Source organism: Ascidiella aspersa, chromosome 9 (genome assembly GCF_963924565.1).
Source record: "Ascidiella aspersa chromosome 9, kaAscAspe10.2, whole genome shotgun sequence".
Lineage (NCBI taxonomy): Eukaryota > Metazoa > Chordata > Ascidiacea > Phlebobranchia > Ascidiidae > Ascidiella > Ascidiella aspersa.
Window position 1 is genome coordinate 5234665 of NC_139455.1, and position 72089 is coordinate 5306753.

Genomic DNA, 72089 nt, shown 5'->3' on the forward strand with positions numbered 1-72089 from the left:
TTTTAGAATCGCTTATTACGGAAAATCGCTAAAGCCTTTTTTAATCCGAGTTAGTGATGATTAAAAAAAGTAGTTATAATTAAAAATTATGATTAATCTTCGTGATTAAAAATATTTTTACTGCAATCGTCTGCCTGATGGCGCTATAACGCCACTATGCCCACTCTAGCATTGCTGTCAGTGCAAAAATTCTAACGTAAAAAAATGTTCACGTAAAAGATGTTTAAAGATTTTGATTTTCAAATTTAAAATGTGATACATGCTTTATCCTACAAAAGTAGAACTTCGTTTTTCTTAACTGCACCGTTTTGTATTTTAAATCAACATGTTAGATCTTTTTTAACCTTTGTGATTCTTTTTGGATACAATGTCGTTTGTTTCCAAGTTAACACAGCCGATGGTAACCCGATTAATGTAGCCCAACGTATCTATTGTTACAAACTTTTATGAGCTGCAAACAACCGAATCCGAACTGCAGTTTTATAAACAGGTTTGGTGCTCATTTTACTCGAAACGTAACCGAAACCTGAGCCGTTTTTAGACAAATTCGAACCTAAGCTGAACCGACCTATTTTAGCAGGTTTAAAAGAGGTTCACTCCAGGCAGACATAACAGCCAATAGCTGTGGCGTAACAAACTATTTAGTGCAAGATTTTTGGTCTCATTTTTTGCCTCTAGATTTTATCTATCAATGACCAACGAAGTTAACTGACTAAGGTAAAGTTTGTTAACTTATTTTTATAAGGATCTTTATTTGGAGGGATAAACGTGAGGCTAGAAAGATGTCCGTAAGAGTGCGTAACTCTAGTTCGTAGGTAAATGGTTTTAATCCCCACAAGAACACAATCCATTTGTCTCGTCACAAGGATTTCGATAAGATTTAACTGTTTCCTTTTTTGTAAACAAAGTAATAAATCCTTCACAAGCATCGTAAAAATTCTGTCCGAGGTGTAAGAGTGCAGCGAAATAACAACATTTCGTGGTGTTGTGTCGGAAAACTAGGCCGTTTTAAACCCGTAAAACCGTCAGAAACACTATAAATAATCAATTTGACAGGTTCCACTTTGGAAAAATTGTGACTGTGTGCCACTACGCTTCACTCAACATGTTAAGTTTGCTTGAAGCACCCAAAATGCATATTGTTGGAGAATCCAACAACTACCGAAAAGTACTTTTGCTGAAAAGGTGCGAATTGTCTATTAACGATCATTTCAAGTTTCTAGAAGAGCAAAAAATATCTGTAGAGAGTGAGAAAAAGGTTCAGTTTTAACCCTGTTTAAAAAACTGCAAATGTATAGCCTAAGTTCGTTGAGCTAGTTTATCGGCGATTTTTTTTAGGGTTGCTAACAATGATTGAGGTTGTTAGATGTGTAGTGATAACAGCAGAACATGTGTCTGCTGTTTTAACCTGTTTGAAATGTGATACTATTTATTTGAACGGAAAACTAGCTCTTTTATGCTTTAATCATTAAGTTCCTATGAATTTAAAGCATTGTGTTAATTTTTCCAGCCTTTTCAGGCAAGACAAACTAAAGAAAACCCACAACTTTCAAATATAAACCAATGCAACTTTAACATCGAAAGGAGCAGACAAAAGTTGCGTTTGATATAGTCCAATAAGTCAATTTAGTTCTGACTGCCCCGGGATGCGAATTCCAGATTAATTTAATTCCGGGCAATGAAAAATTTGTACGCGCTGGCTGGCGTTCACAGCAAGCTGGAGACAGGGAGTGACGCCTTTTTCGTGGCCCATTTGACTTGGGATTGTATAACAATATTTTTTAACAGTCGATGTTTTATATTTATAGGACATCAACAGTTTTAATAAAAGTGGAAATAGGCCTACAACCCCAAATTTTGAATACTTTTTTATAGCCAAAACATTGTCCACGATATCACTTATTTGATAACCCCAGAAAAAAAAACAAGGTGCACCTTATTTCCCCAAATATTAGTCTAATGTCCGTACACATCTGTCATCTAGCTTAAAGAGTGAAAAACCGCAAAAGCTCAGTCCATGTTTCTAAAAGTGAAGAATTGGCCTAGTGAATTTACTCTGAAAGTTAGGAAACACGATTTTGATCATTTTAAATATCTTAATCACAGACATTACTGACTACACATTAATGGTTATCGCAATTTATTAGTTTTTTTTGTCTAAAAAGAGTGTTTCCTGAGCCATTAAATCTGCAATGAGTTGTTTTTAAATGCTGTCAATTTTTTCAGCAGGTTGTTTCATACCAGGCGTGAAGCGCGACATTTCAAATCGAAGTTGGGCCAGCGGCGACAAAGAAAACAGGGGTATTCGGGCAATCATTACACCCACCCCCGCACGCCACTCTTTCCCGTCCGTTTCAAGCGAAATGAATCACGCGCGCGCGTGTGCGTAATCAAGTCGGTTCGGAAAAATAAACAAGTCCCCCGTTGGTTTCTTTTATCTGCGCGTGTGTGCGGTCGAGTTGCGCGATCCGCCGAGTATTTGCCCACTCGAAACGCGCACTAAGGCGGTTAGAACGCCGCGGGGCGCACGTACACACACGCGCGGGCGCGCGCTCCGGCACTGAAAGGAGCATTGAAAGAAACAGGAACTCTTTTGTCGCACGGCGTTACGGTCGACGGAACGCTGAAGATTGTGTCACGACGCCAGCGCGAGACTGCTGGAAAAAAGGAAATGGCGACGGGGAAGTGAGTTGCTTTCCGCTGTCTTGCCCGAAGATCGCTGACAAGGTTGCGTTTAAAACCTGAGATGGAAAGGTTTCTACGTTTAATTAGTTTAAATCGCGCTGTGCAGGTGTTATGTATGTCAGGTTGAGAAATTATTTCGTTTTTATTTGGCGTTACGGCTTGAAAAAGGTGTACAGACTTTTTGTGTTAATCGTCGGCCATTACTGCGAGAACGTTTTAGAAAAGTTGGCGAGGACCTTTTCTCCTTACTTGGCGCGATGTCGTCATAAAAGACCTGAAGAGATACAGACCTAATTTGGCCTGCCAGACAAGCCAATGTCGCATTAATAAGATGTTCCTATAAAATTTATATTAAAAATACTCGATGAACGAATACAATTGCGCCTGTTTTCTTGACTAAACGTTGTCTTTATTGTGCCGATGTTTTATCGAGAGTTAATTTTAATCTAATTTTTTTAATTAACATACTAACCGTTAAGTTATCCTTTCTCAGTGTCCTATTTTCTTTTCACAGTTTATTTTATCCCTTATTTTACCAAACTGATTCTCTTGAATTTCTGTTGCTTTGTGTTGAAACGCCCGACATGGCCGAAATGATGATGAACCGTGGGGAGCTTCCTGGGGGAGACCCAAAGGTCCAGGTCCAGATGTGGAACCAGTGGGGTGACTCTGGCATCCAGTCCGGGGCCAACACCGCTACCCCGTCAATGCTCAGTGGGCACAGCAATCACGATGGAAACTACCCCGATACCCAGCAAGTTCTTGGCGATTGGCAAAGGGAATTCACTATGGACGAGGCCAATCGTAAGTACTTTTCTGTTACTACAGTTTTAGCTTAAAAAATAAAATCAATAGTTGTACTGCTCTATTTAATTTTTTTAATCTTTTTACTTAAAACTAATTTGTATTTTAACATAAAAATAAATTGAATCTGAATTTTTTTGAGGTTGTAAATTATGAAATTAATGTTATAAAGCACCAGTCTAGACTTAAGTTAAATATATCATTATTCTTGTTTATAGGTTAAACATCTTTAAGTGGAAAACTTTTTTAAACCAATTTAAATATTGGATGAAAATTGCTGTGTTTTTTGAAAAATAAATTTATTTTCATTGAACCACTTTTAGTTCTCAACACCCTCGTTCCTTTGCATTACAGAAATCCACGACCAGTTTGTTCGCACCCGAGCTGACCGCGTCAGGGATGTTCTCTTCCCAGAGACGATGATGACCGAGGATGGGACAATGCAGCCGATCCCTAGCACGCAGTTTGACCCCAACTCACCCACCTCGGTGCAGAGGCTGGCGCAACCATCCCAGATGTTAAAACAGGCAGTCGTTAACCTCATCAACTACCAGGTAATCTTCAATTCTAAAAAGAAACTGATCACTACTGGTATACGCTATAATAGTGTTCCAAAACCTTTTTCCAAAATTTTGTTTTTCCAAAATATTAAGCATAACAACAGAATAAACCTGTCAGAACAAGAAATTAATGTGTCAAACTACACTATCAGCACAACTCCTGAATGACCTTAAAAGTGGATTTTCTTTCTATTCACCTTTTGTTGCTTTTTATTCCTATAGCTTTTAAGTGTTATTCTGTCTTTTACTGGCTTGTCTAATTTTACCAAATTCACTTATCTGATTTTGTTGCATATTTACAAATGAAAATGAAAACAAATCACAAATTTGCAAAGCTATAGATTTTCACAGTGGGAAACTATCGGCCCCAAATTACTGATACTAAGAGATCGGTAAGAGAGTAATATCAGCTTTTATTATCCCTTTTGAGTGAAATCTTACAGTAACAGAATGAAAAATTAAGTATTTCGCTTGACTTTTGTAGGATGATGCTGATGTTGCCACAAAAGCGATCCCGGAATTGACCGCCCTTCTGAACGACGAGGATCGTGTTGTGGTCCAACAAGCTGCCCAAATGGTCCACATGCTGTCCAAGAAAGTGGCCAGTCGTCAGGCACTCATGAACAGCCCCGCCATGATTTCGGCACTTGTTCGGGCAATGCAGGTACGAACTTTAACAAGTGTTTCAATTGCTGCTATTTATATTGTTTTTTTTTTAAAGCAGAAATACAGACAGGATATGTAAATTAAATATTTAACATGGCACATTTGGTCAGCAATCAGCATTGTTTTTTGCCTTTGATAGGAATCTAGAATATAATATAACAACTCTCTTTTGCAGTATTCCCTTGTAAATTTGTATTACTTTGCATTTGGTGAATTTAGTCTTTATATAGTTTCAGAAATCATCATTTTTACCTTTTTTACCAAAACATTATTTAAAGCCATTTACACAAGGCAGTTTGGGTGGAAATGTGAATGCAAAATATTGAAAAATGTTACGTCATGCTTGGTTGTGAGAAACAGTATTAGAACACCTGTAGTTAAATCTAATTACAACTGTACTATACTGCTATTACCACAGCCCTAATTGGTTTGACGCACTGAAATTTTGCTTCGGGGCATTTAGGCAAATATATCTTTTGGTAGATGTGCTTGTGTTTATAAAGACTGCTTATGAAGGCTAGAGTTGTAAAACAAGCCAATAATGTTTTCTACAGAATGCCACTGACCCTGAAACCCAACGTGCTTGCACTGGTGCACTCCACAACCTTTCGCACCATCGCCAAGGCCTTTTGTCCATTTTCAAGTCTGGTGGAATTCCAGCACTTGTTAAAATGCTTGAGTAAGTTTTAATGATGTGTTTTACTATAAACAGTGTTGCCAGAAGTATTTTAATTGATTTACTAAATTAAAAGTTTTTGGATGGTTTAAAAGTATTTTAAAAGACAGTTTTTGAATTGTATTGACAATGGCATTTATACTGGTTCGTTTTCAAATTACATTCAAAAATCATTGAACGATCCAATTTTAGGTCTTTAAATACCTAGAAATTTTATTTGCAAAGCTTTTGAATGTTTTAAATTTTTTTTAAAAAATTGTGTGTCAACCCTGTATATATGAACTATTCAGTATTGCTATTTGGTTGAGTTAAGAATTTCTGTGTTGACCACATTTTGTCTCTTCAGTTTCCAGTTTTATTTCTGTTAAAAAAAAACTCCCAATAAACCTTTTAAAGAGTTAAATGGTGGAAACCAGCTAACATAGGCGTTTTTCTGCTTAACAGCCTTTCAAGCTAGTTAGAAAATCTTTTTTAGTCTTGGCCCTTATATAAGCACTTTCAAAATTGTGGTAAATTACCCAAATTATTGCAGCCGATTTTTACAAGTTATGCAATGCATTTTCATTTTCAATTATTATTATTGTTTCCTTCCTGCATGTTTGCCCATATTTATCTCGTTTATCTGTTTATTTTAGTTCACCCGTTGAGTCTGTGGTCTTTTACTCCATTACCACACTGCACAATCTCCTTTTGCATCAAGAGGGCGCCAAGGAGGCCGTGCGTTTGGCCGGCGGACTGCAGAAGATGGTTTACCTTTTGGCAAGAGACAACGTCAAGTTTTTGGCCATTGACACCGATTGCCTGCAGATTCTAGCCTATGGCAACCAAGAAAGCAAGGTAAGTAAACCATATGTCCGCAAAATCTTGATTTGATCTTTTCCAAATTGTAACAACAATTACATTATTGTCTTACAAAATCTATTTTTCGTTGCTCGACTCGATTGGATGAAAACTCTAAATTACACTTTCACCCACATGATTTTGATTTATTTGGTCATTGTACAAGTTTGTGTTATTTACAAACTAAGAGCACTTGTGTAGCAGGTCAACATCTTGCTTATTAATCGTATATTGTCTTAAAACAACCCCCATTATGCCCTCTAAAACAGTGTTTCTTAACCTTTTTGGCGTTTTTTCACCTTTTCATGAATAGCAATTCGTTCGTTAAGAGCAGTTTTTGGTTTAATACTACTCGTAGTCAAATTCAGAACTTTAACCCTTAAATGCAAATAAAAAATAGTTATATTTGCCAAATAAGGATTTCTACAGTTTTACTTTTTTCCTATCATCGATTTGCTTGCAATTTCAGCTTATTATTCTGGCGAGCAATGGTCCCCAGGAGCTGGTGCGTATCATGCGCACTTACGATTACGAGAAGTTGCTTTGGACCACAAGCAGGGTGCTCAAGGTTCTGTCGGTCTGTTCCAGCAACAAACCAGCAATTGTGGAAGCTGGTGGGTATTTTTTTAAACTATTTAAGCCTCTACAGTTTCCACCTTAAAATATGGCATATTTTTGTATCATGGTTCATACAAATGCACAAAAGGTCGTTTTTGTAATGTGCTTTTTTTTAAATTAAAAGCAGTGTTGCTTTGACCAAAAATTGGCCAAGAAAATCTCTGGATTTCTGTATAAGTTTTTTACTATTTGTTTTTCATCCTAATTATCAAGTGTCAAACATCAACTTGATTCATTTTAATAAAACGCAAGCAGAAGCTGGTGATTGCTAATTTGACTATAAATGCTAATTTGCCTATAAATGCTTATTTAGGCAAAAATAGAATAAATTAAAACAAATAAAATGATAGAAAATATATTTTATAAAAAAACATTTGTACAACTAAATACTATTTCACTAAACATTTATTGCTATAAATCTAAATCCTGCTATTTGGGATATGTTAATATCTTGCTTTGTTTACTACGCGGGAAGCTATTTGTCCATATGTGCTTCCTGTATTGGTGCTTTAATGGGAGGCTTTGGTTTTAATGACCACTTGTTAGCCTTATTTGGTAGGATGTGCCTTTCTAGTAAACGCCTTTTTGCATATAAAAAGCTGAATACTATAACACATGATCAATTTGCATTAGCAACATGCCACCTACTGTACAAAAATCAATAAATTTAACAATTGGTTTGCCTGCAGAACAGGATTTTAATCCCTTTATACACCCAAGAATTTTAGGATAGGATTATCCTGTTAGTCCTATTATGTCCATACAGCCTGTCATGGTATTTGAGTGTTGTTTTTGCAGATAAGTGGATTTTTCTAGCTATCTGCAATCTGAACCCACATAATTAGGAAAAATAAGGCAATTTTGTGTTTATATTACTATAACATAAGTAATGTTGTATAATAAAATTTTCAAATTTATTATCACAGTTATTTTGCCTTAAAGATATTATCGGCCGATATTCCGCTCCCACCATTATATCGATAATTTGGGGTTAATATTTTTGTCAATATTTTAATATAACAATTAAACATAGTTTGCCGTAAACAAAAATTTTTATATTTTTTGAACTTTACAAATTTATCTTTTGCTTTCATTTTCATGTCTGATTTAACAGAGTTTGGTTCATAGTGTTCAGCATAATGCGAAATTAACATGTGTAAAAATAAGGGTTATTATCATATGGCCCGGTGTATAAAAGAATTGGTTATTGTTATTTGTAAAAAAAGGTTATATAGGTTTAGTCTTTATATATTCATAATTTATAACATGATTTTTTCACAGGTGGCATGCAAGCTGTGGGTATGCACCTTAACTCGCCATCGCAACGTTTGGTGCAGAACTGCCTGTGGAGCTTGAGGAACCTTTCTGATGCCGGAACCAAGCAGGATCACATCGAGAACCTTCTGCAGAACCTTGTTCAGGTTACAAACATTTATTTTCGTGCATTCATATTACATTCATGGACGTGAGTTGGGGGTGCTTAGGGAGTTAGGGTGCTCCAAATACAAAAAACTTGGGGTTCTCACTGCTCAACCCCTTAATAATGATAAATCTTAATGTATTTCATTTAATGCACGCGAATTGAGACTCTGACAGTTAGTCAAACAACTATTTAGTCTTATATCCCATGATTCAATACAGCAAAATGCCTTTAGAAATGAGAAAATGGTTGCATTCCATAAAATGCTAGACTCAATTTTTCCGCATTTATCAAGCAATGAAAGTGTTAAATACCAAAAGTTGAATTATCTTACTTTACATATTAACTTAGGTTTTCATGGGGTACTAACTGACGTTATTTGTAGTGGAAAATGATTTGGCGTCTGTAATTAACATTTTGCTAATAAACTGCTTCTAGATAGGATTGGTCAGGTTTTGCTTTTTAACTCACTAGTCCTTGTAACCTGTTTTGCCTTCTCACTAAAAGCTTTATATAGCTGACGTTCACTACAGGTCGAGCTAGGATTCTTTAGGTTTGAGAAAATTTAATAATTTTGGATTTTATGCAGCTTCTTTCATCGAACGATATTAACGTGGTCACTTGCTCCGCTGGAATTCTGAGCAACTTGACCTGCAACAACATGAGCAACAAAACCAGAGTTTGCCAGGTAAGAAATGGTCTGCTACCATTTTGTTAGTAATTAAACTCTGAAAAAAGAAATGTGCTTTGTTCAATGTTGATGACATTTTAAAAATATGCAACATATTTGTGTTTTACCAATAACAAACAAAAATGCTGATTATTATTTGCTGCACACACCACAGATGTTTAAAAGCAAGGTAGCAATATTTCCAATTTTGTAATAGAAATATCTTTTCGCGACAAAGGCCACACAATCCATGAGGTTAAGGAACACTGGTTTAATAGAAAAAAAATATGCCAGTATTTTATAATACAGAGAAATGATAAATTTCCGTCACAACTCACAATCCATGGGTTGAAACACCGGTTTATTGAAAAGAAATCTGCCATTGTTTAAATTTTATAATACAGACAAATAAAAATTTTCTGTCACAATCAATGTGTTAAGAAACCTAGGTTTAATAAATAGAAATGACGCTACAAATAATTTTTCGTAACCATCCATGGGTTGTACACTTGTTTAATAAAACGTAATATTTGTAATTTTATAATTCAGAGAAATTGCCACAAAAATGAAAGTACTCTTAGAAGACCATGATTGCAGACTCCAATAAAATAATACATGAGCCGTAATAAGGGCAAGATCACAGTGGTTAACACCCATCTGTGTGCGCACGTTTCATTGAATATTCCTAAAAGACTACCCTAACTTTTTCAGGTTGGAGGAATTGAGGCTCTAGTTCGAACCGTTTTGCAAGCTGGCGATCGCGAGGACATCACAGAGCCGGCCGTGTGTGCTCTTCGTCACTTGACATCCCGTCATCCGGATGCTGAGATGGCCCAGAACGCTGTGCGCCTCCACTATGGATTGCCGGTGCTTGTAAAACTGCTCCACCCCCCGTCACGCTGGCCACTCATTAAGGTCGGTTTTACTAACCTGGAATCCTTTCTCTTATTGTGTTTTAAACGTATTAACAAATTTCAAGATATAAAGTTATTGTGTTCAACAAATATTAACTATGCTAAATATTGTGGCCTAATTTTTCGCCATTTATTAAGGTGTTTTTTGCCTAACCTAAAATTATTTTTCTTTCAAACCGGGAAAAAAAGTACTTTGTTAACTATTTCTCCATTTTTAATATTTTTTAACTTTGAAGTTTTCTTTATGAATTGCACTTGGTTAAAAAAGACTTGGTTTTCTGAACTAAAACTGAACATATCCAATTATCCATGTCAATCTTAAAAATCTTGTAAGGTTTTTTTTAGTTCAACCCACATACAATAAGACAGATTTTACAACATCTTTTACCCAAGTTTCTTTTGTAGGTAATGTCACCACATATATTTTTATTCTGAAATAAAACTGAATATATTGATGTCGACCTGAAATCTTCTCACAATTGTGTAACAGTGTTTTGGAAGTCCAACCCAAATACAGGAGACTGATTTTTACAGTAGACGTTTTTCGATTTCTTCATACCTCGGGGTCAACTGACTCGACAGCCAATTCAAATTTCTGAGTTGATCCTTAGCCACTGTGTTTGCTTATTCATAGCGACAACTTATACAATTTTTAACCAGGCTGTTGTTGGGTTGATCCGCAACCTTGCGCTATGCACCGCCAACCATGGTCCGCTTCGTGAGCACGGCGCCATCCCCCGCTTGGTCCAGCTACTGATGAGAGCCCACCAGGACACCCAGCGCCGCACCAGCTTGGCGTCAAGCCAGAGCCACATGTCGAGCCCATATGTGGCAAGTCCAGTTTTTAAATAATATATTTTTTGGGAAAGAGAAAATGTTTGGTCGCTACCTCGTAGTATTATGTGTTACCTATGGTTGTTTTACTGGCCTATTTCAGGCACTATAACTGTTTCTGCTATAACTGCTACAAAAAACTAGCATTTTTTTACAGTTTTACCATTTCATAAACACCCTGTTAAAGCGAAAACTTCCCTTTTTCAGAAATCCAGAGAAAAACGTTTTTAATTCAGTTAGAAGTTAAAAAATCACTTTCACGTTAACGTAAATTCAACTATGTATTTTTTATTTTTATGGCACTTTATCTCTCCCTTTTCCCGTTTAAATTAAATACATTACTCGATAAATCATTCTGATAAAGATGGTAAGTACTTGCATCATATCGAAACGTCTTTACCAAGATGATGTCGATTTACTCGAATTTAATAATTATCAAGCTAGATTACAGATCTGTCTATCCGTCTATAGTGTCACCTAAATAAATTATTACTATTTAAAACTTGCCGATATTATATTCAGGATGGTGTTCGTATGGAGGAGATTGTTGAAGGAACAACCGGGTCACTTCACATTCTGGCCAGAGAGGGACACAGCCGAGCAGTCATCCGCAGTCTTAACACGATTCCACTTTTTGTTCAGCTGCTCTATTCACAGGTTTGCGAGAATAAAACTTTCTGTAGATAAATTATTGTACGAATGCCGATTCCGAGAGTTTTTTTCACTGTGCTTAATTTCTATTTATTTTTTTGGTCACAAAACAACTTTTTGCCTTTACATTGCAATTTTTTAATCATTTATCTTTTTTTTAAATGATTTTATGATACCTGTACAATAATAATTTTCACCCTAATTTTCTGTCAGACGGTTCTTTTCGATTATGATTTTATGTAATTTTTTCGTTCAGGTCCAGAACATCCAGCGAGTGGCTGCCGGAGTTCTGTGTGAACTCGCTCAAGACAAGGAAAGTGCTGACATCATCGAGGCTGAGGGGGCAAGTGCTCCCCTCACCGACCTTTTGCATTCCAAAAATGAAGGCGTCGGTAAGTAGCCGATTATATTATCACTACCATTTTCTGTTCTTTAAAGTAGTTTCAATGCAAAACATAATCTCAAATTTACTGTTTACAAAGATTTTTTTAACCATAAAAGTAAAATTATTGAGGACAAGTCCCTACCCACGAAAGAGAACTCTATTGCACAGTCCAATTTTGACATGTGTGACATGTAATTCTAGCATAGTCGTACATTGTATGAGACAAATTGCCCAAAAAACAAATTTTATACTTTTTGGCCTAAAAAAATTTTGTTTTGCGTTGGCAACAGTATTGGGCGTAAAATTGGCATCGGTCTGTTTGGATTAGTTAAAAGATAATTTCGGTCTTTGTTTACTTTCACGAAAGCCATTATAAATTTAAAGCAATACCGCTGGCTTTAAATTTGTTTAGGCACCAAACCGTAAACCACCCATATGTATGTTTTTCAACAGCCACGTGCGCATTCCATTCATGAAATATACTATGTTGAACAACATATAGTGTGCGAGTTCTACAATATCATAGAATACCGTTGTCCACGCATTGGTAATAAATTGAAGCAATAGCCCTGGCTTTAAATTTCTTTTTGCTGTGTTAATATTTATGTAATTAGTCCAGAGCACCAAACCGTAAACCACCCATATGTATGTGTTTCAACAGCCACGTGCGCATTCCATTAATCAAATATACTATGTTCAACAAGTGCAAGTTCTACAATATCATAGAATAACCGTTGTCCACGCATTGAATTAATTACACCAATACCACTGGCTTTAAACTTCTTTGGAGCTCTGCTTCGTTAACTGTTCCGTATATAGTCCAGCGCACCGAACCGTAAACCACCCTTATGTATGTGTTTCAACACCCACGTGCGGATTCCATTAATCAAATATACTATGTTCAACAAGTGCAAGTTGTACAATATCATAGAATAATCGTTGTCCACGCATTGAATTAATTACAGCAATACCACTGGCTTTAAACTTCTTTGGAGCTCTGCTTCGTTAACTGTTCCGTATATAGTCCAGCGCACCGAACCGTAAACCACCCTTATGTATGTGTTTCAACAGCCACGTACGCCGCAGCCGCCCTGTTCAGAATGTCGGACGACAAGTCTCAAGATTACAAGAAGCGCCTCTCGGTCGAACTCACCAGCTCTCTGTTCAAGGACGACGGCGCCCTCTACAATGTAAGCCGGTTGACGTTTATTTGTTGAGCGCCAACAAGCCTTCAGCGGGCCGCGCGTTTACTAGTAATCAGTTGAAAATGTGGACGTTTTGTGATTTTTGTTAAAAAGATCGTATCGCTTTTGTTAACTGCGTTGATATTAGTACCGGCCTGTTGATATTTTTTGTCGGGATAGGGAATTTCTAGTTAAACACAAAAGTGTTAAATATTTTACCTCCGTACAAAAAAACCAGTAGCGGCATTTTTTCGGAATTTATAGGGAAAATCACCCCTATTAAAATAAATAATACCACTTCCAAAGTTCCGATGATAACAAACCCAAATGGTGCAATTCTCCTTTAAGTCTGTAAAATAAATCCAAAACTATTTTTAAAAATACTGTTAAAAGAGTTTACGTAATTACTCAATTTTTACCTACTCCAGTTCAACAAGTTCTAAGCATAAGCTGTCTGAATGCATCTAAACCTGTTCTTTCTTTTTTTCGTGTAGGGCGGAGACCTGATGAACATGAACCCAACCATGCAGTATGACCACACGATGGCGCCACCGCTGTCCCACCACAGCTCGGCCAGCTCGGTCCACAACTCGCAACATTCAGGTAGGCGAAAAATGTTTACTTGCTGGTAAGGCTTTGGAAAAGGTTAATTGGTCGCTAAGAATGGTCTCCATTGGAGGGATCGCGAGTGCTAGTTTTAGGCTACACTGTGTGTTTTAAGATTTTTTTACCAATTTAAAACAAGGGTGAAAAGGAGTTTCTTAAAAGAAGATTTTTCTTTCTTAGATTAAAAAAATAGCATCTTTTCGGTGTTTTTAATTTCAAAATGATGTCAATTATTGAATAATCAAAGTTCTTGAATATTTTATGCTAAAAATAAGAGAAAAACCCTAACATCGCCTGAAAAAACCTTTTTAAAAGGCACTAAAATAAAATACCTTTCGGAAGTTAAAAAAAAATTCACTAATGCAAATTCAAAAAATATCATCCCCTCCTTTTTTTCATTTTAAGCTTATCCACCACCTGAGGGCCAACAGCCAATGGAGTTCGGGCACCCCCACATGAGCCAGTCAGAATATCACCCCCTTCCAGAGCTATCCGGGGACATGGACTTGGACCCAATGATCGTCGGGGGTCAGGGACAGCCCCAGGACCAGATGTCCTGGTTCGACACCAACTTATAAATCAAGGTGGGATTTTTTGCTGTTTTTTAGGGACTTTGGTTGGGCGTGTCGCAATTTTTATCGCAGGACGCGATTTTTTTGCGACAAAAGTACTGTATGTGTGAAATCAGGACTGCAATTTGTCCAAAATCTAAAGTGTTTTCTTGATGATCTAAATAAATTTTATACTTCTCTCCAGTTAATTTAGAAAAAAATCCTAAGCCATTATATTTGATAATATATTTTTATTACTATTTAATTATTTGGCTTAAAAAAAAAAAGTAAAGTTGTTTCAGATCTTTTTTTAATACCTTTTGTGGTTCTGTTTGGGATTTTATTAAGGTCATTAATATATAATATTTTTGCCAATTACTGTGACCTAAATATGTTTGACTGGTTATTAAATTTTAAATTGCCGTTTTTCAGATGATGAACCGTTTTAACCTTCCATCAATCATGCTCGAAATACCAACCAAAATCTTGATGCTTTATCGGACACATTTTTTTTACCAGTTGCCAATTTCAAAAAACAAGTTTTTAATCGATTTTATTGATTTCGGCTCCGCTTTCTAACAACATCATGTAACTTGTACATAAATACATGCGTATACCTGCTTATTTTAGCGCGCAGCAATTGAGAAATCGTGTTTTTACCAGCGCCCAATATGGTACGCATTGCGTTCGTATTTCGACATGTTCGCTCAAAAAGGTGCCGTTATTTCGTTGGAAAGATTTTCTTTAGCCGATGGACTGTGAAAAGATTTTACAAAACAATGGTTTCAATGGTGCTACAACCAAAATGAGAATGGTTCGACTGACCAGCGACGGATTTTGTTTCGCTTTTTTAAGGAAAACTAAATGTCAATGGCCAATTAGTCTGTATATACCTCTAGGTACCTTTTCTACCAGTTTTCAGTCAGTAAACAGTGAACTTTGTATTTTTTTGAAGCTACGTGCCGGCATTGTGTGTGCTTGTTTCGTGTTCTAGCCTTAGCGACTTTCGTGCCGTGTCGTCGACTTTTTAACAACCCCAATAATAAACTGCTTTGTACAGCAAGAGATGTGCCGGATAGACTGTGTATTGTAATTATTGTAAAAAAAAAGGCTGTTCCTTACCAAATCTATTTGGTTAGATAAAGCTTAAAATATCGTTGACTTCTAGGCAGTGCTGTAAACAAGTACTTAAAAACACCCAGTCAAGTCATTTGAAACAACTTATCAATTCCCACTACGAGTCATCAAGTTGCCAAGTCCAGTCATCATTCAAAAAAGTCTTCAAAATCACCCATGGAAAACTAATCGATTTTCATTAAAATTGAGACAACTTTATTTTTTAGTAATAAATTTTAACCCAAGTCATTTGACCGAAGTCCTAAAGTTTGTCCAAAAGATTCTTAAAGTCATTTTACCGAAACGACTTCAGTCCTGTCAAGTCCTTTGAAAACCGTTACTAAGGTATTTACTCAAATCGTAACAACACTGCTTCTATCCTATTGTTTTTCTACCTCGAATACGTTTAGCTTTAGAGTTGACTGAAAACCGTTAATAACAAAGCGACCAATATTAAAAAGTACTCTTGGTCATCGGGGAAAATCTTCGTAAAACAAAAGATGTTCGTCCAGATGAATACTTATGTAGTCCTTTGTATTGCAGCAATGTGGTTACGAGAATACTAACGCTGCGTAGAATCTTACAACCCAGCTCCTTAACTTACAGAAATACAATCTTGTTGTTGTCTGGTCGTGTTATTTGCACCAGAATTGTACGCTAAAATCGGTACAAAACGACTAAATAGGTCGCGAAAACTAACCGCGAGTGAAACACACTAGGAAACCTTAAACGCAAGTCAAGTTAGGTAAAACTAAATATAAAATGTTAAAGACTTCTATCAAACCACAACTAACAGTATTTCACCGATATTGCTCAAAAACCTGTAGGTCGTACGTGTTCAAAAAAACAAACAGAGAATAACTCTGGTCTTAAGTAAACACCGTCTACCCTACAGTAACTGCAGACACATAGCGAAGTAGAAGTAAGAAAAGAGAGATCAAATGTAGATCCTTAAGAAAACAGGAACAGCAGTTTTATTGTCCACCAAAATCGATTTTCAACTGTAGTTGGATGCTGAATCTTATGATGACGTCATATTTCGGACCGCACAGCTGGACAGCGTGACGTCACAAAGCGACTCACGTCATAATGCACCACGCTACAGCTGAATGGTGGGGCTGTTGCTGATATAGCCGCTCTCGTTGCCCCGGCCCGCGTTCAGGGGAACCCCCAGGCGCCGTTTGCGCCAGTCATCGTCCAGGTCGTGGCACGACCCCCAGTGGTCGGCGTCGCGCCTCAGAACCGACACGAAGCCGTCGTGCCCCCCCTGCGTCCCCAGGAACCCCAGGCCCCCGACTCCGTTGCTGTTATGCGCGTGGTAGAGCCCGCCGTCTAGTGGCGACAAGTCTGCGCTGGGGAGAAACCGATTGGGGGAAAGTCCCCCGCCCCTGGGCGGACAGGAGTGGGAGTTGGCGCGCAGGTGGCCCGGGGGCTGGGTCCGATGGGGCCGCGTTGCCATGGGCGACCGGGGCGGTTTTTGGTGAAAGTTGGAAGGTCGCGTCAGACCTTCGTGATTTCCAGCGATTTCAGCGTCCATATCGATATCCACGAAGTTGTCGACCCCCGACGGTGACGTCAGCACGCAGACCGGCGCGTCGTTCGTCATCAGTTCTCGTGACGTCATCGCCGACGCGGCCGGTTTGCCGCCCGGCTCGGGGGAAGTCCCGCTTCGGCGCGCCGGCGAGAATCGGTTCTGGCAGGAGTTGGACTCGCCCGGCAGCCGGTAAGCGCGAAAGGATGACGTGAACTGTACGTCACCACCGCCACTCGTGACGTCACCGCTATGCGGCGCTGATGACGTGGTCGACCTGTTGCGAGGGGACGCGTCGGGGAAGTTGAGCGAGTTGACGGAGGAGCTGTTTCGAACGCTTTCGTTGTAGAGATGCGACGAGAGGCGTTGGACTTCCGCGTTAAGAGTTGCAACCTGAAGTAAGCAGGAGGTTAAAAAAAACAAAAAAAAAACATGTTTCATGTTTCTGCTGTACGTGCCCTGACGATCACCTCATGTTCGGATAGTTTGGTTAATGGTATTATTTTAAAGGATTCCAGTGGTAGAAACAGTAGCTTATTCCAATTTCTCCAACGATGTATCCTAACACACGAATCAGCCTCGACAGCGATACATTTATAGATGGTACTCTATATATGTTCTGACGAACTACACATTTAAAAATCTTTCCGATCAAAGTTTAGAAACCCGAGGGAAATACAGGGTCATATTTTTTTAAAGGAATATATATTTCTCCTATACCGACATCTTCAATTCCTGTAAGTGCAGCAAAATAGATATACATAGCACACTTATGGATACCAATAACAAAATAATCAATACAAACGCGTCAGGTAAGCAGTGGTCGACAAGCAGAAACCCGATGCCAAAGGTTTCGAATTTCATGAAGATGCATCATTTTTAAGTTAACTGTCTGTATGGGCTTTGTATTCTCACGACGCCTTACTACAACCATTATGCTCCAAGTTAACTATATCAAAAAGCGCCTACCTTCGATATAAGATCTTGGACGCTTTCGACGAACAGATCACCGGTCGACTCGGCCCGCCAGCTGTTGCCCCGACGACAGACACCCCCGGGCCAGGAGCGGCTGGGCGAGGGCCGGAACACGTTGTCCGAGAGGCGGTCGTCGGAACCGGACGAGTCGAGGCGCTTCCGCGCGGCGCCGGGACTTCCCCGGGCCCGCTGTTGCGTCACTGTGTCAGAGAGGAACTCTCGTTCGGCGTCGTGGGCGCTGGAAACGCGGCGAATCTGCGACGAAGCGCTGGGGGAGAGAGACTTACGCCGTTGGCGCCGACGACGCCGCGCCAGGGGCTTTCCCGGCACCGAGGGGGTTCTCTTCAGGGTCGAGAGCTGCCGCTGCGGGGAGCTTTGGGATTTATTCTCTTGTCGAAGTGGGGAAGCACAACTTTGCGACCCCTGGGGTTGTTCGGCGGCGGCTTGGGGCACTAGGGTGGCGTTTGGGTCCGCGTGAGCCTTTTGGGGGTCAGGGGAAGCCCCCTGGGGTGTGTTTTGATGGGGTTCGTGGACGTCAAGACGCGAGAGCTCCGGCTCGTAAGCGTCGAACACGTTCTTGTGGATCTTGGAGAGCTGAAGGACCGCGTATCTGCCGCGAGATGATGAATTAATGGATGACTTTGTTGGTTTATATCGTTTTAGATTTAATAGTCAACCTACAGAGGCTGGTACTTTATTTTACACAAAGCAGCGTTTATTGTAACGTGGCAATTTTTACGCTACGATATCATCGACAACACTAAGTCCGCTCAAGATTGTTTCTTCGACCGTGTTAGGCCGAAATCAGCAATTTGTTGTAATATTATTTTGGTAATAAAAGTTAAAGGCACTATTGAGTTATTCGTGCTGCGATTTGCTTTAAAATCTAATTCTGGTTTTTATTTTGTTTCTCCATTGTGACCAAATGTTCGAGAATCCTTGGAGATAATTGTCATAGATTTACCGCCTAGCTTGTACAGAAACGTTGGCCGTCTGGCTACAAAAAAGTCGAGTTTTTATAGACTCTAAAAGCAAAGGGCTGGAGTAAGGGGTTAAGAAACTCACTTGAGATCTTCTTCAGTGCAAGATACCGACTTCCTTCCGTTTGCTCTTCCCCTCTGAGCAGAGAAGTCGTCATCGTCAACAAACTTCACCCTTTTGATGTTAAGGTTGTCGGAGGCCGATCTGCTAAGTCTATAAAGGAAAGTTAAAGAGATGTCCATTTTTGGAGCATAATGGTTGGAGGTTGTAGTAAGACGCAGTAAGAATATTAAAGCCCATAGAGAAGTAGGCAGCATTTTAAATGTTTCGGATATCTCTTTCTTCATTTTCAACATGAAACGTTCAAAAAGCTACCTACTTCTGAATGGACTTTAATTTTCATATTATTGGTCTTTTGTTCTTTACAATGGCGATTCGTTTTCAAAAATATGCTGAAGCAGTATATAAGCTCTTTAATCTTTTATTGACCCTTCGCTACGTCTCTTTTCTTCTTTGATTTCTGTATTAAAGGCTTTATGTCAGACCTAAGCAAAACTACAACCGCCCGCAGAGCCCACGGCCTCACTTTACGTAAAACTTCCTAAATCAAGGATGTTTCGGTTAATATAAATATAATCAAAGATTACTTTAAACCGGTAAGCACGACTGTAAGCCCCCGGTGTATTATGATATGTATTCCGTTATATTGTCAGTTTATATTGTCGAAGTACGACTTCTGTAGAAACCGATCACACAGTTTTTCACACATGTTTATGGATGCATTGAAGAAGATAAATATTGCTTACTTGTTGGGCTCCTCCATGGAAGAGGCGGTGGTGAGGGACTTCTTCCGGATGCAGGAGGGGAGAGCGCTGGAGGGGGTGGTGGCGGGGAATCCCCCCTCAACGATGTAACTGCTTTCCTCTTTGGTAGAAACGCACCCAGTTTCGCCTGGAAATAGAGGGTACAATAACATTAAACCATACGATGAGAAAAGTGGTCGGTTAAAGCAGTGTTTCTCAACCTGGGTGCCGCAGCACTCTAGGGTGCCATTTTTACCGCTCAAGGGTGCAGAGAGATTTTGCTCTATTGGTAAGCTTCTTAATACAATTTTTTGTGTACGATAAAAGTGCGAAAAATTGCTGCACAGTTAATATGCTGGTTCAATCTCGTTTTTTGTAACGTTACAGTTAACCACTCAACAAAAATGCGAGCAAGGGTGCCGCGAACTATTTAAAGTTTCTGCCGCATGTCAAAATGTTGCTAAACACTGAATTAAGCGTTACTGTTTTTTTATTTATAATAATTGATTAAACGACATTCAGGCGGCAGTCTTGGGACTGAAGAATGTCATTTGTCGTGACTCGACTTACAGCGGGTAGCGCAACAATTTTCAGGAATATTACGTTGACAATATTACAAAAGTGTGCAGTAATAATTGAGGTGAATTTCGTTTATGTAGATGGACTATTAAAATACTTACAAAACAAAGTATATTTGCATTCATCAAGAAACATATTTGCATTCATCAAGAAACATATTTGCATTCATAAAGAAACAGACAACCTAAAAAGACCCTAAAGAATAATTTTAGTAGCAAAAAAAGCCGATAAAACTGTGCTTTACAGGTTTACCAGTTGGAAGGAATTACATAGGTTAGACAACTGGTAAGACTCACGAGATACCGATTTCATAATAATTCACAAAACTCACGAAACAAGGTCTCGTGACAGAAAATTCACAACTAAGTTTCTTAATGAAATAAGTCACGAAACGCAGGTTTCACAAGTGAAAAAAACACGAATCAAGGTTTCGTGATCCCGTAAAAAAAGCAAAAAAAAGTTTTGGAAAGTGAAAAATCACGAATCAAAGTCTCGTGATCCAAAAAGTCACGAAATGAAGGTTTCACAAGTGAAAAACTCACGAAACAAAATCTTGTGATCCCCTGAAAAAAATCACAAAACGCACGTTTTACAAGTGAAAACTTAAAAAAAAAACTCTCGTGATCAAAAAAGTCACGAGACGCAGGTTTCACAGGTGAAAAATTCACTAAACAAGGTCTCGTGGTAAAACGCAGGTTTTACGGGTAAAAAATTCACAAAAACCAGCAACTCACCCAGGGAGGCGCTGAGAGAGCGTAGAAACGACTTGAAGCCTCGCCTCTTTTTAGCCTGCTTCTCCTGCTCGTGGTGAAAGTAGAACTCGGTCGGGTCAAGTCGGGTGGTTACCCGGGGCTCAGGCGGGGGTGAAAGGGTCACAGGGTCTTCAAGGTCCCCCTGTTTCTCGGGAGCAATTTCACCATTCTGTTCGCCTTCGTCGACCACGATAGAGACGTAATTGGGTTGAGGGCTTTCGCATGCTACTGAATTGCTGCTGCGCTGTTCCTCTGTAAGTTGAAATGCACACAACTTGAGTTTGAATTACGGCGATACGGTAAAAGTGCTCTTACCCAGTCTAGGACAATTGGATTTACTTTAGCCGTTTAAAATAAGATTAAATCAACGTTAGAGCACTTCATTTTCTTCAAATTAGATCATAATTAGAATTACATCATTTCAGCTTTCTGAAGTTAAATTATGAACTAGGTTAACTGAATTCCAAAAAAAATAATGTTAACTAGAATTAAAAAACTTAAAAAAAAACAATAAATTATTCATATCCAATTTAGTTTATTTCGCAATTTATTCGAGTAAGATTTTAATGGAAAATATTCCTGTGCTATATATTATATGTTTTAGCATATTTTATGCTTTCCGGCTATAAAATCATCCACAAGTCGTTCCGTTCAAATAGTATTAATTTAAATTCTTCGTTTTGACCGTAAAGCCGTGCCGTTGGGCAACGTAGCATTTTCATAAAATCCTAAATAGATTCAATTTAGAATTAGTGGAATTTTACTCTAATACATTGGATTTAGAAAAATAACTCATCTAGTTGTCCAAGTCTGCTTCTACCCACTTTGAGTTTGAAATCAGTCGGGGTAACATTTGTTTTAAATGATGCTCTTTTTTTGACATATTAAACTAATTCTTGATTCTTGAAATTTGTTGGATGCAACATGATTTAAACATGTTGAATGATGATACTTTTTTGTCAACATTTTATTAAATTTACAGTTCCAACCCATTGTTTGCAATGTTGGCATCTACCCCTTGATAAAAAAAAACAGAATCCAATGCCTTTAACCTACACCGATCATATTGCCAAATTATTTAAGCTCTTACCTATGAGAGGAGCAAATTCGCTCCTACTGTTCTCCTTCTCCATGTTCACCCTTGCTCCTTTCCTCGTAATAGGAGAAGAGCCGTGGTGGACTGGACTCATCTTGGCGATCTCCTCTGAGCGAAAGGAGAAGCACTCCTCTGAGGCGTCTGTTGATGAGCAGTAGTTTTATAAACGCTTATCTGCTAAAAATTAACTTGACAATCATTAGAGATTTGGTTCTCAACAATTCATGGTTATAGTGCCTCGCCCCCTTCCATAGACTATAAATCAGCATTCATTCACATGGTCGTTTGTTGTCGGACGTTATTGTAATTTATATAAATTCACCATGGTTTAATTAAACACTCAATTTTAGGTGGTAGCTGGAATGCCCAGTAAGTTATGGGTAAAACAACATTGGCCAAACTACACTGGAAGCCTTCGACAGATTAATCAAACCAGTCGTTTCATAAAAGTCTATTGCTGCTACAGATTAACTTAAGGAAATCATTAGAGCTGCGGTTCTTAGCAATTCATAGTTTGTACCTCGCCCCTTTTATAGACTACAGAGTAGCATTCTTTCAACTGAACGATTCTTTGTCGGACGTTATTCTCGTTTACATAATTCAACCATGGTTTAAATCACGGCTGAGTAGTATGGACTCGGGACTCGACGGAGTCGGTTTGCTTTGCTGAAAACCGGACTCGGGATTCGAGTAAGACTACCCCGAGTATTTTCCAAGCATGTATTGTAGCTGGATAAATAATATATCATCCATATGAGTGGATTGCTGAATATGTACCTTTACTAAGTTATACTTAACATGGTAAAATAAAGTCTGTAAAGTCGGACTCGACAAAATCGCACATTTGGCTGGAGTCCGACTCGGGACTCGGACTCGGGCTTATTTTTAACCGACTCCGCATTGGATAAACTACACTGGAAGCCTTCGACAGATTAACCAAACCGGTCGATTAAGATGCAAACAAGGCAGGCTAGAAAAACTACAGCGTGCGGCGAGGTTCGAATTTACGACCTCTGGCCATACCGGGTCCGTCGCCCTGCCAACTGAGCTATATCGGCTCAGATGTGAAACTATATAGAATCCACCTTTCTTCATGTTATGATCCTAATACATTTCTACCTAATTAACACAAAAAAATATATATTCTGGTTTGTGTTTTTATTGTACCGTTATTTTGACTTCATACAAAACCTAAATGATCTACTTTACTTTTTTAAAGTCTTACTTGTGCTGTGGTTTCTTGATTTGAAGGTCTTGGTGGCGTGTGATTCCGACTCCCATAGATTACACGAGTAATCCGACCTTAAAAGGTATTTGTTTGCTGGTAAACTTGAACTTTAAACCAATTTATTTTGATTTGCACTACTTTTTCAATTGAGCATGGAACAGCTACTAAATTAGGCCATGCATCAGGGGTAGAATTTATACCAGTGTTGTAATAACTTAAGTCAATGACTTGACTTGAATTAAGTGCACTAAAGTCACGATTTTTAAATAATTTGACTTTTAGAGGGTATATAATCGGACTAATTTACTGCTTTTAATAGTTTAACGTTTGATTGTTGTGACAAGGACTTGATTTGAAATTGACTTGCTCTAATTATGACTTGACTGGGACTTGAATTGTCATTTATTTAAAGTGGCTTGACTTGGACTTAAGTTTTTTTTTAAATGACTTGTTTACAACACGGGCTGATACGAACAGATTAGCCTATACTACGCTATAAAGTTTTATATTAACGTCTTTTTAGTTTTCCACGTGTTATTTCAATATCGATTAATCTTATATAATATCCCCGTCATGCAACTCACCACAAACTATAGACAGTGCAGTTACTGCTTTTCAAGTAAATATTACCAAAACTACTAAAATTAGCTAAGAACCGCTACTTCATACTTTTTTACGATATTCAAACTCACTTGATATCCCGAATGAAAGAATCGGCAAACTCAGGATAAAGATAGTAAACATCAAAAATACCCTGGACTGAAATGCACTCGACCTCGCAATACGTCAGCGCCTTGACGTCGGCATGTGACGTCATCATGATTTGGGAGTTTCCCTCCACGTCAGCGCCGTAGATGTCGCCCTTGCCTGGTTGGGAATTATAATACTGTTGTCTGGCGTGTTGTGCGTTAACGCAGAATGTGAGCTTTTAAATTTTCGTAAAGGACAGTTTTAGGTGGATAGTGTATTTTCACTATTTTACCAAAAAAATTTAGCATCTTTTACACTTAACAGCATTTCAGGTCAGGCTTTGTTCACTACCTGGATTTTGTAAATAACCCAAAAGCCAGACACACACAAAAATAAGTTTTTGGCAAAAATTACGATGCCTCCTTATGTTTCTTTTACAAAAAGTTAATAGCAAGAGATGCCCTTTTTACCACACTCTTATAACGCGTTTGCCTTCCATACAAAAAGCTAAAACCTTACAGCATGCAACCATTTGTTTAAAAACCACACTATTCGCAGCTACCTAGATTTCCATCAACTTGTTAAAAACTAAGTTTTTAGTTGCCCAAGTCATGTCATTGAACATGAAAAAATAAAACTATGAGCAATAACTCAACTAAAACTAACAAAAACTGATCACAAGGCGAGCAAATTCTTTTACCAAAATTGATAAATAACCCAATGTTATTAAAAAAGATTGAATAAAAGCACAATGACTGAATAGTTCAATTTAAATCATTTGTCCAAAAGCCTTAAGTCAAGTCGAGTCAAAATACTTAAGTCAAGTGAGGTCATTTCGGTTAAAAAAATTATCTCAATTCAAGTCTTTTAGTCGAAACAATTCGGTCAAAAGACTCAAGTCAAGTCAAGTTTGTCCAATAGACTTAAGTCAAGTCAAAAACCTTAAGTCAAATCAAGTCGTTTTGGTCAAAAGAGGTAAGTAACGTTACTTCGGTCAAAAGACTTAAGACAATCAAGTCATTTTTAAACAGTTACTCAAGTGCAGTTAAGCGTCAAGTCTTTTACATTCAGTAGTGTCAGTAGATATACGCACCTAGAATGCCGATGACGATCTCGTTTCGTAGAACTTCCAGTGATCCGTTGCAAACCACGTTGACCGTTTCGAGGGGATCCCCCTCGTAGATCACGTGTTCACCAGGCGCCACTTTGCATCGGCGAGCGTGCAGCGCCAGGTAGCGGCGAAAACCCTGCACAGCAAAAAAGTCGTTTTTTACGTTTTTTTATGTTATGTTACATCTCTATACTCGATCATGACAATCAATCATTTTACAATAATTTTCTCTTAAACAGATAAAATTATGTACGATTTTCAAATTTTATTAGAACACTACAGGGCTGATTAGATTTTAATTAACTCAGTGATTGTTCAATAGATAATAACTAATTTATTCACAAAAGTTTGGGTGTTTGACGGCGTCCGGACAAATTTGGACTCAGATCAAAATTGGACTCACATCAAGCGCTTAGTGTTACGCTGGTTTCAGGCTACAGTATATAGTCACACTTTAAAAACCTCGTAACAAAACGAAACACAGAAATGCCCGGCCTCATTCTCTCTGGCCCGACTTGACAAAAAACGGTAAATATGGCGCTTCTCTCACAATAATTGAGGGAGAGTGTAAGCATTAACTTCTTCACAAAAACGTTGCACTACAAAAGTTTGATGGTTACTTTAGAAAGTGCCTTTCAAAAACAGAGCGGAAAAATTAAGGGCACTTATTTGGCCGTCGATAAGATCCAAAAAAAGATGAAGTACATTCTGCGCAACGACAGTATTTAATAGGCGAAAATTGGTGAACAATTGTGTTTGTTTCAGGGTCCATTTATATTTCGTTGCTACCTGTTGTTGTTGCATGTCCTATATTTCAAAATCTAAATGGACCGAAAAACAGACTGTTTTTTTTTTTAATTTTAATTTTTTTTAAAAGATTTAGATTTTAAGGTCCATTCTGGAGGAGCGGATTAAACGAAGACTTAATTTCTGCGCGCTGGCTGGAGTTAGGCGTTGCGTGGTCTTCAAGTCAAGCTAATTAACATCGAGTTTTTGACGCTAAGTCGATTCTTCTCCTCTCTGGACGCGTCAAACTTCCTCGGACTGTCAACCCGTCAATCATCCGTCAGTCAGCTGTCAATCACCCGCGCCGTGCTGACGATTTTGCGGCGACGGCGGCTCTTGGCATTATTTATTCATAACACCTCGCGCAAAGACGTCCGGACCGAAATTCGCTTTTTCTACGGCAAAAGCGACAAGTTGCCCGCGACACTAATGTGTCTTTAAATTTGGCCGCGACACTAATGCATCTTTGAACAAAGGTTAACCCACTTTCAAATATCCCCAAACGGGACAATCCCTACACAAAAATATTCCCCGAAAGGGGGTATATTTGAAATGAATTAGGAGGGTAAAAGCGCCTTGACGTCAGCCAGTGACGTCATTATTATTTGGGACTTTCGCCCTACATAATGAGCAAACACCCTTCTTTCGGTAATTGGTAATTTAAAAAAACATTAACTTTGAATGTTAATGTAGAGTATGGTAGACCTGTTTTGCAGCCCTCACTCACTGATTTTTAACATAGAATCGAGCAAAAAAAGGACAATTTATGTCCATTGAACATTCTACATTTTTGTTTCCGTATATTTCTTTCTTAGGCGCTCAAGTGTGCGGAAGTTGTCCTTTTTCATGCTTTCACATTTTTTTGCTAAATCAAGCTTGTGTTAAGCACTTACAAAACCTGCTAGCTGTTCAGTATAAACCGGAAAGCGGAAAGGTGTACTTTCAACGCATTACAACACTGCTTAGGCCGCTGTCAAAAGTTTCCAGAACCACAAGTGAAATTCTTCTCACCTGATTTCCGATCTGAAAGAGTGGCATGTTGAGAAGCTCCTTGTGCAAATGCATCGCAACGTCTGCTCGAATTTCTCGGGGAAAGTCCTTCAGGATCTGCAGCAACAAGCAATTCAGCAAAGTAAATTAAACGCGAGCACACTTCACGTGCTATGAAAACAGTCACATATACTTAATAATAATTAATCAAAAACAGCTCCTCTGGTTATGACATTAACCCTGAAGTAGAGAATTTTAATACAGGTTGCCGAAAAGTTGGTAACAATTACAATTACCAGATTTCAAATTTTCATTTGCATAATATTGACACCGCTTTACACAATTGTCCATTAAGGGTGCGTAACTAAAAACCGTACATATTGTACTAAATAAATGTACATCTATTGTACCAATATGTCGACACGCCAATAACTAGGCGTATTATTATATCTCAATATTCAAAATATTCAGGTATTTACTTCTATTTTATAATTTAATTTTTAGACAGTTACCTCATGCGGGTTTACTCCACCACTTTCTTCCCACGTTTGTTGAAAAAAGTCGATCATTCGACGTTTAACGGGCTTCGAAAGACTAAATAAATTAAACAACATTCAGTTTAGAAACCACCCCTTGATAAAAAAGATCTCGGCTTTGTGGAAAAAACAGCAAACCTAATGCTGTCAGTAAGCAACAAAGGCTCTACAAACGCTGGAAAGAGTTTTAATCAGAGACCTGCCTTTCAAAGAATCACTTTTTTATATAAATTAGTGGTCCAGCAAGTTTTCGAATGACATTGTTATTGTTTGCTGAACAATGTATGTCGCAGCCGTAATCAGTAGTTTGCGCTTTGACTTTATGCAGAGTTCACAGATACATCTACTGATTGAAATGTGAAATCAACGTTTTGTTTTAAGTGGCTGATTTGGCCGAAAGCCAAAAAGCGCTGTTCGCAGTTGGTCTTTGGCAATAGGGACAGTTGATTTAGAGGTTTTTTCAGTTTAACTGTTCACAGTCAACTTCTAGTTAGATTTAAAAAACTGCCTCTAAGTTTATGATTATTTTAGTTGTAGTTTGTACTTAAAGCTAATAAACAGCAAAGGGGTAGTTCCGTTCTTTAGCAACCTCTAAATTTATGATTATTTTAGTTGTAGTTTTTACTTAAAGCTAATAAACAGCAAAGATGTAACGCTGTTGTTTTAAAATCTTCTGTTTTTGTGGGCAATTAGATGCACTTTTACTGTGTTTCATTGAAAATAATTTGGCTTGCTTAGGTACCCGTAATCAACCATCGATTAATATGCACTTGCTGTTTTTCGGATTCACATCCCGCCAACAGCTGTTATGACAAAAGCAAGTCTCGTGCGCTGCACCTGTGAACTTTAATGAAGTCTTTGAGGTCGCCCATCTTAATGTCGTACTGCTGTCTTCTGGCATACATCCGCTGGATAATGGCCGTAACGTTGCCGAACACTACGGCGTGCATGAGTGCTGAAAAGGTGAGAAATCTTAACTGTTAATGAGCAAAGTCAAAACCTAAATAAGTGTTTCTCAACCTATGGATGACGTTTGATTCGGTTGGGTCGGCAACTGTAGCTAACAAGGTTAAATTTGTGAGATTGGTTCTAAGCATCATTGCTCGTAAAAGTTAAGACCGCCAAGCAGTTTAATCCGGCCCGCGGCTTATTTTCCTTAAAATACATAGGCTAAGTCAAGACGGCACGGATCTTTTTTGTTTTTCTCGTTTGTTTCACACGATTTTTGACAATTTTACAGACAAATAGCGACCTTTGCACTGTGGCACTCTCTTCAACGAAAGTTTAATAAACTTAGCCTAATATTTATATATTTTTTGCGCGTCAAAAGTATTTTGTCTTTAAAATATGACGCCAAACTCTGAAATATACCGATTTACATTTTGCCAACCTAATTTAGTTAATACCATGTTGTGTGTTTCTCCCGATTTATATAGTCTTTGCAATAAGGCCGTTGTACCGCAGGTAACATATCGGTATCTTAAAGCTTTGAAAAGAAGAAGAAAACATTGTAGTTTTTTTTGTACGTAATTTTCATGTATTTTAATCCTAACTTTTGGGTCAACGCACCCTATATCTTGATAAACGTCAATACATCAAGCAATGTACTGTACATTTTTTTGTCTGTGCTAAATCTAAAGTAAAGTTTGCATTTTAAAACATATATATATATATAGTCGCAATTTTTTCGCGCTTCGCGCGTATTGCATGTGTTTTATATCCTATTTTTGATCCGGCCCGCGACTAAAAATAATTGCCCACCCCTGATGTACATCCTAGCCCTAATTTTATAGATACAGTCTTACTTAGGTGGGACACATCTAAACTTGATAAACAACGCACTATAACAGAGTAATAAAATAATGTAAGTCGCACCCCACAGCCTAGAACGGTACCACACGCGTTTAATGTGTTTACCTAGCAATGATTTTCAAACTATGACGTCACTCGCTGAATGACGTAATCAGGACTAGTGTCCTCACCTCCGATCATCATTACGCAGATCGAAAAGATCTTTTCGCTGTTAGTGTTGGCCGACACGTTTCCGAAGCCAACACTTGTCAGACTGCTCAGCGTGAAGTACAGTGACGTAATGTAGGACGTTGTGACGTCAGGACCCCCGGTGCCGTTGGCGTAGAAGGGACGGTGCAGGGTCTCGCTCAGCTCGTACAGCCAGCCTACGTCACAAAGGTGATTGTTTACTTGTGGTGTTGATTTAAATTGTAAATACTGAGACTTCACTATTATGTTCAGCCTACGTCACAAAGGCAATTGTTTACTTGTTTTAATTCAAGTATAGGATTTGGTCGTTTTGCCAGCTTTACCAAGAGTTCTTGCTGGTTTACGTGAAATTGGTGACACAGTTAGTTAAATTTGAGTTAAATTTAGCTTTAAATTTTTTTATTCTGTTTTGATATTTAGTATTTAAGTCTGCTGATAAAATGTTTAGGTCAGAGCTGCATGGTAAAGGCAAAATTTGAATTTCAAACTTATCCTCTAACTAAGACCCTATGGCAGTGGTTTTCAACCAAGCTTCCGCTAGTTCAGTCCAAGTGTTTCGCAATTTTTAAATTGTTTAGCTAATTGCGGTGTGCACTGGGGTTCCTCGAGCCAGTGGAATTATTGCACTGGGGTTCCTCGAGTCAGTGGAATGTTTTCATAGGGTTCCACTCCAGCAAAAAGGTTGAAAAGCACTGCCCTATGGAGTGTTAAATGATTCTTTTATGAAGTGTTACTTATAGAATGATTCTTTTATGAAAAGTGTTACTTACAGTATGATTACCTTACTTAGAGAATGATTATCCTCTAAGACCTTAGAGAGTATTACTCAGAGAAATACTTTTTAAAGGAGTGTTACTACGAGAATGATTACCAAAATGTATACAACCTGGCATTATAGGATAGCTGATATCTCAGCCGCCATAAACACCTTCCTAGTTTTTTTTCGTTTCGTTTTTTAATGAAACGCCAAATCGTGACCAAAAATCTTGTGCACACCCACCGACGCCGTCTGAAGTGCCAGTGGCCTGTTGTTCGAACTCATTCCAGCCAATTGTAAGCCAGATGCATGCGAGCCAGTGGGCGACCAGCGCGAACATGATCATCAGCATTCCGAGCACAATGCTGCTGTACTGTGACCAGCGGTCTATCTTGTGCAGCAACCGAAAGAGCCGCAGCAGGCGCACTGTCTTGAGCAGCGGCACCGGCTGGGCGGCCTGCGTGTAAATTAGTTGTCGTTAGACGGCGCTAGTAAGTTACGCAGCAAGGTCTTGTAACGTCTGATTGATAAATTGCCTACAAAGTGATAATTTTGTCAAGTCACTTTTAACAGCCGGATATGAAACGGTGTTTCAGCCTTACATTAGGTTTGATTTTTGTTGTTGGACCTGCATCAGTCTTGTGTTTATTTATCTTGAACTGAGCAGTTCGTAATTTTGTTGTCTCTTAGAAAAAAAGCGGATGCCAAAATTTTAAGAACCACTGACGGTGTTATTTGAAAGTTGTGTTCGGTTGGCATTTTCATTGCATTGGAAGATTGTTTTTAGGTTTTTCTGTAGATAGTCGTAAGTGAATAAACTATATATTTAAGGTTAAACCACAATTTGCGAAAACAAGGTAATACTTCCAATTACATCAACTACAAACTGATAAACTGTGCTTTTCCTTTGAAAACCGCGCTGGTTATCTTCAACGACCCACTAGCGAAAAATCCAGTGATTTATAGGGCAGCGGACAAGCGGTATAGAAATCAAAATGAAATATTTCAGAAGTCAACGGAAAAGGTTAATGTCACAAGCCAACATTAATAACCAAAAACCCACGGAAAAATGAACGACTCACGAAGTTAATGTCGGAGATGTGCGCGATGGTGTCGACCGGCAGGGCCGCGATCAAGTCGAAGAAAAACCAGGTGCGGAGGTAGTTGAGTGCAATGCTGCGAGGATCCGACACCACCCAGCCCGACTTGTTCACGTAGGTGGTGCGGAAGGTAAAGACGATATCTAAGAGAAGGAAAGAAAATCGTAGTTATCGGCTGTTTGTAGTGTAAATACACAAGGTCTGTCACCACCCTATAGCTTTAGGTGGCAAAACGGCCTTCATTTTGTATCTTTTTTGGTATGAAATTGCCGAGTAACTATTGAAGGAAGTTGTGACAGTTGGTGACTGAATATTGCTCAAATTTCGTAGCAAAACTGATTTAGTTATTAGTGAAATAACAAAAAATAACCCAAAGTAACATTTTTAAGTTGTTCGACTTCCAGGCTACATAGGCATGGTCATAAGTTTTGGTATTTGTAGGCCAATTTTTTCTCTGTGTATATTTGGCTACATGTTCAACGGACCCAATGTGCCACTTGTGTATGGAATTTTCTTTTAAACATGATGACCCATCGTCCTATTTGTGCCTGTTATACATCTTTTGTTAATCCTTACACAAGGCAGAGTGGTATTTTCACTTTATATTCGCCATGCTCTTTTAATTGAGTAAATCTTAAACAAGGCTTGAGGAACCAGTATAGGGCCAATATGATTAATATTTTCTCCCCACTTCAAACAGCATTTCTCATTCCTAAAAAAAACAAGCAGGCAATTGCACCGATTTAAAAACTATATATAAACCTATAAAGGCCAATAGCCTAATTATGGTCTTCGCAGTATTTTTATTTATCGATTTTTCTAAACTGCTAACGCGGATAGGAGTCGACTCAAAGCGGAACGATTTCAAGAAGTCTAAAGACCAAACAGGAAAGTGATCAATACCTGGATATTTTTGTTCGCGTGAGCCTTGAAACAGTAAAGCAAGCTTCAGGAGGGTTCTTATTAGGGATTTCAATACTTGACCTTCATTCCGAAACCGATGCCCTATTTTTTGGAGAAAACTATTCCTATCTGACTCGATACGACATTACGTCATTGGTCATTACTATGCTCCAATAAATTTGGAACATTCAGAGTTATTTTTACAGGCTATCAGGCCACGCTTTGCTTTAGGTTAAAGGAGTTTAATAACCTCCGGCTGTAAAACTATACTATCTTTGATAAATTAACCGCTAAAGGTAGAATCGCTATTTTAAATCACAAATCATTGCTGAAATTCCTACATTCGTTTGACATCGGATCGGCACCGATACTACCCTAGTGTCTGACTAGTACCGATACCACCAATTGACACCGGGCATCGGCTACGATACGATAATATCGGTCATCCCTTATCCGAATGCAAATAAAACTGTGAACTGAGGAAACAGAAACATATCGTGTCTAAACGTATAGTAAGAACATCGAAGGCCATATAGAAATAGCATTTTGAACGTTTCGAATATCTCTCTACGTCTTACTACAACCTCCATGGTTAACCATGGGCGCCCGCACGGGGGGGGGCAAAGGGGGGGGCTTGCCCCCCCCCTGGAATGTCAAAATGCGATTATTAGTATTTTTGTAAGTGTAATATGTATTACTTATACACTATCCATTGCCCCCCAGTAGCGTATCCAGGGGGGGGGTTCATACCCCCCCTTTTTGTAAGTGATATTATCGTTTTTTGTTCGTTTTTGTCATGGTTTAACAAACTGTTCGAAGCGGCGTGCTTTCAAGTGATTAGGTCACGCGTATAAATCTATTGCGAAACCAACATCGAGCGCAAAATGCCGTTTTTCGTCTTTTGTTTGGTCGACCGTAAACGCAGGATACTTTTTCTCTTTCCTTATTTGTTTAGGTTGTCGACTGATTAGCAAGTGTGTATTCGACAATTGACAACGCTAAGTCAAGCCTTCTTTCTTTTTATCTCGCTAAAAAAGATCGAGTTATACACCGTATGTTCCTCGCTGCTCGGTCTCTGCGCTAATACCCGATGTTGGTGTAACATCGACATTTGTTTAACTGAAGCAGATTCTTCTATGACGTCATACTATTACTGTTTTATGACGTCATAATTCATTAACGTCAGTCGAAAAATAGGGAAAATCCCTAAGTTGAAAATTCAGGACCCCTTTTTTTGATTTTTGGTTACGCCCCTGATTGCCCCCCCCCTGGAAAATTTTCTGCGGACGCCCCTGCCTCCAACCATTAGGCTCCATATAGCGTGGCTAGTTTGACGAAGAATTAAAAAGAAGCTAGACCGAAAGGTTTTTGCGTATATATTTACACCACACCCCATGGCCAGTTGGAACGGATCATTTAAAATTGGTCGAGTCCGTTTTGGAAAATTGATTTTTAATTTTTAATTTTTTTATTAAAACTAGTTTAAAATGTTGGAACCTTTTTGTTTGACCCAAATGCAATCGGCTACATTTTGTTCTTTCAACCCGCTAGTGTTTTTGTACCGTTTGTTTTCGTGATGGTCAGGTATAACGTAATCCATTATACCTACCGCGCCTAAATAACAAAGATTGCACATTAATCTCCACTTTTTAAAATTTCTGACCAACCACCTTGATGATCCCGCCCATAACTGCGGCCAGTGTCTAAGGTCAGCTGACTTACGTGTGCAAACAGCAAAAACTGGACGGACAAAAAGCTTGCCTAATTACTTCAGTTGTCGGATTACGCGCCATTACCCTAAATACGTTAATCTCGCATTTTGCGTTCGATTTTTTCAACTTGACGTTTTCGGCAAGCCTTTCCCCCAATTTCTTTGTAACGCATTGGGTGGTAATTTGGGTACGCGTGAGGCAACAAACTAAATCGGGTGCCGACGCTATTTTCTTCGCGTGCCTTCAAAAACGCGCCTCATAAATAATTAACCAGCGTCCGAAAAAACCAACGCGAGCAAAATTTAGCACGTCTAATAAATCTCGAACGGCCGAGAGCTTTAGGTGGCATTTAAAACGCCGAAATTTCTAAAGTTTTTGAACAAAAAACTTTTTTTAGGTTTGTGCAGTGTTTTAAGGGGCCAAAAAGATCTTTATTAATATAGCCTATACTTGAAACTGCAATAGATAATAGCAGTTAGTGTAAGTAAGGGGTGGTCTTAACGTAAAAGTATAGTTAAATAAAAAAGTTAGTCATATCGGAACTTTGGGATTTTACACCTTAAGTTGCGTAACATGGCAATGAACGGTTTGGGAAAAACTGGACAAAATAGAGGCTAATACACGTATAGAAGTTAATTATAGCCCTAATTACTTCGTTCTAAAACGACATACGTATCTTTTTTTCACCATCGGCTTTTGGCAATTAAAAAAGTTTTTTGTCTCTTTGAATTTTATGCTGAAACAAGCAAACCTGAAATGACCGCTTTAAGAAACCCGCCTACGGTGAGCTTTGAACTCGTGACCTTGGGAAGTTATTTAAAGGCTCGCACAAGTCAAGATATAAGAGTCGAATTTAAGTAAAACATCTGTAAACGTGTGTTATTTACTATGGTGAAATAACTATAATTCTGTTTTATATTGTTTTGAATATAACCGACGTAAATTGTAGGTGATGATTCATTTTCTCATTTATCATTTCATAATATATTTCATTTTATAGACATATAATGGGACATAAATTTGATTTCCCAAAACTGTACTGTCTTCAGTTTTATTATTAATCTAATTAGACAGAACCGACAAAGTTTTAGTTTTCCTAGTTAGAAACGCACATATGTCGGCATTTTTGTTCCCAAATGTATTTTGCACACAAAACCAAAGAAAGACAAGGCTAAACGATATTTTATTAATATTTTGTTAGTGTCTTGTTCGGAGAAACCATGCTACCATGAGTGGTGATAGTTTTGCGGAGTGTAATTTTTGAACAGCTTATCTTACTATGAGTATTGCGTAAAATTTTCCTATTGTTTTATGTCAAAATGTATTAAAAGTTGAACTTTTAAGCAGTTACCTTCGCTGTTCAAAGAAACGCTACAAGTCTACATTCCGTTTTTTTATAGCCCCAATGTTTCTTTGAAAAATACCAAACAAGTTCCTCTGCCGTAATTCAGTTTATTGTGGTAATATCATATGTAATATAATGCCCCAATTCCCTTAATTATACAAAAATGTATTCGCTTTATATAAAGCGATTCCATTCTCGACTGTCAGCTTTAGAAAATCCCTCCTGACATTTTTAACCGAAAGCTTCAAGTCCTTCCGTCATGCATAGTTTGAAAGCAAGCGACCAGACTATAGGGCGCAGGTGCCTATTGCGCAGTTTTTGTTTTGCCAGGCAAAATTCTTGCGAAACGCAGATCGATAGAACGCAATGGGAAAGTTGGTCGTTAACGTTTTGCGTGGCGTTGGACTGTTTTTTCAAAGATAGCACATTTGTAGCCCGAAAGCCGCATGTTAAATACCCGCGTGAAGTCAGATTTTGCTGATTCCAGGGAATTCCTATCTTAGAAAGTCTGTTTCTATCTGAAGCTTTGGCCAGTAATGATTTCAATCTATTGCTTTACTTGCAACCACCAAATAAATTTATTTTACGTCATACAGAACAAAGATAGAGGGACGAATAAAAAATTAGCAGCGCTTTTTGTGACTGATAAGAAAATCCGCGGTACGTTTTACTTTAATCTAAGTGATTAAAATAAAACCAAATAAAAAATGAACTAGTTTAGTAACTATTCTATAGTTTGAAACACTATATACGGATCTGTTCATAAGTTTAATGGTGAAAATTTTAAACGCCTTTTAACGTCTATTTGGGCCGTTATTTTCACCATTAAACTTATTCTATAGTTGATCTATAGAATCTTAAAAGGGGGCTGGGGGCCCGTTTAGCCTCCTATAATCTCATACAAAATATCCAAATGTCTGAGTAAGTTAAAATTATAAATGCTGTTTTTAAAATTTCAACGAGCAATCCCCGCTTACCGACAATGAACACAATTTCGACAAGGACGTCCATCGCCAAGCCGGCTGGGTTATTTTCAGGGTGGCTGTGGTGATTGACGAAAAACACGCTTCGCGCCGTCGCGTTGCCGCCGACGGGGACCGACTGAATAAAAAAACATCAAAAAAACTTTACCACATATAGTATTAGGAGAAAGCAAGCCTTAAAAGTTGCGCCAAAATACATAATCGCTCACTTTAGTAATGAGAAACATTAAGTTTTTCATGGCGATAGGCTTAAGTGTAAGACTGACAATTCATCCCGTTCGCAATGAGAGTTATTCGGAAAATAAGGGAGTATGTGCTCTTGTGTGTTTTTGCATTTTTTGGCTAAACCTGTCCAAAAATCGTCATAAAAAGAAGGTATGTAGTAGCCCTATCGTGTAACGATCATATAAATGGCAGCTATTTATGCAAAATGACACTTATAGCCAGTGTGTGTAAACAAGTCGAAGTCCGGGTCAAGTCATTTCTAAAATAACTTAAGTTCAAGTCAAGTCATAATTAGAGTAAGTCAATGCCAAGTCAAGTCCTTGTCATCGAAATTGAACGTTAAACTATTAAAATGGTTAATTCGTCCGATTATGAGCAAATAACCCGGTAAAAGTAGTCCGAAAAATAATCTGAAACGCAACATAGAGCAAGCAAATATTTTTATATGCCAAGCTTTTTATGTCATTTGTCAAAACGACTAAAGAGGCAAAGCCGGGTCATTTGAAACATTGACTTAAGGGCGCACTTAAGTCATCAAGGCACTTAAGTCAAGTCATTCAATTTACCCTCTTGGTAATCAACGTAGAAAAAAATATAGTTCTAAGGTTAAAGAACATCCGGGATTTTGTTTGCGTTCATTACTTTGACATTAGAAGCAAACGTAAATAAAACTTTATTTTTTTTTTATTTTTTTTTTTTTTTGAAGTAATTTAATATAAGTAAAATTTTCTCGAAAAAACAAAAAAAGCACCTCGTACCTGTATGGCTGCATAGTAGGGCACCACTGCGGTCACGTAGATGGTGACCAGCACCACAAACCAGTCCCAGATGGTCTTGGCCGTGGCGAAATGCAGGATTGTGAGTGGCGACTTAAGGGCCGCGGCAACCTTGTACTCTGGGACGGTGCTTTTCCGTCGACCCAGCAGTCTCTGTAAATTCCAGCAGCAGTTATGTATACGCATGTATAGCCTGTATAGTATGTACTGTAAAGTGAGGTTTGGAGAGATATGTAGATGCAAGCAACTCCGTAATAGGATGCAAAAAGCTTTTCGTATTGGCAAAAATTTAAGCATAATCAGTAGATTTATCCTTAAACTTTAAGCATTTTGGGTCAAGTTTTATGGATTGTTATGTTTCCGTGCCTCATCCGGGCCGGGGTGACGTTGCCATGGCCCCCCAAATTGTATGTTTAGCCTACGTAAATGCATTTTTTTTTCTTGATTTTGTTTCCACTATGCCTTACTTTACTTTATTTTGATTGTTTTTGTAAGACAGCTTTTGTAGTAAAAGTAACATCTTCAAACTAAAATTATAACAAAATAAACGAACGGTGTAGTGTTTTTGCAGATCACCTAACTTTATGACGTATAAAATTGTAGCGTCACGTTTTAACGTAATTTGTAACGTCATTTCATGACCACCTAAACAAAAATCCTAAATGCGCGCCTGTGCCCCATAGGTGGAATACTTGCCTATTATATTACAATAATTTGTAAACGCTCGCTTGAAACTACTTGACTTTCGGTAAACCTTATATCAAAAGAAGTTTTTTGACAAAACAATCAAGATGAGATTTGTGCTATGCTCGTTACTTGAGAAATATTCTACTTTCATCCTTGATGTGTGCCGTTATCGTTGGCCAGTATAGGATCTCAGAAGGGCTATCAACAACGCACCAAGACATATAGGGTTCAGCGCATGGCTTGCTTGCGTAATGCGTGCGTGCGTACACGCGCCGACCACAAGAGAAGCCGCCCAACATAGCACGGTAAAGACGACTGCAAAGGGTCGTACACTCAGAAGAAAAAGAAGCGGCTCGATTCAAATCAACTTAGCCTGGTTTCGCCGGGCCCCAATCCGCCCACCCGTAATGTCATTTGCCAAATAAGCGCGGTCCCGGCGCCGCGTCAGGTGCTGCAAGCGACTAGCGGAGACCGCAGGTAACTTAACGACGTTACTGCGGCGCGCGACGAAATATTGGGGGTAGGACGATTCCTCTATGGCCAGCTGCCTCGACCGGCGCCTCTGTTTCTGTGCCGCTCGTTTTTCGCCACTTTTTGTACTGTGCTTGTTTATTTTTGCTTGGTCGCCCTTTGGACGTGCTTCCACTTTAAAAGCACAGGAGCCTCTAGATTTGGCTGCGGCCGCTTTGTGCGCCTCAAAAACGGCCCAACTTTGGGCCGCGAAAATCGGGGCTTCACCTAATTGCCCGAATGACCTTTCCAGTGACACAATTTCGTTAAAGTTCCACGATCAAATTAAGCTCGCTAAACCCACAGCATAAAAGAAACATCTGTGTGGTATTACCAACAAATATTACCATTTCTAGAAGTTGAAAACCACACATTAAATATAGTTTAAAATTTTTCTAGGACCGATAGAATTGTCTTGTAACTATCGGCAAGTGAGTTTTTGCACTAAATAATTAAAACTCTGAGACCTGAAATACAAAGTCACCGCTCTGTTCTATAAAGATTAATCGAACAGAAGAAAAACAATTAGTTTTTTTAACGTGAGCCGATTTGCGTTAAAGCATATTCAAATATAGTGTATATAGTTGTTTTTTTAGCCAAAAAATGACTTTTCAACGAATGCCAAGGTTTAAGCGTGTGTTTGGCTTGCGCACCCTAAAGAAACTATTCCTTTATTGGCTTGCGCTCCCTAAAGAAATTATAACTAGTTCGCGGCACCCTTACTCTTATTTTAGCTAAGGGGTTAACTGTAACGTTAAAATAAACGAGATTGAAACAGTGCATTAACTGTGCAACAAGGTTAAAAAAAAGTTATGTTTGGCACTTTTATCTTACACAAAATGTGCATTAAAATGCTTACTAATAGAGCTAACATTGGAATTCTAAATAATTTGAAATATCTCTCGGCACCCTTGAGCTTTAAAAATGACACCCTAGACTCTAGAGTGCCAGGGCACCCCGGTTGCCACTGGATTACAAACGTCCAAGCATATTAAAAACGCCGACTTGTTTAACGCATCACGTCACCACTTACGTCGGCAAAAGTTCGGAAGAATCCCTTCCTCTTCTTCTTTTCGAGGTTCTCAGAGAGGTTGTAAAGAACCGCTCTACTTCTCCGACGGTCGTTAAGCTTGTCAAAAGAAGGCTGCTGTGAAATGACGTCCGGGGACACTGGAATCTCTGTGCGGTGAAATAAGGCAGCTTTAGTAAAACTCACATGATGGACGTTTCCAAGAAAAGGGCTGCTTGGTGTTGTTAGAATAAATCCATCAGTTTCATAGCATATGTACTTTCGCTCCGGAGTCTGAGTCGGACTCGGGATTCGGTACTCGACGGAGTCGGTTTGTTTTCTGGTGTTGGACTTTAAATCGCACATTTGGCCGGACTGGGGACTCGGGATTAGGGATTGGGGGCTCGGGGGCTCGGGACTCTGGTTCATTTGTTTGGCCGGAGGTTGTTTTCAACCGACTCTGCAGTCCTGTGTACTTTTGACAGCAGGCGTACTTGGCTAAAAAGGTGGCATCGGGGCCAATTCGATGCCTATATGTTTATTTTAGTTATGCTTTGCCGTCCAAAATAGCGTTTTCTATCGTTGCAAGTAATTAAACAGACAAAACAGAATATTAACACGTAAATGTATATAAACCATCTAAGGTAAATTAAAGAAAAAATTATTCCCAAAAATATCTGCTGTCGGTTTTGGAATAAAAAAAAACAAGTATCGAGCAGCATACCCAATCAGGGGCAGCACGTAACCCCTGGGGCTAATGGGGAAAACGTTTGTTATGTGTCGTGTGTCAGTGAAAACACTCTAGGGAGGTGGTTCTTTTTCTTATTTTTGTGCGGTTTTAATGTTTCAGAATTTCCCCTCAAACCACTTCAAAAAGGACACTCAATATTTTGCTTACATTAAATAAAGTATAAAATAGGTCCACGATTACTCGTCCTTGTAAAAATTGCTGCTTGAAACAAATGTGTTTAAGCTATAAATCCCTATTTTTGGCAATTTAAAATATATAACCTGGACTTGGGGAAGCTATTTTTGAACTAAGTCTTGACTTTGTATAGCAATGATCTGTTTTTTTGCGGTTAGCTTACATGTTTTGCTATGTCTAATATAGCTCTGAAGTCACGTGTTTCCTTGGAGATAACAGGAAACCGCGATTGTGTTGGCTTGTTTGCTCGTGGTTTTCATTTTGGCTCGAACGCCCAACGCATATGCTACCTTAGACTCTTTGTCCCATTTGCCGAGAAACGTGCCTGTAGTACAGTACGCGACCGACCGTTGTTTACTGGAATAGGGGGTCAATTTACCGTTAAAGAAAATGTGACCCGGTCGAAGATAATCGACTGACAACGCCTCTTTGCCTTTGAACATCATTCTATAGTGGGCTGCTGACACATTGTTCGACTGTAATGCTGGAATTAAAAGGGTCAAATATAGCGTTTTACACTCCCAAACAGCTGCGGTAATGCGCACACCACCACGCTATTTGAGCAGTAAAATTTTAGGCTACATTTAATGGATTTTTTAAACCATCCGTAAACCTCACAAGTAGCAATGTACAAAACGTAAAATAAAAAAAATAATTGCCTTAAAAATACAAAACGATTTCACTACCCTATAGCTTTTATTCAGCCTAGGTATGATGTGAAATATTTGATGTACAGTATACTTGGTTTACGAGCACGGCATTGTAGTCAAAAGTGATTTTTACGAACACAAATTTGCACCATTCCTATACGGTGTCGGCATGGTCTTGCATTTGGTGGTCTACAAATATGTTAAACGCCGTAGTATCTGCGTAAAAACCAAAAGTGGTTTATATTGTAAAAGATCTTCCAGAAAATTTGTGATTCTTTCCCAAAGGAAAAGCTACACTTTATTTTTAAAATCGAACTTTCCGTTAATCGAACCTTCTTAATAATTGAGCCTTGTCTTTAACTAAGACTTGAAACTGTAAAAGTGCATTAAAATATACTGGCTATACTAACCGGGATACTCGTCCGCTACAAATTCGTTTGGCGTGGTTTCGCCACTTGCGTTATGGACTTTCTTTAGCGAGGCGAGAAACATGACTACGTTGTTCGATCCGTCTTTTATGGGCACGATGTCCAAGAGGCAGAGGAACGGGCTTCCTGGAAGAATAAAACACAAGATACCTTATAGTTTTTAGGTATTGTTAAGCAGTGTTGTAATGTTGCACTGAATATGTGAATAATAGAAATCACCTTGACCCTTGCAAGATAAATGTCGACCTTAATTCCTGATCAGTAACAGCAAAATAATCTAGCAAAGCTAGCAATTCAGGTCAGACACATTAACCAGATCTTAAAAGATATATATATATTTCGCCAACTAAGGCAGTGTTGTAATGACTTAAGTTAGGCGCATTTTAATCACTGTTTTCAAATGACTTGGCTTAAGTCTTTTACACAAATGACTTGACTTGGACTTACATTGAGTCAAATGACTTGGCTTAAGTCTTTTACACAAATGACTTGACTTGGACTTACATTGAGTCAAATGACTTGGCTTAAGTCTTTTACACAAATGACTTGACTTGGACTTACATTGAGTCAAATGGCTTGGCTTAAGTCTTTTACACAAATGACTTGACTTGGACTTACATTGAGTCAAATGACTTGGCTTAAGTCTTTTACACAAATGACTTGACTTGGACTTACATTGAGTCAAATGACTTGGCTTAAGTCTTTTACACAAATGACTTGACCTGGACTTACATTGAGTCAAATGACTTGGCTTAAGTCTTTAACACAAATGACTTGACCTGGACTTACATTGAGTCAAATGACTTGGCTCAAGTCTTTAACACAAATGACTTGACTTGGACTTACATTGAGTCAAATGACTTGGCTTAAGTCTTTTACACAAATGACTTGACCTGGACTTACATTGAGTCAAATGACTTGGCTTAAGTCTTTTACACAAATGACTTGACTTGGACTTACATTGAGTCAAATGACTTGGCTTAAGTGTTTTACACAAATGACTTGACTTGGACTTACATTGAGTCAAATGACTTGGCTTAAGTCTTTTACACAAATGACTTGACTTGGACTTACATTGAGTCAAATGACTTGGGTTGAAATTGAGTGTTTTCATTTTATTAAAAAGTTGAGTTATTTATCGTAAGTTTTGCTTATAATACGATTAGATTGTAACATGTTTTTTTTTTTTAGTTGAATTATTGCTTATAATCGATCGAGTTTGTCTATTTTAATGGTTTATCGTTTTATTATTATAAAGGTGGTTTGACTTGGAGATGACTTGCTCTAATAATGACTTGACTGGGACTTGACTTGCTATTTTTTTAAAAGATTTGACGTGGACTGAAATAATTTCAAAATGACTTGTTTACAACACTGTTGTTAAGTCTTGGTCGAGGCATTTGCAAAACGAACAAAGTCCAAGTCAATTTCTTACCAAAAATAGCAAGCTGTCTAAGTCATTGTCACAGCAAGTCAGGCCACTTTCCTAATAAAATTGGCGAACTCATCTAACGAAGAGCAAAATTTTGATAAGCAAACAACGAAACATAACCTATTGCGAGCAATCTGTTTCACAAGCAGATATTGAGCTAAAAAAAGGTTCATAAAAATATTTAATGAAAGCCACCCAATGACTACAAATCTTGCAATTTGTCCGAAAGACATCAAGTCATTTAAAATCAGTGAATTAAGTGAACTTTAGCCTAGTCATTGACTTTGTTCATCACAACACTGTTTTTTTTTTATACAGAAACGATTTTAAATCCTGCTGATGTTTACTAAGCGGCAATCGATTTTGTGTTCACGCGTGCCTATAGCGATTTAACCCAAACGCAGTTAGATTACCAGTAAGCCCGCTAAGCCCGGGCTGAAAAAATATAGGATAAACAACCTGGTAGCGCACGAACCACGAGTTTTCATTTTAATTCGTAAAAAGTACACCTTTTAAACAAAACCAGTTACTTTGTTGAATCAACATGAATATTTTAACCTATTTTCTCGTCAATGAATCTAGGCCTATTCTAACGATATTTACCTTGTCAGTTAAAGGCAAAAATTCGTTAAAAGAAGATATATTGACAAATCATTTGGCTGTTAAAATAAAAATAACAGCCAAAACGTTATACAGCAAAACAGTCAGACAACCAGCAAAATAGGTAAAAATGAGGTAATTTAGGATAAAGGCATTATTCACAAACGGTCAAGAAGCCCACCGTCTTTTCTGTACAAGCAAATTTCAGTTTCGAATTCCTCTTTGTCGTTAAGAGCTTCTTTGATGCTGCGTGTGTCGTCGTAGCTGGTGCTTTCCCCGTAGAGAAACTCGCACGAGCAGCATCGCTGCATCACCTTGGCAAAAACAATGTCAGTTTTAAAATCAAGCGATCCCCGATCCGTCAGAAATTAGTGCATTTCTTAAGCTAAAAGGTATACGGCAAGTTTGGCATCCAAGGACCAAAAAGTCTGACTTATAGACCTACCAGGTCGTTGACAATGCACGAATTGGACGTTTAGGTACACCCCGGCCTACATAAAATAAAAATGTTGAATATTCACAAAAATTAAAGACCTGAAAAATTAAATTTAATAATACTTGACCCACCCAAACACTAACCCGCACCCCAGCCCAAACAATCTGCGTTGATTTAATAATTATCTGAACGTCTGGGAAAAAGCCTAAACTTGGGTGGGCATGGCATAAAACAAATTTTCTTCCAGGGTTTATAGCATTGTTACGTCGCACAGTGATTTATTAGGGCGTTTATCAACGTTATTTGGGTTAGGGTGCTGGTTAGCGTTTGGGTTCGGGAGGGTGAGGTAAGATTAAATTTGACTTTCCTATGAAGATTTGCAGTGTTGTAATGACTTAAGTCATTGACTTGACTTAAGTGCACTTCAGTCGCTGTTTTAAAATGACTTGACTTGACTTGCCTTGCGTCTTTTGGACAAATGACTTGACTTGGACTTGGTCATTTTGTCAAATATCTTGGGATTAAATCAAAGTGTTTTTCATTAAAATGTATTTCAATTTTTGCACATTAAACAATTTTGTTCCTGTGTATTGCGTTCGCGTTATTTTTTAGTTAAATTGTTGCTCATAAATAATCAGACGAGTTTATGAATTTTATCGGTTTAACAGTTTACTTTTATGTCAGTGACATGACTTGAAGTTGACTTGCTCTCGTAATGACTTGACTGGGACTTGGACTTGGGCAACCGATGACTTGGACTGGGACTTGACATGTTATTATGGTAAAAGACTTGACTTGAACTTGGTTAATTTTAAAATGACCTGACTGGGAATGAAATCATTTCAAAATGACTTGTTTACAACACTGCGAAACAAAAAAACAATATTTAACCAAGCGGTTTTACGGACCTCGGCGGGGGGAACAATTAGAGCGCCCGTGAGCCAATTTCCCGCCTTGACGCCGTCGCGACAGCGCAAATCGCAAATCGCTTTGCTTTTACGTCAAACTAAGTTTAGCTGTGGGCAGGGGACGGCTGCTAGCCCCCTGGGACCCAGGCGCAAGCTATTTTCATCCAAATGGGCTTTTGGCCCGGGCAGAATAGTGCTCACAGCCCTAAGTTGAGCCGGCCCCATTTTATTGCGACCCAGTGTTTCGGCCCTGCTAAGCAGGCTCGTCCAACATTTCGGCTATTTACTGAAGACCGACTTTGAATCTCTACTCAGTGGACAGCAATTGCGATATGGACAGACTACTGATTTTCAATATTTATTTTTGGTGTTTTATAGTCACGAAATTTTCGACCGTTGGTATAGTAAAGATCACACGAAACAATAGTTTGAAAATGCTGTAACATGCCGTACTCGGGCGCAAGCTACTTTCATCGAAATGGGCTTTTGGCTGGGCAGAATATTACCAACGGCCCTAAGTTGAGCCCGTTCTTATTTTCCAAACCAGTTTAGGACCGCTTTAAAAAGCTTGTAAACCACGCTTGTCTAAATGTATAACCTTTTATTCATTGAAGGACTATTTTTGCTGAAACTCTATTCAGCGGACCACACGTGCGCTACAGACAGTTTACAGCATTTTGGTATTTAATTTTGGTAATTTATCATTACAAGATTTACTACCGTGAGTAGTAATGGTCACGCGAAAAAAAAATAGTTCCAATACGCTGCAACTACTATACTTAGCGTTCAGTTCGAAACCTATATGTGTTAAGTGCAAAGACATTGACTTGTTTACTAAAGATAAAAATGAAGTATTGCAAGTTGTGAAGCTAATTTTGTGATTTTTCTACCGGCCTCTTCACAGTTGTTTTTGCACACCATAGATGGTTGAGAAATCTTGTTGTAAAGAATCTAAAGCACTGAGCCAAATAAAATGTCTAAGACCGTGTGGTGTAAACTAAACGAGCTAACTATTTAAAAGTGCACCGAAAGACCTTGGACCTTTCGGTGAACTAGTGTAATTTCGGTGTACTAATGATACTGTACGTAAACCGTAATCGTTGGTCAAAAATCAGCTTTAGAAGGGCTAGATCACAGTTGTTAATACACATATGTGTTGGAATCTTTCATTAAATATTTGAAATTAATTCTTTTAATAAAGGCCATTTTAATGGCTAAAAAAGGCCCCACAGCGTCTAAACAGCCGCATTTTCGGGCCTACTGCGGGGTCGCGTTTACAGCATGATCAGTGACGTAAAAGTAAAGGCGGCAGCCTACGATCCAATTACTCCCGGTCAAAGGCAATTTGCACTTTCCGGCTGCCGCCGCGTATTAGCGACATTGCAATTAGCCGCGCCAAGGTCGCCCATTCTTTTAAAGGCTGGTTTAGATTTATATCGCTCGCTCCGCCAGGCTTGTATTGAATTTTTCCAGGCCCTTTCCAATTAAAGGTCTGGTCTGTTCGTTGAATTCTTTTGAAATGCGCGGTTTGTTTTTACGCGCTGGCAAAAAGAATGGAATTCCGGGATACGGTTATTGCAAAAACGCAAACAGAAAACACCCGTGCCGTGTAGGTTTTGGAGAGAGAAACAATAAATGTTATAGATTTCACAATAAATGTTCTAAATTTCACAACAAATGTTATAGATTTCACTTCCTTTTTGAAATGGATTTTACATAACACATATCTACGTATATACAAGAACTAACAAAATGTCAAAAAATTGTTCAGTCAAACTACTGTCATAACCTTAATTTTACGTGTTGCTTCATGCAAGCCCAGAACTAGTTTTTTTTTGGCCACATTCAGTTACACACTATTGTTCTTGCATCGCCTTTGTAAAGTTTGTTGGACTTGCGTTGCATCTAGCGAAAGGACTTTACTTATTTTTACTAAAATTGTTACACCAAAGCCATTTTTTTTATTCGGTTGTTTTCGAAAGTCGTATTCAATTGCTGCATTTTGTGTATATATTAGGTTAAACTGCAAGTGCCAGGGGAATACAATATCTGTAAGCGAACATCAATAGAGTTAAGATGCGAAACAAAATCACAATGCGACGCCTAAAAAAACGACGCAACTGCAGGGCGTCGCTACGCACTGTTTAACAATCTCTGCGCTATTCTCTATTCTGTTGTACCATTTTTCCAAACGCGCTCCCCTATATTAAAACGAATTATTAGGACGAAAATGTAATAAACCCGATGTGATACATATTGACAAACCAATAAATAACCACAAAAAATTACAAAAAATAAGTTAGCAGAAGATAAATCCAAACTGCGTGATAATGTTTAACCGGCCGTATCAAGTATCCAAGTACAGCTTCACACTTTTCGTATCTGGACACAGCGTTAAGCCTTTAATTAAGGAACAACTGCGTCCGACAAAGTTCACCCACCTGTGAACGGGGAAACCCCGTAAGGTCGCAAAACCCATCCGAGCAGTAGACAATCGGGAAAGTCCCGGGCACCTGGGCGCTTCCCAGAAGAAAGTTACTGTCTGCGAGGAAAAATAACACTTTGTAAACTAACCGAATGATCGTAATGTTGGCAAAGCAACAATAAACGATTACCTTTAAAAACGCAATTCAAAAAGATAAAATAATAGGTATTTACGTATCCTTGCAAATGACCAGCTCTCATAAGCGGTTTACCTCAAGTAAACAGGGTGAAATTGTTTAGTGGAACACATGTAGTATTTTCAATAAAATCGCGGCGCGCAGAGACATGTAATTTTAAATTTGTTAAAATTTAGTTAAAACATCGCCACAATGACAATATGGAAATATTGAGCAATAAAGGAACCGTTAGTTAAATGTGTTGAGAAAAGTCGTTTTACCATTGAGTTTTTGAGTAGAAAATATCTCGACAAAAAAAATGACTTTTCTTGACAGGTTTGTCTTTATGTAAAAACGCGGTATGCTGTTTCTCAACAGTTTACCAATTTATACTTTAATTAGGAACACTCTCGGGAGCAAATTGTGTTTTATATATATAATACTGTGACTGTAACCGCCTATACTCATGCAACTGAGCAACGAGCATTTAGGACGACTTTAAATTATTTTCGGCATTTGCCAGCGACTTTACGCGAAGCTCTGTTTTTTATTTCGACGAAAAGGCTTCGGGCTGGACACATTTGATGAGCGACTTACGAGTGCCATTGAATCTTGTGGAAATCGTGTCCAGGAATGTGTTTTGCGGTGCCAGGAGTCCCTTTCGACGAGTCATCACTCGCGGAACAGCGACAAACCTAAGAAAATCTGGAAAAGTAAAATAGAAGTCACATGGCTGGGACAACGCTTTTTTGTAATACTATTTAAACTTTGCTGCATTTTTCATATTGAGCTGCAAAATAGTTAAGAAAACGTGGTCTTATCAATGCCATTAACCGCGTTAGGCTTGTCACACGTTTAGGTCAGGGATAACCACACTATACACGGCCCGTCGAGTTAATGTTACAGACTCGCGATCTATTTCCTTAATAAAGGTAAATGACTGTTGAAATGTTGGGAATGCAACTCCAAACTGAATTTGGTTTATTTTTTAAACTGAACAGAGGCGATAGCTATTGGGGGTGGTGGGGGACATATATCCCCGGGCGCCAAATTGGGCCCAGTCGAAAGTTTTAGTTACCAAAGTCAAGTACAATTACGAGTTATTGGGATCAAAATATCTTCTCGCACACTATAATATTACGCGTGCAATTATTTGCTTGCTTTTGCAGATGAAAGTTTTTGAGTGACGTAGCTATTCTATGACGGGTTAAATGTTTATTAAATTAAGCTTATTTTGTTTAGGAAATTGAGCTTACACAATTTTCATAACAAGGGTTCTTCTTATAATACATTGTTTTATTAAAATTTGAGTTGTTTTTCCGTATTAAGTAAATTATATTATGTTAATGTAATAGAAAATGTGATTAAACATGTTTTTTGCTGCATTCGCAAAGTTTAACGATAATAAAGTTTGATGACAAATTTATACCGGGCCCGCGATCGTCAGGTTTTACAGTTACTCGGCCCTTATGAAAACGTTACTTTAATTTTACCAAGTAATTCAAACCCATTTACCCCCCCCCCCCCCCACCACCGCCATACCCGTTATGCTACTTAGCTACAATAAGCTTTCGTGGGAGGGTAAATTGCCGGGGTGGCTAAACCGACGACGGTAAATTATTCATTCGTCTTGTGTGATCGATTTGAAACCAAATCGTTTTCATAACTTCTTCGTAATAACCAATTGCGCAAAATGTCCGGCGTAAGTTACTTAAGCCTTTTGCAGTCAATATTAAGGCTTTTAAGGCTTTAAAGAATAAGCGATACCAATTATTCGTGTAGTAACCTACATAATAACAAATATTTGAATAGTCATTATTTTTTATCAGGGACCGCTTTACAACCAGATATATCGCAAATGCAAACAGTCTCAAACTTTGGTTGTACAAATTCGTCTCGGTAACGCACGTGAGAATTGTTTGTCTTAATTTAAAACAGTAAGAATTAAATGCCTTAATGCAAAGCTGAGTATAACTATAACGAAAAATTCCGGCACACTTTAGCAATAACAATAAGTAAAATAACATATAAGGAAGGTTTTCGATGTCATAGCTTGCTCGCTGTACACAACAGCCACCAACAGAAAGCAGTTTTGCTTTTCTGTAGTACGACATAAATAAAAGTAAATTAAGTTTGCTTTTACTTATGTAACATCTGGAACGTTTTTACTTATGTAACAACTTGAACGTTTTTACTTATGTAACATCTTGATTGACGACGGGAGGTTTGATAATGGCGGAGGCATATACGTGACACGTTCACGTACAACTTTTTAGGGGGGCGCCATAAAAATGGTAATTGACTCATCTAAAAACCCTTTGTGCGCGTATTTGCAAACATTTGGACTTTCGGGTTCAGTCATTTTTCACATACAGTCCTAATAATGCCGGGGTTCTTTGCTCCACGGCAGGCAAATAAATTTTATAAAAATGACGTCATAAATTTACGTCACAATACAAATGGACTTCACAAATACGCTGATTTCGGTCCAAAAAATGTTTAAGTAAAATGGAGTCTAAATACATTCAGTGCTAAAACGTTTTATTTTTAATTAAACTATTTTCTTTGGAAAATTGATTACTTCTTAAATATACACTTATATTTTAATTAGGGCTTCATTGACTCCCTGAAACTAGTCCACGGACCGCCAAGGGGTCCATGGACCCCAGTTTAAAAAACCCTGTAATTATGCGTATATTAGTCACGGCTTTAAAGATAAGTGCTTTATGAAAATGCATATAGGCACATTCTTATTGATTTTAATTTAATAAAGTGGACCAATCCACTGCTATAATCAAATCAGTCACGATTCGTATATACTAAGTTTTATTATGTGACAAATTTAATAATTTTCGTCGCCTCCAAATATATATGCGAGTGGTAGGCCTAATAGGATTCCAGAACCCTTTCATTATTTGTTTCTCACGTTTTACACTAGAACGCCGCTAGGCTCTATGGACACTGGTCCCAGGTGTGCTACAGCTCTTTACCAATGCACTCCTCCACTATATAACACTGTATTCGCGATAGTAGGCCTATACCTTTGTATGGGGCGACTGACAATTGTGCGATATAAGGAATTCCAGGGCTATACACTTATCACTCGACACCCCCCTATTAGAACCTCCTTTGACACACGTTTATTAGTTTTTACCTCTTGCTCGCGAATGATGTGAGTAATCCTCTTTGGACAGGAAAAGACAGCTTGCCTCGGTCAATTCCGACCTGACAGTGATGGTTCTTGAGAAACGCCCTGTAATTTCAGTTGGGCGTTCTTGTCTTTTCACTTTTTTAATTGCTTCTGCGGCTCGTAGTGGCCGAATCGGGAGATCAATTTAACTGGAAACTCCACACGAGAGTGAAAAAGAAAATCTTCCTGGTGTTTACGGCAGGCACACTTTATTGCTTCTTGTTTTGTTTTAAATTACAGTTTCCTAAACGACAACCCTGTGGTCCAATAACGTTGGTTGTCGACTGGAAAACAAATGACACGAAGGTAACTTACATTTTTTAATCCAAAAAGCCAAAAATCAAGCGATTAAGCGATTGGTAGTCAAGTACAGTTCATCAGATGGTGGAATTTATTTATGTGCAAAAATTGCAGTAAACATGGCTAGATCACAGAAATGGATCTTTCTTTGATATACAAATCTTAAAAAATAACATCAGGGTTGCTTTGAAAACAACTTTGGCATAATGTAGGTTTTACTATTACGCAAAAGTAGCGTGTATTTTTTTCCCTTGAAAAATAAAAAAATAAAGTCAATTACAGTTTTAACAAACCAAAAACGTTCTCAAATCCAACAAAACCTGTTTTCATCTTCTCGTTACTGTTTCCAAAGTTAATAAGCTGTATTGTTCTGTTATAAATCCTCTAAATTGTTTCCTCTATACGAAAGGTGACAATTTTAAAGTTTTTTAATGAATAAAAAAATTAACAAAATAGTGCCACATTTTACGGAATTCCGGTCCACTCATTTAGTTAAACTAGCATACGCTATTAGTACGCGATTAAATACATACATGGGCCTGATAAACTGATTTCTTGCAGCACACTTTGCGCATAGACACTTTGCCTTCGTTTCTCCAGTTTTTCAAACGTGCCCTTGGCCGACTTCTAATTATACACTCCGTTTCATTGAAACGCCATTTAAGAAATCGCGCACGCTTGTCACACGCAGCGTAGCGTCTCACGTAATGTCGCCCAATGTCGACAACAGATGTTTAGCGTGGAGCGAACACATACTAGGCGGTCCCATACGACGGCGGCGCAATCAATTATTACATCAATTATACGCGTACGGCTATATTTACGTTAATGAACGCACTGGGGACCACGCGAAAGTCTACTTGTGTACATACATACACACAAAACGCGAAACTGCTTTTGTCGCGGACCTGTTGTTGTTTTACTGCAGTGTTTCTCAACCTTTTATGGCTAGCGGCACCCCTTGGAAATAACAAATAATTGCGGCACCCCTACAAGATTTTTCCCTAGGTAATTCACTGGAATTTCACAATGAACGAAACTGGAACAACACACATGAATTCTACACAACATAGGAAGTTATACATGGATTTATTCCACTATAATCTTTACAAAAGAAAAGTGTAAGAGTTAAGCAAAAATCAGATTTTTAAAGATTTTATAAAATTACTCTTGGCACACTTGAGCATTAGAAATGGCACCCCAGGGTGCCGCGGCACCCCGCTTGAGGAGCACTGTTTTACTGCCCTAAGACCTAGCAGCGAACTACACAAACGGCGTTCTTCAACCAAGAACCAGTGTTTTTTTAAGTGGGCGACTTTCGCTAATGTGCAGTCCCACCGTCAAATTTGCGCGGAAATTTTTGTTTTGCGCCCTTTGAATACCGGCAGTCTGTCAAAATGCAGTAATAACATGAACAAAGCGTATAAACATTAAAAAGGCAAAAAAATGCTATTACAACAATATGTACCTCGAAACTTTGCTCACTCAGTCCTAATAACACGGACACTTAACAAACATTTCCTTAGTATATAATAATTTATTGCTCTGTGCCCGAAAATTTTCCTGCTCAATCCCCGCAACCAACTATCCTGGTTTCATTGTTCAAAAACTAAAGCTTTGTAAGGGGTCTCTAAACGCATCAAGCCATATACAAACAGTATGTTAGCGTTATCTGCTTGAGACCCAAAAATATTTATTTTAATCCTTGTAAAAAGGCAGTCTGTTTTTCAACGAAATCAAACGCATAGTTGTATTCAAACCTCAGTCATTATTCTTTCCGCCAGCCCTTCCAAAAAGCATAAAAAACGCGTGATAATTTCACAGCCACTGACTAAATCAACTAAACAAAAGCAAGTGTAAAAGCAGCCTCCAACAACCCGACGAAAAAAACAGCTCGCTTCCGGCTAGAATAGGCGCGCGGTCGGCCAGGGCAGAAAGCGAAAGCCCAATCTCTTCCCATCATTAACAGTTAAACGATTTGTTGCGAGCCACGGGCTGAAACCAAACGGAGGCGGCGCGTTGACCGGTCGACGCACCCGCCCCTCGCTCGCTCCCTACTGCTAAGCGCAAGTGTATAACGCCGCTGGCGCCATGAATAATTTATCCGCCCGGGCCTGATACGCGATCGTCGATCAAGTTGGACTCGCTGGAATCGCATAGTTCCGGTACCGGGCCAGTTGCGTTGGCCAAATGTTTTTTGTATTAAGTTTGGCGGCTATTTGCATGGTTTTGCTGGCCAGTTGAAGGTGGAAACCTGACCATTTATCGTACTTTCAGGTTAACGGATTAGTTTGTGGCCAGCTTAATTAACTAGATAGAAAAGGCAACTTTTCGTGGCTAATTTTGGTGGCCAACTTTTTTAATTTTAAGTTTGGTGGCTACAGTGTTGGGTTGGCTGGCTTGTTGAAGGTGACTAACTGGCCATTTAGCGTACTTGTTGAGCTTATCGGTTTAGTATGCGGTCAGTTTACCTGGCTAGCTTGAAAGGCAAATTTCCCGTGGCCAGTTTCGTTGGCCAACTTTTTTAATTTTAAGTTTGGTGGCTACAGTGTTGGGTTGGCTCATGGCTGGCTTGTTGAAGGTGACTAACTGACCATTTAGCGTACTTGTTCAGCTTATCGGTTTAGTATGTGGTTTACTTGGCTATAGTTGGAAGGTCACAATGTCGTGGCTAGCTTTACTGGCCATCTTTTTTCGCCAATTTCGGTAGCCAATTTTGAAATTCGGTTGCAACTCTCTCCATCCAGTTGACTGTTTTAGGTTGCTTGGTTAACTGGCCGGTTTAGTAAATAATCAGCCAGATTACTTGGCTAGTGGGATAGGCCGCTTTAAATGGCCAGTTGTGGTGATCAGATTCGTTGGCCAACTTCAGTGACCTGGTTTGGTGGTGCATAAGTTTCGTTTTGATGACCAATTTCGGTTTAGGAAACCAGGTTAGGTCACTGCACATATTAGCTGATACCAGATTCGCAAGCAGCCAGTTTACGAGATCCATTTCGGTGTTGCATTCTCAACTAAAAGGAAAGTTGACCAGTTTTAATTGGTGTGGCCAGTTTTGGTTTTGTTGGCTGTAGTTTAAGTCAGGACAGCGGAGTCGATTTTAAGCAAATCGCCGAATCGGACTCCGGCCTAGAAAAAAACGTCGGGGCCTGAGTCCCAAGTACGGCGCCGATATCACAGTCATAGTTTAAGCGGCCAATTTTGATTTCCAATTATAAACCGTCAATTTAGGGCCCAATTTATGCGACGGTTTTGATGGGCCACTTTAATTTCTTTTACAAAGGTTCCGGGTCCATTTTGGAAAAAAAAACGAATGGATTTTCTCCTATCGCCGCTAGGACTCTCACGCCATCCAGAAAGAATACTCCGTCGGTCGACAGTAGCCCATGCACTACATCTTTATGTGCTCTGGGCGCAAACGTCACTTGGCAACCTTACTGACGCGCGCCCGTTGGGAACGGTTATGTAATTTCACGGAAATCCCCAGACGTTTTTAGAGGTCTAGACGCAAGAAAGGTTTTGTCATTCTCATAGCGCTTTATAAGAAGGCAATTTCGTTAAAATTAAAATGGTTTAAACAGACTTGTATCAAGTACAATTTAGCATATTATTGACCTTTTTACACCTCTTAAAACTGGTCAACTCTAAACTTGGGCTGTCCAAATCAATTCTGACACGTCAAAATATCTACATCGTTATCATTAGGTAGCGCGGTACTTCTTGTTTAAAACCGACAACGATATCCGATACATTTGAAAAAAAAACTCCGATCGATTCGATATCGAATGACGTCACTGGTCAAATAAGTAACATTGAACAACTTTGAACGTGTAAACCTTTTGTTTTTCGGGTCATTAAGGCAAAGTGCTTTAACGAAGCACTTTACTTTAGTAAAAAAATACCTTAAAGCGCAACCATGGCTAAATGACCCAAATTAATTTGTTCTAAATAACCGACGAGTGGTACAACTTGGCATCAGATATTATCCCAAATCTCTATTACCATGTCAGCTTTTCCAAAAAAATTTATGTCAGCTTGGCCAAGCAGAAGGCTCCACTACTGAACCGAATAAAAAGATTTGAAGGCGTAACATTTCGAGCACTGCTATAGGATCCAATGCATAAATTTAAAACATTTGAGCCTTGTTCTTTGACAGAATAACCGAATTAATCGATAAAGATAAAAGCAAGGCAGGCTAGAAAGCAACTAGCCTGCGGCGAGGTTTGAACCCACGACCTTGGTCATACTGGGGGGGCTATATATCACAATGTTTGTACACGTATTTGTATGTACGTCTTTCATTTGGGCGTTGCTGTCACGCACAGTCGATCTCGTGCGTTGCTTGTTCCATCACGCAACGTTGTATAACTTACTGTGTTTGTGAAGTCGACAGGTCGCAACGTTAAACACGACAACAGTATACATAAAGTCTGACGGCATCCCAGAGGCCAGTATACATTGCACACCGCGTATGGTCGCAGGGCGTAAACTCTATCCATTTTTAATGGCATTAATGCCCGATTGAAAGCGGGCTGCGGCCACGTTGCTGCTTTTAAAGCCACACAATGACTTACGATTGCAATAATATTGACTCGCGGCAAACCAACGGACGGTTTTATTTTTCGCGCAGAGGCTCAACATTGCATGAATTATGCAGCGCGTTAGAGAACGATAAGATATAAAAGTTGTGAATTTTAACGTCCGTCTTTCTTTCCAGTTCAATCGTTCAGTATCCTTTCGGGGATCCCATAAAGGCGATCGAATTGGGGGAGAAAAGTTCTGCCATAGCTTACTGTTTAAGAGGTGGTGGATTATTTTAAGGCGAAATCCATTAGCGAGGTTCTATTTGACACCGACAAAAATATCAACTGCGGTATAAAGTATGGAAAACAGGTATATTTTTTCTCAATACTCGGGTATAAGTATTATGCGAAAATGGAAGCTTAAAGTCGTTTCGACCTCGTTTTACAATAAAAGTGCTCCTAAATTGAATTACATTACAAAAATAAAGTCTGTGGGACAAACTACAAACATTTGTTCGTACATGATAAAATTGTAACGTTTTAAATAATTTCGTTTTATAGCTTAAGTTACAGTCAAATTTTTAGAACGAATTGATTTGTGACGTGAAACAACTTTCTATTGTACACTTGTTCTTCCGGAAAAATTTTATGAGAGTGCCAACGTTTCGACCACCTATATTTGGGCAATCTTCTTGGGCAATATAATTAATATAAAAATATATGTTTTCGCCTTTAGTTGCAATTATATTGCCCCGAAGAAGATTGCCCGAATACTGTATATATAGCATAGGTGGAAGAAACGTTGGCACTTTCATAAAATTTTGCCGGAAGAACAATTGAAACAATGCCGGGCATCAACAGCATATTAAGTGAAAAAATATTTGCACTAAATCTCTGTCCAGAGCTGCTACAATTCAGCAACACTCCAATATGTATGGCGCAGAGCTGATGTCGCAGACTAGGTCGGGACATAATGACTTTACTTTCTCGAGCAAGACGTTTATTGGACAGAACGATAATCAGTATACGGCAAATAACCATGCACACCAAGTGCTCGCATAAGGCTACAGCTTGTCTCTAACCAACGAGATTGCAAACTGTGCTCAAAATGCGCCCGATTCTCTCGGTATCAAAGGGGCTACAATAATTAAATTTGTGACAGCTGACAAGGTATCAAAGACATCGTGTCGTTGTACAACTAAACAAAATTTCTCGCCCCTAACCGTATTAACAAGTACACAAGCCGGAAAGAGAAATATCAAAACAGAAACAAACCTTCGGTCGTTTTTAATCGGTCGCACAAAACAGCCATTCTACGAACTGTTCAACGAGCCACCCGCACATCTGCATTCGAAAATGAGGCAAGACAACCTGTTAATTAGAGGCAAATTACCGTCTCACGGTATGCCACTGCTTCGGGTAGCCCAAATCATTGCGCCTTGAATTTAACCGCGAATAACAGGCTCAAGAATTGTTTTTTCACCCTTTCTTCCCACATTTTTCGTTTCTCTTTCAACGAGGCCTTTCCTGTGGTTGTTGGCTTTTCTCGCGCCTATAGGTTTGATGCGGTGTCGTTTGCATGAATCCCCTTCAAATAACCACAACTGACCAAAATGAACCTGATCTTGTGCATATTATTTGTCTATCAGAAGCCAGCCAAGCATTGTTTGACAAACGCTAGCCTTTGATGGCCAATATCTCACAGGCTATACAATACAGATTATGTCATTTACTATGCCCAAACAAGCATAATAGAAATAAAAACATACGTGGGTACTTTTTCTAGGTTATTAGACACAATGTGTCCTCCTTTTTGCATTATATTTATTAAATTTAATGTGTAGAATTGCTGCTAAGTGATCGCTCATCATTGGCAAAATTCCCATTTTGTATCGGATCTGTATCGATACTATATCGAAGTAGCAGACATACTACTCGCAATGCTGTAAAAGCAGTTTAAACTTTGCACGAACGCCAGGTCGGGCATAAATACCAGTGCTAAAAGTACTTGCATGACTGCCTTTCTCTTTTACTATCGAACCGGACGGATTTCACTTCGGAAAAATGTAACTCTTGTGCGTCAGAAAAGTGCAAAAATTCGTTTTAAATTAGATCATTTAAAAGGGGATCATCTTGTCCTATGGTGCCTAACCGGTCTCTATCTGTCAATTTGAACGACTTTACGCCTCTCCTTTGGGAGAATACGTCATACTCAACGTCGATCCTTAGACATTGCGAGCCGTAATACATTGTCGCCATGGGATCTGACACTGCAAAGACACATAGAACCGTTCCAGTCGTTGTAATAGAGTTATGAGCTGGTCTAAATTGCAACTGTACGCCTATGGAGATGGAAGACCCGAGTTTCTGTTTAGGGGTCGATTTTCGTAATTAATGACTTTGTAGGTGATTTAAAGAATCAAAAATGGCTAATCAACTTTCCCGATTTGCCTCTAAATACTGTCCCTAAACAGTAGGTGTGTCCGATGCTGGCCATTTTCGTCGGATACTAGATATTTTAAGGATCAAAAAAAAGCAAAAAGCAAAAAAAATATGGCAATAAAATAAAGAGCGTTTACAAATCAATTTTTCAAGTTTATTGGGTCAAAATGTGTTTTAGCGTTAAGAACTTAGTTTCACCTTTAGTTGTTAATGTTTCATTAAAATAACCGGTATGGGCCCCGGATTCGATAAAATAGAACATCTCTAATAAAAAAATCCAGCAAAATATTATTAGTTTTAATCTTCACCCACAAAAAAACACCTTGCCTAACTTAACATTTCTCCCGTATAACTTATTAACATTATACTGTAATTTCTTTCACACAACACTATTAAGGAAACTATAAAGCATAGCTATCGCCGGTCACGCAATATCAATAATACCATATTTTTTTATGACACCACTTAGTCGAGTCATCGTTCAAATGACGCAAGTCGGATATTTCAACATTTGATAAAAAAAAATGTGCCGTAGAACTGCTATGGAAGTGATATATTCAGGTATATAAGAACAATTTTCCACAAAAACAAAAAGGTAGTTTTTTTCAAAATATGAAAACCATAGTATAATAAAATCGCGATGTATTCAATAAACTAAAATAGTCCATCTTTTGCAAATATCGCAATCCGAAATGGATAACAAAGTGTTCGGTTTCGCATTCTCTAAATTTCATCCTCTTTTCAAAATTGGATGCGAATGTCAATTTGCAAAATCAAAAAAATACTGCGAAAAAATGAAGGTTTTACTTGCTCACAAAAACGCCAAAAAAATAGCGATCGACCGGAAGAAATCTGCTGCCAATATCATCAGACATCGGGCTTAAGACATCGGGAAAAAAAACTACACAAATAATATCCAAGAAAGCCCTGCTGGCGTATATCGCCTAATTAGTCTGGGCAAAGTGGCCACTGTAAAGGGAGGATACTTATAGAATCTCGTGTGGGTCCCAGGGGTCCAACTAGTGCTGAGCTCGGCAATCTGACAACCAGGGGATTAGCTCGCTCGAGAGGAGATTATGTATCGCTTGCGGTTAGCCATGGGACTGGTTCGGGCAACGAGGGACTACAGTGCTCCATCGACCAGCGTGTAATGGCAAAAAAGAAAAGTTTATCATTATTTTATTTTCATAATTTTGCGACGTTTTGTCACAAGAAAACTACTACATTTTTTACTGCAGTGGGACGGCCTACATGTTTTAATGGCGATGTGCTGTATACGGTCGCCTTTTACTTGGCGTTTCACAATCGAGTAACGATTTGATTGAAAAATGTAAAACAATGACGTTATTCGTACAGAGTTACTAAATAATTCTAGTGGACTATTCACGGCGATTTTCTGCTAATCCTAATTATTCTAAACCAGTGGTTCTCAAACTGGGGTCCGCGGTCCTTTTGGGGTCCGCGAGACAATTTTCTGGGACCGCGAAGCAACAAAAAATCAGCACGGCGCTCCTGAAGAAGATAATTTTTTGTGCAATAAAATTTTTAGGCAACTTACTTTTCCAAGCCAAGCTCATTTAGTTGTTCATTCACATTATTGCACGATTTGAATTGAATTGTCCATTATGACGTCATAGTGATGCGTTGTGCTAGTGAGAATTACGTTTTTACAGCTTGCTGCGCTGACACTGTAGGCGGAACAGTGTACGGTCACGGTTTAAAACTGTTCGTGATTGCTTCACTCAAATAAAATGATTCATTAGAGGTTAACATTGCCGAGCTGATAGCAAAGAAGCAAGTGCACCCGTCTCATTGATACCATTAAGATCAACGTGTTATTTTGTGTTTACAGTATTTGTGTATATTTTTAAGGGACCGTGAGCAATTAAAAAAATTCTGGGGGACCGTTGCGTCATTTTTTACAAAAAGTTTGAGAACCACTGTTCTAAACTAATTTAAAAATTGCTTGTATGGTATAATTTCAGCTCTAATCCAATATCCGATTTTACCGAAAACGCTAATTTGTCCAACGGAGTTTTTCAGTTAGTGTTTAGTAGTGCAGGTGAAACACGCAGTATGACAAATGACAATCTTGGTGTACAAGGTTGTTCACTTTTACATTTACAGAAAATAACTTTGCTTTAGAACAAATGAAAGATCTATTAAAAAAGTAGTTCCGTATTATCATAAGGAGCAAAACGCGACAATCCTGTTTTGCTATACTGTGATAAAGCATATTTCAAGGGTTACTTAGAAAATTTGTAAAAAACCCATATGTGGTTACACAACTGCCTCGAGAATAGGACTCTTTCAAACGTTTGAAATCACTGAATTGGTGTGCGCGATAGTAAATCAAATTACATCACTTTTAACAGCGCAGGCGCGTAAATTGAAGCACTCAGAATAACTGTTTTGATTGGGTGGCCCTGATTGGGTGGCGCACACCTATATAACTAGGGATGTCCGAAAATAGCGGATAGGAGACGATACCCGAAGCCAAGTGGCAGTATATGTACTCGTACAATACTACATACTATAGGGTCGTACCCTTGTCGTTCCAAAATCAAATTAATACAGGCATTTTAGTTTTGATTTGACATCCAACGCAGCGATTTTTACCTTAAAAGGTAAATTAAAAAAACAGTAGGTTAACAACTGAAGGTAAAAAATGTACTTAAAACCAAATTTCTGCCCGCCAAACCAAATTTCTGCCTATTAACCAAAAAATGACATGATTTGTTATCGGATCGCGATAGTTACGTCCAAAATCTTGGGTATAGTAATAGAATATAATCTATCGAACATTGCTATATGTAACGTAATACAATACTCGGCCAGTAAAACACCTTACGACAAAAACATACAATTTAAGACACTTCTTTGCAGGGATACCGAACGAAGTAGTGGTTTATAGCTTCACTTGCGATCCATCTTTAAAAAAAAAACACTATATATTTTTTCTTTTTGAAAAATGTTTGTTAAGTGCTTTAATCATATGTCGGATTAGCATTATCGAAGGACTCTTTTAATACCAGTTTTGCAAAACAGGAAAAGCATTTGCTTTTGTAAAATATATGTTACTCATTCAGCAAACTTAAAAACATATTTTTAGCGTAGGTGCAGTGCGTTTTACAGTTGAGACCGAAGAAATACCTATAAGAATCTAATTAGCTCGTCCAGGCCGGGTCTCAATCGATAAATACCGGTGTCCAGTTGTAAATGAAGCTCCGTGCGGGCGTTTTAGCAGCAAAGGCTTAATTTCACCGCGTGTTGAATTTGCAACAAGTGCAACGTAATACCAAAGTCAAAGTTTGGCCTCCTTTCGGGTTGCACTGACGCAAACCAAATTTCCTTCCAGCCATAAAGGTTAAACCTAATTCCAAAAGTGCCACTCGCGCTTTCGAAATAATAAATTTCCTTAATCCGGTGCGTTCACGGTCTTCTTCATCCAACCGACTGTATCTGAATAATGTGAAGAGCTTATGGCACCGAATCGAATTACGAGTGATATTTCACCTTGGTAATTTATCGTAAACAGTAGCGATGTCACGTAAATAAGACAACCGGGGATTTTTAAATTTCAATATTGCTCAGCTCTGAAAACTACCAGAATGGACCCCCAATCTGTAAAATAATATTAACTATTCTTTTTATGAGCAATTCTTGGTAGACGTTATTAAGGCTGTGGTCACTTAAAATATCTACTAAAACATAGCGTACAACGCAAACATCATTTTCAAAAATATAGTCTTACCGTTTGCCAGCCTCATATGAATGTTTTAGGCCTAAACAGAAGAACGCAACGTTTATGCTTTCGTTTTTTTATTGTATTTAGAAATATCCCTGAAACACTGCAAACCAGTGTTGCTAAAGCTTCATAAGCCTGCTGCAGAAAGCATGCGGCACACTTTCTACCAAACAATGTAATCACAACCCGAAAATCACCCTCACACGAAAGGCCAAAAGGTCAAGGCAATATAGGTAAATACAAGAAAAGAAAAATAGGTTAAGGACCTCAGTATTTTTAGTTGTCTAACATAGTGTGCAAGTCAAGTCTTGCCTGCAGAAGTATTTAATACACAAATAAATTGTTTCCAAAAATTACCAAAAACACCAGCAAACGAGAGAAACACTTCTCAAAATTACGACCAGACACACACCGAAGGACGCTTTCAGCCATCATACGCCGCCAACAACATCTAAAACAACAAATCGAACAACAAAAAACTACAGCAGCCGCGTTTTAGCGCACAGCAACAAATTTGCCAAACATTGCTAACCGGACAAAGATGCACAAAGTCGATTATTATCTGTCCTGCAGTTTCACCTGTTCCATCTCAATATCGCATCGCCGTCCGCACGGGCTTCATTACCGGCCAATTGGATCTGGGCTAGCTAACAGTGGACTGGCAACCTTCGATCAATAGCTAGCCGTGGCCCTTCAGGAAAACTTGTGTATAATGCCTCCTAACATACGCAATTCGCGGGCCTCCCAAATCAGGCTTGGACAACTAGATAATTCTATAGTTTTCTAAATCAATGAATTAGAGCAAAAATGCGGCTAATTCTAAGTCTAATCTAATTTATGGTTTGCTTGTGTGCTGTAATTCTAGTTTGTATTTAATTCTAAATTTAGCAAAAATTCTACTTTGTCTGCCCAGCGGCATTTTTAGTCTCGAAGATGAAACAAAGAATTGGAATTGAAACTATTTGATCGGAACGACTTGCAGGTGATTTTTATAGTCTGAAAAGTATATTTGACATGCTAAAACGTCCAAAAATTGGCAACCAAATATTTACCATTTACATTCTTATTAGAATAATTTGCAATTTAAATTAAATTGATTGTGAATAAATAAATATAATTCTAGTTAAAATTATGGTTAAATTTCGTTTTTCAAGAATAGCAAATATAGGAGAACACTAACATAATCTTAACCTATTTTTTTTATAATTTTAATTACAATATAATTATTAAAAGCTAAAAATAAATCTAGTTGTCTAAGTCTGTCCCAGAGAGCTCACTTCGCGCCAGCCTTTTTAGTAATGCCCCGGCTCTGTTTTTTTCGCGCACGCTTTCAGGGCGTCTTACTACTGTAGTATGCACATCGCTTCGCTCGCAAATAAACCGTATGCTTGCTGCCTTTTTTGTCTGGCGTCCCGAAAACGGCCAGGAAAGTAGGCCGACGTCAAAGAGCCGGCCGACTTTGAGGCGGCCACGTAAACTGGCCAGGTTATATAACAAACAGGTAAAATTAAAAAAAAATACAATCCGATTTTTTTAGTTGTGCGTTCTTAATTCTGCGTTCTAATAAAAATGGCTTAAAAAAAACTGAAACTTCTAGATTTGTTTAAACACATTTGCGCTTGTTAATGCGACGTTAAATACCAAGCAAATATAAAGTTAAGGGGGAAAAAGTTACTGCTTTTGGTAAACGAAATCAACACGAAATTTAGCTACACAATTTCAGACCTCTATAAGTGTTCCCACCCCACCCCCACAAATATACGATAAAATAATTTGAGGACAATCTTGCACCTGTCGAGAAATCAATTCAGAACTGGCAGGTATATTTTCTTTTGGACTTTTAAACATGGCAAACTTTGTTCCATCAACACCGTTACAAAAAAACAAAGAAGTTTTTCACGCTACAAAATATAACAACAACAGTTGCTTTTTTGACCCTTGTCTCGTCACCAAGCTAAGACCGGAACCTCAAGACGCCAAGGCAAACGCACTATTTTGGCTTTTGCCGGCAATCATGTACACTGTAAATACCTTTGACTATTGCATATACGCGTCACTGGATACAAGCAAAGGTTGACGTTTGATCTCGTTTTAACAGTACTGTCCTTTGATGTTACACGCGCATTACGTTCGCCACTCGGGAAACGATTCAACGCAATTTAATTAACGCAGCGTTTCGAGAGAGGTTTATATGAAGGACGCTGCTCTTTACGTACACCTAAAAGCGCATTTCGACGCTGAAATTGTAAAACTTAAGGGCGCGTCAGGCGACGTCTATAAAGTCATTGTTTGAAACGGGCCTGTTTGGATTAAAAAAGATGCGCTTTGGAACGTATCGTTTTAAAGTTTTTTCGTCTGTCGTTAATAAGAGATAAAAGAAGCTATATGGCACGCAGGTTAAATTAACGCAAGGCTATTGAAAGATGCATTTGTTAGAGCGAACATAGAACATTCCGAGATTGTATTTTTTTAGGCCAATCCTGGTTGTTTTTACCCGTTTTTTTTATAGCTATATCTAAAACATCAATTCAAAGCCGGTTTGAAACAACGTCACATAATCAAAAATAGGCGATTCGCACGATCTGAGAACAGTTGTTATGTTGAACCACAGAATAGTTGCAACGTTTTAGCATTGTAACACATCAGAATAACCTAATAATTTTCAATTAATCGCTTTACAATGGGTACTTTATTTACCGGAAAAAATAAGGTTAGCATTCAAAACACTTCGAAATTGTAATAAGGCTATATAATGGCTATTGTTACTATCGATAAATAACAGCATTTCATACCATTTTCCTAAAAAACAGCTAATCCCCATTTATGGAAGTAATACATAGTTTTCGAACCACTTCCTAAAAAGGTGCTTGGGTCATCATGTCTGATCGAACTCTAACACGAATGTCCAGTTAAAAATGTGCCGAAAGACATTCGTCATTCGCGTTAAAGTGTCAAAACACCAATTCCGCTAGCTCAATCAATATTTTTATGTTATAACGAACTGTGCATGGTCCATGAGCATCTTGTCCGGATCTTTACATGAATCTTACCCAGGGTCCCAACACGCACTAAGGCATTTACAACTTTAATATGTGGAGAGATTTGTGTTTGAGTGGCGTTTATAGCCCTCAACCTTGTATGTATTTTAAGGAACGTATCGCGTCACCAATTCGTTAGGATGGATTGGCGTGTCAAAAATCAAAGATTGATTGGCGGCTTTAACCTCGCTGTTCCAGGAAAAGTGTTTGCCTTTAGCCGGTTAACAGGTGGCATTTTTTCTGTTCACAAAGTCTGGATTAACCTTTCACAGGCCTTGGGTTTTAGCCCAGTTATGGAATCCGAATGTATAAAATCTGAACAGCATTGTTGTAAGTTTACCCCTGACACATAAAAAATTAACTGAAATTCGTAATGATTTTGCTGGTTGCATTCGAAACATGGAATAAGTTACTTTTTAAAGCTTTATGCTATGGCGTTGCAGTAATTGAAAGGCACAAAACATGGCAGCCTTGAGCTGGCTTTTTGTTCAAAGAGGGGTTCATTTATTTTCAGCGGTTCCTAGGGGTCTTTCCACAACAGAAAAATTCGATCGAACCTGTCACGTATTTTGCGCGCGCCGCGACAAATGAAACATCCTTTCACCAAAATATAATCGAATTTGTTTTTGTTCGCACCCTTTGTGTTTGGGTTCGATTAAAAGCATGCGGACAAAACAGGACTGGCAAGGAACCCCTTTCAGAGCCTCTTGTTCGATACATCCAACTGCCCTTGGCCAATCAACGCTTGGCAAGTCGACAAAGGACGTCTAGCGTCGCCCATCGATTTAGCCGTCGCCGCATAAATATGCTTCTGATGGATTTCCCTTTGTCGACGAAAAGTGCCATTCGCCGCGCCGAAGATGGAGATTTGACAGTTGCCTATTAACCGAAACAAAAATCGGTAGGAAAAGAATGCGAGTTATTAATGTTTTTTTTTTCGGTGTATTGCGACCCGCATTCGGTGCTTGACCGCAGTGGACTCCAAGTTATTTCAAAATGACTTAGGTCATTTGTAAAAATAACTTAACTTCAATTTAAGTCATCTATAAGATGACTTGTGTCCGAGTCGGGCCTTTTTGAATAAATAACAAGTTAAGTCTTTGTAAAAAGCAAAAAAAAAGGTAAACGTGAAGTTGATAAACTTGTAGGAATATGGCAAACTAAACTAAAAATAACAAAACTGCAACGTATAGCAAGTAAATTGTTTTATGTGCAAAATTATAATAAATAACCCAATTTTATAAAAAATGCTTGATGAAAACATTTCATTTCAACGCAAGTCATTCGTCAAAAAGACTTAGTCAATTAATTAGTTTTGTCCAATAGACTTAAGACAAGTCAAGTCATTTGAAAGCAGTGAATTAAGTGAAGTCATTGACTTAAGTCATTACAAAACTGCTAGACTGTAATTGAAGATATTTAAAACCCTGTCCGTTTTTTTCTGAAACCCAGATAGATTTCCTCTAACTATAACTCTCGTTAAATGTCATTGCGCATTCAAAATTTTTTAAATAGTGCGCACATTATACATCCTTTTTAGTGACAAAATTACACTCAATACTTTTCCACGTTTGAAAGCAAACAAGTCGGAATTGTTCAGGCTTATGCGTGTTTTTTTTAATATACCGAATCAAATACATCTAATCCCTAAGATGACATATATATGACGCTGATTGGTTTAGTACTGAGGTAAATGACCGCGCTTGCCTTGACCCACTTTTTGCACTCAACAGATAAATCACCTCTGTTTTAGGCGTTTTATTGATTTTGAACCTCGGTAAAAATGCATGTGCAATACACGACCCATTAAATTAAATAGTTCATATTAAAATGCAGGGGTCCTTAACCTCCACTATAGGATTTCCAGAAGATGGGAAAATTAACGTAAAAGTGTTATTTTGTTGTGGCTGGATTCAATGAAACATTCACAAATAGTTTGTTAACAACTGAGATATAGCCCTTTTGAAGCTGCTTTTTGACCAAAGACTATGGCTCACGTATAATTAGTACACCGAAAGCCATTCCAGGCTCACCGAATCTGTTGATCTATGATGCAAGCATGGCAGGTTAGAAAAACAACTAGCCGGCAGTGAGGTTCGAACTCATGACCTCCGGTCAAGCCGGGACCGTCGCTGCTGTTAGTTTTATCCTCTATTTATCACATTAGTTCAGAGGTGAAATAGAATAGTTTACCGAAATACAAGAACATTTTCAAGAATAACCATGTAATGTTACGTCATAACAGAACGTGAAAAACAAGTAACCTTTGAAAAGCCGAAGTTATCGTTTGATGTCGTGCACCAGTCAAATATGCAACTGAAACTGTATTATCTTAGTTCAAATATATTCAAGGAGATGGCGGATGACCAGTCAAAAACACTCATTTATTTTAACGCTCTTTCGGTAGAAATTCTTTTACCGGGCAGTCGTTCTGGCTTACTTTCACAACTGTATGAAATCAATCTATATGATTTCAAACTCAACCGCTAGCTCTGGTAGCGAGTTGACTTTCACAATTTACGTTTGCTTTGCAGTGTTGTATTGACCTAAGTCATTGACTGTTTTTAAATGACTTGACTTAAGTTTTACCAAAAAGCCAAAAAGACTTGACGTGACTTAAGTCTTTTGGAAAAATGACTTGACATGGACTTAAGTCATTTTGTCAAATAACATGGGATTAAACGAAGTGTTTTTATTAAAATTTATCTCAAGTTTGTAAACACCTTTAGTGCTGTATATTGCGTTTGTGTTATTTTTCTATTTAAAATGTTGCCTGTAATCGAACGAGTTGTAATAGTTTAACAATTTACTTTTATGTCAATGGCAAGACTTGAAATTGACTTGATCTTACAATTATTACTTCGACTGGGACTTGACTTGGGCAACCGATGACTTGGACTGAGACTTGATTTGTTATTTTTGCAAAAGACTTGACTTGGAATTAAGTTATATTTAAAATGATTTGACTGGGATTTAAGTAATTTTCGACTTTTTTACAACACTGTTACTTGACAAATCTTACAACAACAAAAAAATTTACAAAAATTACAACACTGTTACTTGACAATAAGTAATTCTAAGGAATTGTGTTTTGAAGCTTTTGGTACGCATCGACAAAAATAAGTAAATATAGGATAAACGCTAGACAAGAAGAGCTTAAGAACCATATAGCTGTAAATAGCTTTGATAAACATCAGTAAATTAAAAAAATTGTGTTTTTAAATTTTGGTACGCAGCGACAAAAAATAGGCAAATATAGGGTCAACGCGACCATAGAAGAGATTGAGAACTATATACTAGTTATATACAGCGCGTACTATATTGTTGCACTACAGGAGTTTCGCCATATATGCGTACAGTCTTGTGTAAAATGCGAAAGCGAAATGTCGTCAAATATTTGCCGCGACCCCGAAAAGGTGAGATACGGCGACGTCGTACATTTGTTGCGCGATAAACGGGGCTCGTTATAGCTCGATAAAACGACAAATTTGTTTGCAGGGGGTCGGAGGGCGTGCGTCACTTTGAAACGCCCCCGACACGCCCACGTTGATTTTAGCGATTGGTTATCATCAGTTGGGCGATTTTTTTAGCCTTATAAAAATGAGAAATAAGCTATTTCTGCCAGGCATAATATATAACGGAGTGTTGCTCTTCCAGCAGTATATATAAACTAAAAATGAGATTTTGACCTGTAAAATTAAAATTAAAAAAAATAACGGAAAATATTTTTTCGGCAAAATTTCGATCTATTAGGAATACCTTGATTCAAACGACACATTATTGTTGTATGAAACTATCTAAAAAAAAATAGTCGTTCACTATTACTGTAACTAAAATAACTAACCTTCTTAACGGTAAAATATTTTTTCGCCCCATACCCCACCAAAAAATACTTTTAAAGTTTTAATTTCAAATTGGCATGAACTAAGTAGCCTATAGCTTTTATTTTATGAAAGTATAATGATCCGCTATCATCGGTTTACATTTTCTACTTGTGACTCGCCTAATTTATTGTTCTCTAACAATAACAATATTCCAACACAGCCCGAATACAAATTTTGTGCTTATCTAAACAGGTCAAGTATCGCACCATGATATAGAACTGAAAGCGAATAAATTATTTTGTTGTTGATTGTAAATTATTTATAAACTTTCTTTGATGTTCCTCGAACGTATTTAATTCATAAAAAATGTTGCGTTTCTAAAAAAAGGTTAAAAACACTGGGTTACAAAATTTTTTCTCTGGATTTTTTACAGTACTGTAATTATACATTTATGCTACGATAGGGCTACAAACTACATGTAGGAACAACATAGATCTTTAAACCAGTTTAGAGCAAAACTAGTATAACTTTTGTTCAATACAAAACGGTTTTCCACTGGATTTCAACCCAGTACACTAATAGTAATAAAAAGACGTATTATTCACAACATCAATAAATGTTAGTCTGTTTTTTATAGCAAGCGATTTCGAACTACACAAAAGTTTTCCCAATTTCTTCATAAAAGTTTCAAACTGAGAAAATATTTGTTACTGATAAGGAATATTAGGCCGAGACTGCAATTTTTTTAATGTTTACATACGTTGTCAAGATTTATTGCCAAATCTTGACAGATATTCTGAAAGTGTAATAAAACATTGGTCCTCAACGTTGTTTTTCCATATATTTCTAAAATTCTATTTTGTCATCTCTTCAATGGAACCTAATGCTTCTTCACGCAGTATAGAGTAAAACTTACCTAGAAAATGTCGGAACTTGTAAAACAAAAAATTTAAAACTATTTTTAAATGCCATAATTTGTCAATCTTGCTGCAAATTTGGTTTCATCAGAAAGATGCATAAAAAGGGTTTAACCCCTCCTCCCCCCCAAAAAAAGAATTTTAGTGACCCTAAAGATCGCTTCGGGGCCAACGTTGGACAACCTCTGTACCTGAAGCAGGTTTAACTGTGCAAATGGTTTGGTTGTGCTACACATTTACGTAGTTGTACAGCTTAGAAAATAACACTGGTCATAAAATGCATTGCGTAACTCCATCGCGCGAGTACCACTTGCAAAAACAGGGCCGTTCAAAATAATCACAGCGAATTCGACGTTTGACGTAATCAAATGATAAGGCACACTTTGTGTGGTTGAAATTCCACACGTAAAGGCATCAATAAATGTTAGTCTGTTTTTTATAGCAAGCGATTTCGAAATACACAAAAGTTCTTCCAATTTCTTCATAAAAGGTTCAACTGAGAAAATATTTGTTCTACCGAGCAGTAATATTTTAAATGCCGAGACTGCAGTTTTTTTTCAATGTCTACACACTTTGTCAAGATTTATTGCCAAATCTTGACAGATATTCTGAAAGTGTAATAAAACACTGATCCTCAACCTTTGTGACTTATGGAACCCTTTTTGGTTATCTGAAAGACCTCATAATTTAGAAATTTATAGTTTATCATCTGTCCAAATGGAACCTAATATTTCACGCAGTATAGATGAAATTTACCCAAGTCAAGAAAAAAGATTCGAAACGAAATGTCGAAACTAGTAAAATAGAAAAAAAAAAACATTTTGAAATGTCATCATGCTGCAATTTGGGAAACTTTAGGAAACTCCTTAAGTCGCTTTGGCGATCAACATTAAAAACCGCAGTGCTATAGAAGTAGATTTTACTGCGAAAATAGTTTCTGTGCTTGTATGCAGTTACACAGCCTAATAAAAACACTGGTCTTTAAATACATTGCATAACTCCAATGCGCGATTACCACTTGAAACAACAGGGTCGTTCAAAATACTAACAGCGAATCCGACGTTTGACGTAATCAAATGATAAGACACACTTTGTGTGGTTGAAATTCCAGACGTAAAGGTATTGTGCGCAGCGTGGTGAGTCACCTATTCCCTTCCCGAATTCGATTTTTTTTTCAATTTAGCACAAACAAATCAGCGGGCGCCGGTGCCTTTGGTGTTTAAGGGTCTGTAAAAAAACGGGCAAATAACCCGAAAGGGCAACGACCGTAATTCAGTAACCTTACGAAGCCTTTTTAACTGCACCCGGCACGTTTCTATACGTTGTCTGGCATCTTTTCAAGGCTTTTGACGCCGTTTAAACAGATTAGGTAGGGCTAACAGTCTGTAATATTTTACTGGGTCATATAAAAAGAAATATGTTTAGACGTCTAAAAATTTCTATGTTTAAGTAATAATAAGATACTTTTATGTTAAAGATCTTACAGCAGGGTGATTTGTAAACGGCAGATGCAATAAATATATCAAAGGTGCTTCTGAGGAGAACTGAGTAAAAAGATTCCCAACCTTGATTAGGGAATTTTTCTTACAAGGGTCAAGGTGATTTTTATTACCACATATTCAGTGCAACCTTGGTTATTACTTTATTTTAAATGTGCATTATCACGTTTTGTTGTTTTTGGCTCTGATAAACGACAAATGCGCCTAGATGCAAATGCAGAATTTCCCACAGATACTCATTCCAGGATAATATTCAAAGCACGCCCTGTGACTTGTCGTGTTTATGCAACCTTCGATTGGCCGATTGTAAATTTTGGCCAAAATTGCGAGTGTGGCATATCAAAACATTTGGGAGCGCTCGGCATCACACAATTCACAACATCGCCTCTTGCAACTGCTGGCATCTCGTCTGTACACCGACATTCCTAACGAGGCAAGTTTAGATTGCAATTCGTAAACGCTGGATGTTTTCCAGGAATGATTGGCTTTACATTGCGAACAGCGGGGCTCACTTAACCTTGACTCGGGCCATGGACCTCTAAAAAGGTTGTACTCTATTCCCCACAGACTGTAAAATAGTGCCAATGTGTTCTTACCAGGTTATATAATTACTGACCAGCTGTCGTACGACAGTGATAGAAATAGTCAGTTTATTAGACGCTTTCATGTATTCTTATGGCACAATTTACGGTTAAAAATAAAAGGATTAACCCAGTATTTCCTGCCTTTTATAAGCGGTGGCCCTCTTTCATGGGCTCTGTACACGCGACACTTGTGCTAACGTTTTGGGAAAAACGTAATGGCACGTTACAAGGAGTATAGTCTCCATAAGCATGATTGAAAACTTAAACTGGATAATACCTTACCGAAAGACTTTCCGTGCCCACCTCCCCTGCATGAGAGGGCAACTACTTATAAACCCTGGCTTAATCTGTGTTAGTAGTGTACAAACTATAAGGGCAACTCCCAATAGACACCCTCTAAATTTATTTTTACATCACAATACATTATTTTAGTCGGATAATAACTATACATAAAGCTAAAAAACTATACATCAAGCTAAAAAAAAAATTCAAATCGGTCTAAATTTATAGACCTGGACTGCCTCAAAAGAGAGTATATTCTACAACTGAACAATACTGACAACAACATTTCGGGGCAAGAAAACTCTATCGAGAAATTCAAACGCTGTTTCCTGGTGCCTTTTGTATTATCTGTTTTGTATTAAGTTTGCACTGTAATCTTTAAAAATATCATCCAACTGAAAACAAATTTCAAAAAAAAACCTTAGATTGTGTACGGTTTTATTTCTGCGAAATCTCTCTCTCATAACGAGCTCACAGAAAAAAAAACTATAATCAACGTAAAACGCAATTTTGCGTT

The 72089-nt window shown here is 38.3% G+C and overlaps 2 protein-coding genes across 2 annotated transcripts; one reads left to right on the plus strand and one right to left on the minus strand.

Annotated features, from left to right (window-relative positions):
* The first annotated feature begins 3204 nt into the window (after positions 1-3204).
* LOC146132032 (catenin beta-1-like) lies at positions 3205-15142 on the plus strand. The gene is made up of 16 exons (XM_083397989.1): positions 3205-3489; positions 3844-4043; positions 4534-4713; positions 5270-5394; positions 6027-6228; positions 6701-6845; positions 8131-8270; positions 8859-8957; positions 9651-9854; positions 10514-10684; positions 11210-11344; positions 11595-11730; positions 12795-12913; positions 13402-13510; positions 13919-14097; positions 14497-15142. Exons 1-15 carry the CDS (start codon positions 3270-3272, stop codon positions 14089-14091), a joined length of 2358 nt encoding a protein of 785 aa, XP_083254115.1. The 5' UTR covers positions 3205-3269; the 3' UTR covers positions 14092-14097; positions 14497-15142.
* A 1137-nt stretch (positions 15143-16279) lies between these two features.
* Positions 16280-47898, minus strand: LOC146132033 (uncharacterized). Its single transcript, XM_083397185.1, has 22 exons — positions 47823-47898; positions 47067-47167; positions 43463-43595; positions 41232-41375; positions 39271-39416; positions 37023-37193; positions 36034-36157; positions 31079-31239; positions 30240-30453; positions 29221-29415; positions 28076-28193; positions 27215-27296; positions 26724-26819; positions 24909-25062; positions 23818-23992; positions 23123-23199; positions 21892-22038; positions 20784-21053; positions 19474-19618; positions 18752-18880; positions 17681-18296; positions 16280-17104 (listed from the first exon to the last, which is right to left on the minus strand). Exons 1-22 carry the CDS (start codon positions 47896-47898, stop codon positions 16280-16282), a joined length of 4299 nt encoding a protein of 1432 aa, XP_083253311.1.
* Between the last annotated feature and the right edge of the window lie 24191 nt (positions 47899-72089).

Coding starts and splice junctions, on each gene's coding strand:
- LOC146132032 (XM_083397989.1), top strand. CDS start 3,270: ATGGCCGAAATGATGATGAACCGTGGGGAGCTTCCTGGGGGAGACCCA. Junction 5,395..6,026: donor GCACTTGTTAAAATGCTTGA/GTAAGTTTTAAT, acceptor TGTTTATTTTAG/TTCACCCGTTGAGTCTGTGG. Junction 12,914..13,401: donor ACGACGGCGCCCTCTACAAT/GTAAGCCGGTTG, acceptor TTTTTCGTGTAG/GGCGGAGACCTGATGAACAT.
- LOC146132033 (XM_083397185.1), bottom strand. CDS start 47,898: ATGACTCGTCGAAAGGGACTCCTGGCACCGCAAAACACATTCCTGGAC. Junction 28,194..29,220: donor CTGCGTAATGATGATCGGAG/GTGAGGACACTA, acceptor TCACCTTTTCAG/CACTCATGCACGCCGTAGTG. Junction 17,105..17,680: donor TCCAAGATCTTATATCGAAG/GTAGGCGCTTTT, acceptor TGCTTACTTCAG/GTTGCAACTCTTAACGCGGA.